Here is a 64817-nt window from a genome sequence, read left to right as displayed (position 1 = left end):
ATGGAATTGCATCTGCAACTCAGTACATGTTCAAATTTTGGTTAGACGTAATGAACTGCTTCCCACATAAGGTCTCAATTTAGCCATATATGTCTTCAATTGACAACTTGGATGGAATTCTCATCTGCAACTCAGTACATGTTCGGGCATTCTCATCTGCAACTCAGTACATGTTCGATGCCTAGATGTAATGAACCACTTCCCACATATAGTCTCAATTTATGGGATACCCTGTCTAAAGCAGCAAAGGAGGAAATTGGGACGGCCCATTGATCCCCAACCCTCACATTACCAGGATAACATCAAGCACCTTGGTCACATTGCAATGGAAATTAAGGACTAAAGGGGCCTGGCAAGCTATAACTCCACTCTTCAAGAGAACTCGCACCCACTGGGAGTTATAATGGGGACAGCAGCTTCCATCATCCAAACAGGGCCATAGCAACCTTTTTAAAACCCTTATGTAAAGTTTACGCTGCAATACCTATAAGTGATGATAATACTAATAATAATAATGAATTATCCATTATAGACACCAGAGTTTGCCCAACATCATATGTATCTTAACGTAATGCATAGTGACTTTCAAGATCTAACTAAGGGTCTGTTTGGATAGCCTGCTGGATCCTTAGGACTGGAAACAAGATCCCTAATATGGATTGAAAAAATATCTCTAATATTACTGAATGTGAGGTCTGGTCTAGCCCATGTAAATCGGACCTCTCCCAGCCCATTCTAGCAAGGGTTAAAAAAGACATGCTGAGGTCTTTTTTTCTCCCTATAGGATTCAAGTTGGCCCACTTCAAAGGTATTCCTGTGAATCCTCTGAATAGAAGCCTGGCCCAGCCTGTCCTTTTTTTCCTCCTTGTGGTCCTGTGAATCCCACTAGATCACACAAAATTATCCAAATAGGCCCTAGAAAGGTTTTCTTTCCACAAGCTTGTCCTAGTACTCTTAGTTACTCAATTTCAAACCCTTCTATTCCCCTCCTATTCATTGATCTGTCTCAGGTTCCTTCGCTGAAAAAAATCTAAGCATTCTTGGTTTTGTAAAGGCTCTTTAACATTTCATTGTTCATACAAATTTCACACTGTTTGTGTTTGTACACCAGTTTCTCTTCATGAATGTTAACATTGACAAAAGTCAAATTTTGTGCAATATAAATTTTGACTTTCTCTCACAATTCACACTTGCTTAAATCAAAAGCCAATCTTTTTTAATATTTTCAAACTTCGGAAGATAGACTCAGAAAGTATGAATCTGCTCCTCCATAACATATGAGGAAGAGAGCCACTCCTTAATTTCCAAACTTTAAAATCAAAAAATTACATCTGATTACTTTTGTCACTTGGAAAACCACCTTGAATTCTTTCTAAGAAGATTTTAGGGGAAAAACAAATATATGAATCAAAAGCAAAAGATCAGTGTGGAGTTCTACCTTAATTAACAAGCCTTCACTGTCTTCGCAAGGTCGAGATCATGGACTAAGCTATGATCCATCAATGGCCTGCTCTCATGCACTGGAAGAAAAATATGCTGCCCTAATTGGAAACTTTATAATCAAACTTTTCCTCCATCAGATTGAAAATCAAAACTTGTTTCTTGTGCAAGTTTGTATTACCCCTCTTTTAATATCAATTACTTGGCTATATTGATAACACTGCCATAGCCAATCCTTAGTCTAGATAAGAAAGGTCAAGGTTGCTGTCAGGTTGAAAGCAGGTCAATGAAAATATATCAGAAACTACAAAATGGATCCCAGTCATGAAAAGAATGTTAGAAACTATGGAATGGATCCAATTCTGATACGAGTGAATATTAGGGCTTCCTTGGAATGACTTCAAAGGCGGCTCTAAATAGGAATACTTGACAAATAAGGATCCTTAAAACTAGCCCCATATATTTTGGGGAATAGGCTGGATGCTTATGGTTATGGTTACTTGGCTATATTGATAAATTGAGATATCTAAGTGCATTAATTACAACAAGGAAATTGATCAAATTTAAGTTAACTTCCATAGTTAGACTCAATGTAAAGTTTTGCTTCACAACATAGAAATCAGAACCATGTGAAACCTATCAGGTCTTACTGTATGTCCCTTGAATCAATAGAAACATCCCCATTACAGTTTTTTTTAAAAAGAAAAAGAAGAGATTCTTCAATATTTTACGTAAAACATATCTTAATATTCACTGCCACTGTACCTTGAACTCACTCAACAACATGTCAAATATAGAAAAAACCTCTCAATCACATTTGCACATAGACTCTGAAACAAACCCCAACTTCTTGCTGAAGATAGCTTTAGCATCAAGTAAGAAAGTAGACACACATGAGTGACATGACTATTAAGAATGCCAGCACTACCACCTGAGTTGTCTGTCTCCATCATCCAGCACACATGGCTTTTATGACACAGTTTGTGTTATGACATAATAATTTTTTGAGGTGGCCTTCTTCATTTACAACTTAGAGAGAGACAGAGAGAAGGGGGCCGGAGAGAGGGAGAGGGGGGGGAGAGTAGCCATCATTTGTGCATACAAAATTCATCTTTTTCCACAAGATTATCAAGATGAACTGTTTTTGTATCATGGGCTTAGTTGTGGAGGAAAAATGAATATCATAATTGGTGCATTAATTGCTTAAGAGGAGGAATAAAAATACATCGGGTTATGCCAATGAAGGCAACAGTCAAAAGGGACTAAGACAGACAAGCCAAGCAAACAACACTAGGTACAATGCAGTTAGGACCATTTTGATCCAAAAGGGATATGAATGGAATTAGAAATATTTATGTGCATGTGCGCATGCATGTCATCTACTATATCATCTATCTGAATACAATGGGACAACATCTACCAAACAAGGAATATAATATTTGCATGCACGCCACATGCGTGCAGTAGCACGCATGCAATGGCTGAAGCAGTGCTGCTACGTAGCATGGAAGCAAGAGAAATGAACCAAAAATGAAAGATTCAATAAAATTAGAATCACATAGCTCAAGTGGGACAAACACTTACCATCACAGTTAGAGCAAACAACTCCGATAATTTATGATTAATTTGTGTGAGAAAAAGCAGCAATTCCTCATAAGCACAACATGCTAGAGACTTGTGACGATTGAAGGAAATCCAGATGCCAAAATAAACTCGAACAAATTGTTTCTGATAAATAGTAAACTAGCATCATAAGGATATGCAGTCCATTCAGCAAGGAAATAGAAAACAAAGGCATCACTGCTAAGTAAATAACCATATGTATGTATGTACACACATACATATACTTTGTAGATCTTGATCTACACATTTAAAACATGGGTAGATTTAAATTCACTAGGTTTTGATCATTAAATCATAGTGAAACATACTATCATGCTATTAACCATCTACTTCTTTGATATTTAAAAACCATCCCTTTAAAAACCTACTTAATGATTAGGTTAGAAACCACCAAACACACGAATTTTGGTTTTTAGGCATTGTTTGTAGTGTAGATCATATTCAATGGTTTGGATCTTAAATTTGGATAGTCTATCATTTCTGGTACGAATTGGATGGCCTGTCTGACTTGAATCATTAACTCCTTTTTTTCAAAGAGTTAACCAAGCATGTGCAGTCCAACTCCCTCCCTCTCTCCCTCTCTCTCTCTCTCTCGCATGCACACACCTGCACTCGCTGTCTCTCTATTATGTATGCATGTACATACAGATTGGTATAAACGAAGATAATTATTTATTTATTTTTATTTGAAGGTAAAGTAGGCTATCTTTTTCAAATTTGGCCCATTTTCTAACTTCAATCACTAATTGAATACCTAAAATTGATCCCCAGCTTCTATAATCTGAACTTGGGAGTTTAGAAAAGGGTATACTAGGAAAAGCTTGGAACTAAACCTGAAAACAAGAAGAGTGGCCTTATTTTACTAATTCAAAGATGCCCATCAGAATCCTACCTTATTGTTGGTTCATATTTGATGCCTAAGCCTCCAAAAAATATAGCACCATGAAAGCACCCATTGGGTGTTTCTCTTGGAGAGAAGTAAGACATCTCTTTAAGAAAATTCTATTAGACTATAGACACCTAGGACAAATAATTTCCGTGTATGTATAGCTATGCAAAAATGACAGATAGATTGTGGATTCAAGTCATCAACAATAATGAAGTCTATAAATCTAATCCAAAAAGTAACAACCATAATTTGGTGGACCCATTAAAACAAATATACAAAATAAATCTAGTTGCAAGAGTTACTTGTTAGCAATAGAATCCGCCACTTTCTTACAGCTGGCATCCCATTCACTTTCACTAAAGAAACCAATGATCGATTGCAAGCATTCATCCAAAATGGGTGACAAGCCCTCAAGCTGACGGTCTAAGAAGAGGTGAATAAGTACAACAAGCAACTCCTCCACTTCAGAAATAGAAAATATAGACCTGAGACTTCTGAAACAGAAACAGAAGAAATATATAAGCATCATAAACTGGGTTATATAATTAACGTCAACAAAATGATGCAGCTTACTAAGTGTACCCATGGAGACCAAATTTAAATATAAAGCTCTTGGAATAACTTTCACATTAAAAATGATATAATTCATATTCAGTAGTTTCTCCAAAAGTTACCTAATTTGACAACAAGCCGACAGAATTTTGATCCATGATATAATGTTTCTGGGTGGCCCTTCACATCCAAAATCTGAAATATGAAAATTTTGAGCTGATTACCAATATCATCAACTGGCAATAACAGACATGTGATTAATTGTATTCCAAAGAAATAAGACATTCTTATCATTAAAGAAAACCATAACTGTAAGGAAAACAATTAGGTTAACCAACAATGTTCACAGTGTCGCCCACAAATTATTTACAAGAGCTATGTTCAAACACATAGAAGTCATGAAACCTGGCAACAATAGCCCTTGTTCCTCTTAAATTTCACAAGGCACATGCCATGGTGCATCTGTATGTTTGAAAACAGAAGGTGAAGAATTTAAACGTACAAAATATGAACAGAAGGGACCTTGCTATCTTAGTTTCATCAACATGTATGTTTGTATTATAAACAAAGCATATATATACAGTGAACACCTAACCTGTTTTAATATCTTGTGAAGGTGATGAATCATACATGTATCCATAGATTTCTAGAGCATCCTTTAGCTTGGAATAGCTAGGAAACCATCCAAGTTTTAATAATGGCTGATCAGCCTGCATAGTTGGTAATATTTAAAACATGTAAAATCAAAGTAAACGTGTAAAATCAAAGTAAACATGATGTAAAAAGCATCAAAAGATTACCTCATTCTTAGACAAGAGAATATTACACCAAAAGTCACATGCAGAAACTTCCAGCTCCTCATTGAGGAATACAGCACTAATGACTCCAAAAGATGAGAATATGATGACAAAATAGCTAACGAATGTATAAGATAATGAAGGTGCAGTACAATGTAAGGAAAACTCACTCTGGTAAAATGTCCAAGATGCTATAGAATCTTCAACAAAACCACAGTTTAAGGCCAATTGTAACAGCCATCCATTAATCAACAAACCCTCCAAAGAGATCTCTGCCACATAGGACGCAAGTAATTGGAGGGGAAAAAAAGGCATAGTCAAATGTAGCTTCTATGAAAATATATAAAGCATAATCAAATGTAACCTCTACTTATAAATTTAAAAAGAAATATGGGATCATTCAAGATGTCATGGAGAAGTCAATTAGCTCATAAATTGCTGTAAGCTATTAGACTATTTAAGTTGGCATATTTTAGCAGGGAAATAAAATCATAAACATAACGATAGGCTGGAAAGTTTTCAAGAGATAACATGACAATGCAGAATGAATTAAACATAAATAGTGAAACCTTTCCCATCGTGCATGTCATAAAAAGAAAAACATATTAAATATTACTTAAAAAACTCAACTGCAACTGTTCTGAAAACTGAGCAAGTTCCTCATCCTTTAACATTGAAAACAAAATGAAATGATTTGTTGTAATTGAGTTTTTGAATAACATAAAAAATGTAAAGTAAAAGAAAAAGGAGATATCTCAACAGTTGTGCAAGGTAGATAGAGAACCATGTAGGAGAAAAAGAAAGTGAAAGAGAAGAAGAATACATAGAAAAGAACTGCAACAAGAAAGGGTTGCTGCCATAGGACAATTGTGTGTGTGGCTGGGCCGCAATTGATCTGAGCACCTCAAACTTGGGTGAAGATAAGCATTGCAGCTCCGTTGGAATGTAACTGAGCCAAGCCTGAATCCGAGTAAAGCAAAGCCTAAAAAGATATGGCTCAATCAAGCTCGGTTAAATATGATGTGGGGTTCGGTTGTGTAGCTAAGGTTCAGATCCACCTCATCCACAAATATTAGAATATGGAGAGCTGGCTGAAAGGGATCCAGAAAGTGTATATACCATTTAACAACCACGGCTTAGTCATATTTTGTATAACTTCTAGTCCTTAATGCAAATTATATAGAAGTTTGTGCACTGTTTTTTATAACATGGAAATTGTACAGGATAGCTACCCTTCCATGCTGTGCAAGTCAGATCAACACAGATAATGTGAGCCACTTAGACAAGTCCATGTATCAGAAGGCCCAGTAAGGCTTGCTGTAGGCATAATATTTATAACGTTGTACGTATGATTGCACATCATTAGTCAGCATACAATCAACAATCGGATCACATCCAAAGCTGATCTTTGGTTTAATTGAGAACTAAAGAAGCTGGAACATTTTAATAGTTCTCTGTTCTCATTCTCTCTTTTCTTTTTCCCCAAACTTGAGCAGAGCTTGGATCAAGCTTGAACCAATACAGAATCAAGCTCGAGCATGATAGATTCCAGTTTGACACAAGCTTGAATTGATTTTTGCTCGATTTAAGGTTATAAAGACGATGACAAAGGCCCATATTCAGCTTGGTTCGAAATTATGCTTGGTTAAGCTTGATCAAATAATAAACAAGCCAAGCTTGATCTTCAACTTCATGCTCAAAAATAATTTTAAGCCAAGCCTGGTTAGACCCTAGCTGATCAAACTCGGCTTGGGTACACCCAATTGTGCAATTTTTAGACATTATTATTAGAGGGCATATTCAGTACCAACAGTTTTTTACCGGGGTAAAATGAAATTAAAAAAAAATCAAAGAAATTACTGACCATCTAGATCAGTCTGGATGGCAATGATTCTTTGCCAAGTTACCAGATAAAACCATAAGTTTGCTTTGGTATAACCGTAATTAAGATGAAATCCATAGCTAAAGAGAGAGAAGCCCATCTCTCACATCCTGTTAGGATTTCCTTCCTCCCTTACCCTCTCACGCCCTCGCTTCACCGGTCCCTCCTTGTAGGGCTTTTCCTCCCCTCTCCCTCCACCACCTTCTACCACGTGAGGCCGGCTTCCTCTGATCCATGCCCGCCCTGAAGAAGCACAAAGCTGAATTGGAGGTGGTTGAGCCCCTTCCACCTCACATGGCTACAAAAAGCTTTAGACTGGATGCAGCCCATTGCTGCAATTGCAATAAGATGATGCTTGTGCCCTCCAGTGCTGAATTCATGGCATCCTCAATGCTTCTGGTCAATGCCCACAACAACAGGATGCGTGCAACATTGGCAAAGGTGAAGCAGATACTTGGGCACTCTTTCCGAGACCTAAGGCTCCTAGAGGAAGTGTTGATCCACCAGTCTTTGCGGGGCACCCATTGTACCAACAGCCCAAGTTCATGGGGGGCACCGCCACTCTTCTTGCTTTCACCAACTATGTACACCTCTCCAACCCCGACATCAATCTTGGCCAACTCTCCACCCTCCACGCCATCAACATCTCTATCAAGAAGCGCATTCGCATCGCCATCCACACCATCTCTACCCTTCATCTGCCACAAACTCACCATCTCTATCTGGCTCGCTTATTGCATCACCATGAGCAGAATCTCTTCTTTAACTATTGATCTCTGGATCAAGTTTCAGAGTTCACAAAGTTGATGATGAGCGAGAGAGGACTTAGAAAGGCGGTCCCATGATGGTAATAGCATGAAAGCATCCAAAGTGATAGCTAACATCATCGAGTCCATCGCTATTGCCATCTACATCAACTGCAATTTCAACCCAAATTGCTTTGGAGGATAAATTTTTGAGTCCGGAATTCTCTTTGCTTTCGCTTCTGGTTTTCTCTTTTTGATTATGGAATGGCTTTAACATGTGATTTGGGAGCAGATTATCAAGACATCATTGGGCCCATAATTACGGCGCACAATTTGAATGAACAATTGGTGACAACACTATGAGCTCTATTAGAAGCAAGGGAAGAGCGTTGACTTCAAGAATTGGAAAAAGAGGCAGATGAATCTTATGAACATATTTGTTGATGGCAAGCTCATTGGAATTGCATCATCGGAGCAGATGATGGCAAAGTTGGGCATTGTGAGAGATACACTAGAGGTGTCTTGCCCCAAGGCGGTGTATATAGATACTAGGCCAAGCTTGCCAAGAGGGGATGGAGCAACAAAAGCCGATAGAGGGATCAAACCAAAAGCTCCACAAACTTAGCTGCAAGAAGTGTTGGCTGAAGCTGACAAGCTTGCCCATCCAAGATCCGTCCATCGGCTCATGGAGCAATGACCCGACGAGTTTGCCCATCCAAGAAGTTATCCTACAGTAAAGCTTATGGAGCTTTTGCTTTGATCCCTCTATCAACGTTGTTGCCCCATTCCCTCTTAGCAAGCACTACTTGGTATCCATAGACACCCTCCAAGCAAGACAGCTTCTCCAGCGCATCCCTCACGGTGTTCAGCTTTGCAATCATCTTATGTTTCAATCATGCAATTCCGACGAGCTTGCCATCGACACACATGTTCATGACATTCATTTACCCCTTCTTTTAGTTCTTGATGTCGACACTCTTTCTTTACTTCTAACAGAACTCGTAGTGTCATCGCTTGCTATTCATCCAAATTGTCAATCATAATTATGGGCTCCAACAATCCCTGATAATCTGCTCCCAAATCATATATTAACGCCATTCCAAGATCAAGAAAAAAATAGAGGCAAAAATAAAGAGAATTCTAGACTCAATAATTTATACTCGAGCAATTCCAGGTTGAAATTATTGTCGATGTGAACATTAGCAGATAAAGGCTCGACAATGTCAGCGAGCACTTTGGAGGCTTTCACGCTATGGCCACTGTAGGGCAAATCTCTGAAATCCTCTCTTTCTCATCACTGACTTTGTGAACTCTGAAACCTAATCAAGAGATCCATACTTAAAAAAGAGATTCCATTTTTGATGATGCAATAAGCGAGATATAGATGGATGGGTGCCATCTAATTGATCTTGCAGGAATTCCAGTGAATGAGGAAAAGGGATGGTGGCAGACAGCGAGACGCACGAGCTTCTCGATAGAGATGTTGGTGGCATGAAAGGCACATAGATGGCCGAGGCTAATGCCAGGGATGGTGACATAGACATAGTTGGTGAAAGTGAAGCAAAGGGCGGCACTCCTCATGATTGGTCAGCTCCTACATGAGCCTTGGGTCTAGACTTGCTTATCGAGCAGGCCAGGTCGGGCTCGGCCCCATATATAACCAAAATTAGCCAGGCCCGAGCTTGGTCAGCTCGGGCTTTAGGCTTACATCCCAAGCTCAAGCCTAGGCCTCAGGCTTAGTTCCTAAGCTCGGGACCGAACCTCGTAGCTTCAAACATTGGTTGGGCCTCGGGCTTTTCGAATCACGACGAAGGGGATGATGATGTGGCAAGGGAATAGAACATCTAGATATCAGAATTGGAAGCGTACAAGGGCATGCGGGATCCATTTTGTACATCTAGGGTTCCTACTGGGCTAGACTAGTCCCTCTCTCTATCGCCCCCAGACACTAAACTCCAGCACTGACCAACAAATGAACAAATGGTTGACCCACCCTGGTCACATTGCACAATCACAAGATTCTTCACAATGCTACTACTCCGATCAGATCCCGCATGCCCTTGTACGCTCCTTGTACTTTCAATGGTAGGATCAGCCTAGCGAGAGGGGGAGTGGACAACGCAGCAAGGAGGCATGATGAGGCAAGGAAGCGATGGGATTAAGGGGATTAGAGATTTAAGGGTTTATAGGTTGGGGTTGTAATTTTGTAAAGCTCTAAGGATATTCAAAGAATATCAAATATATATATTTATTTATTAAAATAACGGGCTTGGGATGGGTCAATGCAAATCGGAGCCCAGTCCATTCAAAAAAGGGTTGAAATTTCTGGCATAGTTCGGCCCCCGGGTCTAAAACTCAAGCCCAAGCCCGTCCACAGTGCACCGAGCTTGGGCGAGCCGCCCAATTTTTGAGCAGGCCTACTCGAATTCGAAAAGAGTGCCCAATATCTAATCCACCTTTGCCACTACCATGTGTATCCTCTCATTGTAGGTATCGACCAAAAGTGGTGAGGATGCCATAAAGTTGGCATTAGAAGCCAAAGGTATCATCTACTTGTGATCGCTATGATGGCAAGCATTTGGCCTGAACCTCTCTGTGGCCATGTGAGTCGGAAGAGGCTCGACCACCCCAAACTTCACTTCACACTTCGTCAAGGGCCGATGAAGCGAGGGTAGTGAGGGGTAAGGGATAAGAAGGAAATCCTAATGGGATGGAACGGATGGGCTCCTCTCTCTTTAGTCTCGGATTTCATCTTAAGTACGGTTATAAGCAAACTTACCATTTTACCTAGTAACCTGAGAAAGAATTATTACAATCCAACCTGATATGCACGATCAATATTTTTTTTGATTTTTTTATTCCATTTTATCTAGATAAAATACTTTTGGTACCGAATAAGCCCTCTTCTTTTAATTTTAAACCATAAGTGGTTCATTTTGCCTTTTCCAATTTTAACCATGTTCGAAATATGCGGACGAGATGAAGAGAGAGAAAGCTGGATAAAATAATTTTGGTACCAAATCAAAATTCTTATTATTATAGGATAGTTAGTTATAGAAGATAGAAAAGCTATCCAGCCTAAATTGATTGATCAACAATAGAAGCACCTAAGTTTAGGCCCCAAAAGAGCATCAAAATTATACCCATTTATACCAACAATAGAAAATACAATAAGTAACCAAAGAACACTCTACAAGAAAGTGCATGAAAGATTATAGGAGTGATTTGATACATATAGAAGGAAAGAGGGGTAAAGCTAGACCGATAATCAAATGGAGAAAAGCAGCAAAAAAGGACTTAATATCTTACCACCTCTCAAAAGGTATGGCCCTAAATTGAGCAACATAGAGGAAAAAGATTTATGTAGCCAACCCTAACAAGTTTGGGGTTAAGGCTTGGTTGAGTTAAGTTGAATTGAGTTGAGACGGCAACAATAGAAAGTACCGAAGGTAACCAAGAAAGTGAACATACTCCTAAAAACAAGTGTACAAAAGGTTATAGAAATGAATGACATGATAAGTATATCTCTTTCCGGTTCTGAACAAATTATGCATTCTTGAAAGCTCATGGGCTTCTTGGCAGCCCTATAAAGCTTATATGTAGATGTCAAAAAAATCTAGCTCAAAAAGAAACTTAGGCAACTACCAATGAAAATGCCTCTATCAAGATATGGGTTAAATCAAACATGTTCTCAATCCAACCATGCCCTTCAGGTACTCCCCTTATAGCTGAGATGTAGATGTCAAAGCAACCTCAGTTGGAAAGGAACCAAGGGTGCGGTGCAAACAAGTCGACCGAGTCGAACAGCTAGAGGCTCAAGCTCAGTTTGAGATCGATCAAGCCCTAATATCCATACTTGAACTCGACTCAATTCAAAAAAAAAAAAAAATACTCGAGATCGACTTGACTTGACTCAAACATCAATTAAGCCAAACTCGAGCTCAAATTCGCACCTTGGTCATAATTAAAAAATATGGTTAAAAGTTAGGACTTAGATTAGATTAAAAAAAATATACATATTATATTTTTAAAATATTAAATTACTAATATATATTGTAAATAAAATATAACATTATTGATATATATATTCTTGACTAGGCTCATGAGCCTTCAGGCCGAGTATTTTGCCACTCAAGTTTGATTTGAAAAAATATTCGAGATACTAGAGCTTGGTAATAGTTAAGTCAAGACGAGCTTGGGCGCAAGTCAAGCTTGAGCAGCTTGTCAGTTAATCAGCTCGTTTGCACCCCTGAAAGGAACACAAACAAGTCACAAGCAACCTCAACTGTCTGAATGCTTTCACAGTTTGTTTCTAAGATCAAATATACAAAGTGCAGATTTTTTCTATCGGCACAACAAGGTTTTGATATAGTTTGATCATCCACTTTAACATGTTTACCCCTCTCATGTAATATTGGATTGCTTGCTATGCACAGACGACTTATTTTGGCAATATGCAACTTCCTAGGCAACTTGACTTAATATTTTTCAAGCAAAGCTAACCCCAAACTATTCTTCCACACTAGATTGTAACCATACCCCACACCATCCCAGATGTCACCAAATAGCCACTGACATGTCCAACTTTATGATCAGAAATTTGCTGTTTGAAGGAAACAACATCCGTGCCTTCTAGAAAATGAATATTCAAGGAGTACTAAAGTTGTCTTTAAAAAGTGGAAAGAAGCTTATGTGATCTTTCCTAGCTCACTAGCACAGATAGATTATATAAAGATAAGTTGGAAAATAGACACCTCAATTTTGCAATGAATGATGTCCATCATGACATTACCGGAAGGAAAATGAAGAAGGGATTATTAGAGAATTTTGGAAATCCAACACATTTAGTCCATGCATTTTAAAATGTTACATGATATATGGATTTAGAAAAAATGAAGGTTGATAAATACTGCTTCATTGAATTTAAATATGGTCAAATAACGATTACAATAAAAGAAGCTTCCTTTAAGAAGAGGTCAAATGTTGGAGTGAAAGTGCAGGCTAGATTCTTCAACAAGCATGGCATCTTAGCTTACAAATTTAACCTACCAAGCACTGGCCACATGATCTGCTTTGCAAAACTTCAGCCTGAATTCCAGATTGCAAACTTCCTTACAATGTCTCATGTTTTTCAGTTCTGCTTCTTCCTAGCACACTAAATGCCTTACCTACCGTGAGTTTGAAAAGGATGTGTGTTTCATGTTGTGCACATAAAGGTATTCACATTGTATTGTTTTCCCTCTTCAGTGCATGATGCTTTCAACATATTTGTGGCAAAGAATGATATAGAAATGTGTACCAAATATCACAATATTGTGACCAAACACAACGTACATATCTGTATCCTTGGGGCTTGCACCCTAATAAAACATGCATTGCATTTCCAGACTTGCTTCTCAAGTTGATCCATAATAAATCTTCTTGCCTCTAAAATGCCAATAAATATGACATGCATACTGACATCTAGTTCCATTTAGAGTTGTAAGGTAAATCCTTATGGTAAAAGAATGTGAAGGTTATTGGCAGGGGTTAGATAGATATGTATCAAACAAAACAACACATGGATATTGCTACTTAAATGTGATAAACAAAAAAGTAGAACTAAAAACCAAAATTGTTGCCCATCAATCCAAAAAAAAAAAAAACACTAACAACTTCCTTGAAACATCCATGGTGTATCACATGATTCTTTACATCAAAAATAACCACTTGCAGAAAAAACATAGGTATTATTGTGCTAACAAAAGCACATCCACTGAAAAAAATATCATATTTACCAACAATATGGCTGCACATACAAATTAAAATATGAGCAGTTAGAATGCTACTCACAAGCTTTGATAAACAAGAGAAGGAATTAAAATAAAGTTGATAAATTAATTGTAAACCTTGTTGGACATTCAGGTCCAAAACTGAATTAAGTTCATTATTTGCAAAAGCTTGCAAAAGTTCACAATTTTCAGGCCCTGTACAACTAATTGGCAATGGATGTTTCTGCAATCCATAACAAAATAGAAGTAATCAATATTGAAAAATATGTTAAATCATGTAGAATCTGTTTAACCTCAAAGACTCAAAAGCATGACATTTAAATGTTTTTAGGAAACCTGACACCCAAAAATCCTCTGACCCCATAAGGGGATTTCATCTTCAGTATTCATCTCATTCACCTATAAACAAAGGCCACATTAGGTGTTGACAACATGATAAAAGTAATTCAATTAACAGATTCAGTCACTCCACTTGCCTCCTTTTGGCATTTTGCAAATAACTTAGAGAATTTTTTCTCATTTTCTTGAGCCTTTTCATCTTCTTCATCTGAATTATTGCCTTTGGACTTCCTTGACCATTTAGACTTACTTTCATGAAGTTTACTTTTCTCCGTATAATAATCAGTAAGAAGATCATCCAAACCTATGACCTTCCTCCTGCAAATAAACATGGTCCACGTCATCTTACATTAGGTTTATATGTCTGACATATATGAACATACAATGTAATGAAAAGTTAAGCATGGAGAAGTTGGTCCATTGTATGAGCAAAGAATCCACTTAGAAATTATTCTCACCAACAGAGGTTCCAGGAAACATTGGTATACGAATACAAAGTTTCAGGTAACAAGCAATACATAAACAACATATGCATAACATAAGCCAAAACAACATTCTTTTGAGTACAAATATGCAGCTGCAACCAATTGAAAGAAGAAATGGCCAAACCTCGCCCACCAGGCACATAATCAAATTTAATTCCAACATAGAATAAGCAACCATGACGATAACAAGATCCCAGCTATCTAGGGTTCACTATAAATATACTATTCTGCCGTCCTATGTTCCATGTCTAATCCCCACCCTCCCCTTTCTCAATCATAGCAACCATCTGCAGGTCCTCCATTATACAAATACTTTTACACTGCTCCAGGGATGAGATCCAGCACATGGTAGGATTCGAGTTTATTTTGGAGAGGGGGATCCAATCCAATTTTGCCCTCAGATATTCACGGAAAAATCTGATTTTTAAACTTATAGGGGATCCGTACCCAATCGAAACATCAACTTACAGAAGCTATAAAACTGACAGCTTTAGCAACAAAAAGAGGCATATCTTCTTCGTCCCATAGTACGATATCTGTTGGGATACCCCGATCGATCCCTCTACGCCGACTCGTCCTCAGACCTGTCCGACCGATGCCCGACTCTACCGATCGGACCGACTGACGACTGCCGACAGTATCCGACCGAAGATGTGTCGGTCGAGCAGACCCACACTGTTTCCGACCGGCCGAGCGGTCGAGCTCAAATCACCGACTCACTGTCGGGGGTGGCAACCGACGTCCGACTTAAGCAAGGCACCAGACCAGCCGACGGTGTCCCCGAATTATCACCCGACGTCCCGACAGCCGAATACCGACGTATGGTCGGCCAACCCTCCCAAATGCCGTACGACCGCTATGGGCTGCTGTCCTTTCAAGGACGTGCTATGCGACCGCCCTGGAGCATTGTCCTACCAAGGACACCGATTGATTCTGACAACCCGCGGCGATTTGACAGCCCCCGATGATTTGACAACTCTCCAGTTGTTCGCACCATTGATGACGGGACCATGCCGCATTCTACTATAAAAGGGGTAAGGCAACAGTCTTGGTAAGCTCCCTGATGCTCCCTCCAGCTCCCAAACTCTCTCTAGCCCTCTCGAGTTGAGCCTCTCATTTTCCACTGTTGCCTAATCTCCTCTCTGACTTGACCGTCGGAGGGTCCCCACCGAAGGCATCTCCGATTGCGGCGATCGGGCGACGGAGGGATTGGCCGCAACAATATATTTTTCTTGTCTTTGGCCTGTCTCTTTCACCAAGGAACCCTGTGACTCACATTTCGCAGCAACTACCGGAATGATCCGTTCCTCATCTTTAACCCGTCTCCCATCTCAAGAGAAAAGATAGCCCTGAAAGATCGATAACGCCTCAAAGGAACGCAAGAAGAGATAGTTGAGACAATACCAACCCAATGGTCCAATTCCAAAAAAACAACTGGCAGCATCAGGCATTCTATTTCAAGAACCCTAATCTAGAGAACAAACGAGAAAACGTCCAGCAACGGGAGAGGGGAAGAGCTAACGAGAGGGCTTAGGGTTTAGGAGGGAGGAGGACCTTTTGGTGGCGGGGTGAGGGATGCTGAGGATCTTATCTTCCATCTCGAAATCCAGAGGGTCGTCGTCCATGGCTGCCTCCGATTCGATTCTTCCTTCCCTTTTCGACGACGACCGCCAGATATTGGAACCGCAAAAGCTCTTGGAAGCGCCAAAATCCTCTCCCAGCGCTGGGACTTGAAAAGAGAGATTACATAAAGGCCGACACGGGGGTTTTGTAGCGTCGCGGACACGCGGATAGCAAAGGCAGATCCGACCCGATTTTGTTTGGTTAGGGTTTGAGTCGGGTCGGACGGGGTTTAGTTAGCGGATTCATCAAGTGTAGCACAAGACAGAGGAGCACAAGAACAGGTCCTTCCTAAACCGGCCCCCAAAAATATCTGCTCGTACTGCAGATCGACGGTGATAATGATATACATCACGATAACATTACAAGATTTAGTCAAACCACTCGTTAGCAGAGAGCAAGAAAAATATCCAATTTTAAATAAATCTAGCTCGAAGCTGGACTAAAAGTGAATATCGTGGAGACCTTAGGCTTGGCCCATGATCAGGTATGCTCGTTTACTAATCATGGAATCCACTGCAAGCTTACAAATAATGGGTAATCTTTCTTCTTCTTCTTTTTTTTTTTTTTTTGATACACAAAGGAGCAAAGCTTCATTAAAAGATAATAAAAGGATAATACAAAGACTTAAATATCCCACATTCCAGTGTTTAACAGAACACCTAGAGCCCAGAACAATGGGTAACATTACAAGATTTAGTCAAACCGCTCGTTAGCAGAGAGCAAGAAAAATATCCAATTTTAAATAAATCTAGCTCGAAGCTGGACTAAAAGTGAATATCGTGGAGACCTTAGGCTTGGCCCATGATCAGGTATGCTCGTTTACTAATCATGGAATCCACTGCAAGCTTACAAATAATGGGTAATCTTTCTTCTTCTTCTTTTTTTTTTTTTTTTGATACACAAAGGAGCAAAGCTTCATTAAAAGATAATAAAAGGATAATACAAAGACTTAAATATCCCACATTCCAGTGTTTAACAGAACACCTAGAGCCCAGAACAATGGGTCTTGGAGATATCTCGGTGTCTAGAAAGACTCTTGGGCCTGCTGATTTTGATTTTCTGTCGGAAAAGTTCACACTAAAATAGCAGAATGGAAATGGAAATTTCTTTCTTTAGCTAGGAGAGTAACTCTGTTCCATTCTGTGCTTTATTCTTTTATTCTCTGTCTTATATTACTGTTCCAATGTCTATACTAGCTAAGCTTGAAAGGAAATTTAAATCTTTCTTTTGGGGGCATTCTAGTGATCAAAAGGAGCTGCATATGATAGCTTGGGGGACTATTTATACTCTTAAGAGTTGATGGGGACTTGGGTTTTCATCTCTTTTTATGCGTCCACAAGCTTGTTTATGTAGTTGGCTGCTCAATTTATCTTACACCCATTACTTTGTGGGCGCAGGTAGTCCGTTCAAAATATCATTTTAATGGATCTTGGGAGAACTATTCTAAACCAAGACAGGCTTCTATCATTTGGAAGAAAATATATTTCTTAGGGCCAACTGTTCAATTTCAGACTCAATGGCTTATTGGTTGTGGTCAAGACATACGTGTTTTATGTGACCAATAGATTTCTAACATACCTCTTAATAGATGGCCAACCTTTGTTAATATAGAAGTTAATGTGGATGAATTGCATGTTTCGGACCTTATTAATCAGTCTAGAAGTTGGGATGTTGTGAAACTTTCCAAGTTTTTGCTGTTGAAGTGATGAATCAGATTGTTTGTATTCCTCCTACACAAGCTCTCTGGTCTGATCAGCTTGTGGGGTCTTCTTCTAGACTACCTTATCTTTCTTTAGCCAATATGTATCCTCTTTTTTTTCATCCACACCAAGCTAATAATATACTCTATTTCTGCCGGATTTGGAAGCTTAAGGTAATCCCTAGAACTAAAGTTTTTTTTATGGCATCTTCAATGGGAAAGATAACCTTGTAAGTATGCATTGGCCTGAAGAGGAATCATCTCAAATGAGGAACAATTTTATGATCTTTGTCATTCAACTGAAAATTATCAGCTTGTTATTGTTTTATGTGACTTTGCAAAGGATTACTGGATGTTACTTAATCATGTTTGCAAGTTGGATTTTATGCCAAATTCTTTACTGATACTTTTTGACTATCCAACTAGCCCCAGGATATATGATGGTAAGAAGTCCATTATTGCGATGATTGCATGGCAATTATGGATTAATCAAAATGATAGAGTTTTTCAACAATTAAATATTTCTCATTTTCACCTGGTCTGAAACACCCTAGGGGTTTTATTTATGTTTGCAATGTTTGTACTCCATTGAGGCACTGGGGCAGTGTATTGCAGCAAAATTATTACACGCTTTCCCCAAATCATGTGAGGTGGCTGCCCCTTCCTATGGAGTTCTAAAAATTAATTTTGATGCTTCTCTGACGAAGGAACAAGCAACTGTCGGTTATGTAATAAGAAAATATTATCACCAGTTGCTTTGTGCCGGGGGGAGAAAACTCTTACCTTCCTCTGTCTCTTACGCTAAACTTACAACTGCTTGGCTCGGAATCCAAACAGCAGCTAAGGAATTTGGGCTGAGGGATATATGGTTGGAGGGCGATTCCTTGACTGTCGTTACAGGGATTTTAAAGTTAAATGTGAATAACTTTCAACATCTTTCTATTATGAAGGATCTGCTATATTGGAAGTCTCATTGTGTTTCTTGCAAGGTTTCTCTTACCTATAGAGAGGCAAACCGAGCAACTAATTATGTGGCTAACAAGTCTTTGTTAAGAGATTTGCAGGTATTCCAGGGGGAGGATCTTGAGCCAGAATTTGTTGAAATAATTTGGTCCGATATGTATTCCATTTCATTTGTTAGACATGCTTAATATGCTATTTCCGTGGGTATGTCTGATTCTGTGGGGTTTTCTATCTCAACTGATCTCCTTTGATTTCATATGCGAAATGTGAGCCTACTTTGCAGGGATAGAATAGAGGCCTTCTATAATTGGCTTGCCAGAATATTTGCTCCTTAATGCCTATAAATTTCTGATTCTATACATCTTGTCTATTATATTATTCTTGTGCCCAGATCAGGCGATAGCTCATAGGTTTGGGGTAGATCTTTCTCATTTTCTTATATTTCGTATTATATTTTTGGGTGTTGGCTCGGCCTATTGTCTCATGGTGGATCTACAGGAAGGATAACTGTCTTCATGCCTCACTGCAAGGTCCTGTTACTACAATCATACTATTCTCTTAAAGCACCATCGGCAATATGATCAGTCTGTTATAAATCTAAATACAAAGAAATCTATCATTTGCAATCTCTACTTTATATATTGTTTTAAGTATTATATCATGATATTAGCCTTTTTTTGATGGTTCTTCTGCTTTACTTATGTGCTAGACTATTCACATATTTCTAGGACTAATTCATATATGGATGGTTCAGATGCCAGAGTTGTCAACCCAACTCTATTAGTTGCTTATTACAATTCATTTTTTCTATTTCTGGTAGCACATTAGGCACCTGGCAGAGTCGATGTTATTGTCAAGTTGGAGTTACATTTCCTTGGACAAGAACTAATGAGATCTTGTTTTTCATCCTTCTTACATACTGTTGTACTTGTTGATGTGGTTGCAGATATTATTTTGGAATGTTTTCTATGGATCTTTGTATCTCATGTTTTGTTTATTATACTTTTTATTGCCTCCTTGGAACAGGGTGATCATAGATTACTCAACAAAAACAGGAATGGGCAGAAGGAGCAAGCTTCCAAAGACCATTGTTATTCCTCTCTGTGTCACTATTTCATAATATTAGCCACATGACAGTATATATTTCTTGGTGACAAAATCATGTCAGCTATGCAACCTATTCATCTCAAGAAACCGATGGCTATTTGCTATCTCATAGCACTTGCTTTTCTCTCTATTCTATTGTAAAAGCTGCTGATTTAATTTTAATTGATTTCTTGGCGCTTAAGAGCCTTACTGCATTGGTATATACTTTACTTCACTGGAATGGTTATTTGTTATGGTTCTTTGGGAAGACATATCTTCAGGACTTGGAAACTACAATGCAGGGAGGTTGGGCTATGTGGGAGGCTGTTACTTATCAAAATCTGTTTTAAGTTATACATACTTAGTGTTCTCTATATTAAACCACTTGTATGGCTGCATAGTTAATGTAATATGGACTTTGAACTGTCTACCTGTGGACTTTGTATTTGGTTTCTTATTTAAATACTAAGCATTGCTTCCTTTCCTACCAAAAAAAAAAAAAAAACAGAATACCTGGAGCACCTACCACAGAGATTACAATAGCAGTATAGAACCCAAAATGATGTTTTTTTAGCACTAAACGAAGATACTTTACTGGTGCTGAGAATCCACCACTTCAAGAAAATCATACTTCCACAACCCATATGCTTGAAACAGGGAAACAAAGGAACCAAAACCGATCTGATCAGGTTCTATGTTTTCCAACCATACAACTAGTTTAGAGAGCCCTGTGACATCATCAGCTTCAGGGCCCCAATAACACAGCCTGTTGATACATAGATGGGAATCACTATCCTGTACAAATGCAGCACATATTCTTCCTGCATCAAACCTCCAGTGTTCAATTTATTCACCAGAATCTTCTATTCAACATAATGATAGGTTGAGAAAGTTGCTGCCATTAAAGAGATATGGAGCACAGAGTTATCTATTGAAACTTTAAGCATCTGGAGTCAACATAAAACATTATGTTGTTAAGGAAAGGCCTCTGTTTCCCAGACTCATACTTGAGCCTAACCAATACTATCCCATGCCAAATATGTTTTAGTTGAGCAGAAATAAGGAAGTCAATAGTAAAAGAACCACGGAAATTAATAGAACTTGTAAAGCTAATGAACTCAACACGGGTACATTCCGAAAAATAATGGCCCAGCTCCAAACATCCTAGCATGTGATGAAGACACAAATACTGATCTAGGAGGATAAACCACAATTGTACCTCAATTAAAGGGAAGAGATAAAAAGTATCCTATATTAGCATCATCCTCATTCAAACATAGTTCCCCTAGAGTCTGCCATTAAAATAACAGTCAACTCGAAATGCATAGGATTGTGTAGTCCTAAGTCAAAGTCCACTTTTGTAGCTTTATTAGCCAGATAATCAGTAGCTACATTACCCTCCCTTAGGCATGAGTCATCCGGATTATTGGAATGATATGCTTCCACAAATGCAGGTCCTATATCAAAGGGTGGAGAGAGTTTGAATGCGCCGAAGATTTTGATAGCCACTAGATGATAGTTTGAGAGTCCCATTCCACCCATAGTTCCAAGACTTGCAACTCACAGACAGCCACCTTGACCCCCATCCATGGTGCCACCATTTCAACAAAAGGGATAGAAGAGGGTAGCAACTTCTTGCCCCCCAACTCCTTATATGTCACTGAAGCATCAAAGTTAAGCTTAAGAACTCCCATAGGAGGGGGAAGCCACCATGCCAACTTAGATTATTTAGGTATCAGTTGGCCTGTCCTCAAAGCTCCCCAGTTCCACAAGCAGTGCTTAACCTGCATATAATTATTAGAGCAAAAAATACTTTGCAGCATATAAATTTCTTCCCTAATGAGCTGGAAGGATAGAGTATATTTATGCTGGAAAAGTCTTTCATTACGAGCCTTCTAAATTGTCCAAGCTATACAAATTCCAAGATATCTCAGATTTTCCTCTACCTGGGACCTGAGAATCCAATTTTCTAGATCCAACAAAGAATTGGTTTGATAAGAGACTCCCGACGTGATGGCAAAGTTCATCCAACAATCTTTTGCAAAAGGGCACCTGATTAAAATATGGTAACAATCCTCCACAGTTGTATCACAAAGATCATAATATTGTTGGTGAATAGATATAATGTTTCTCTGATATAGTACCTTCTTACAGGGGATCCTTCTCCATACAAACCTCCACCAAAAGGTTTTTTCCCTCATTGGCACCTCCAATTTTCAGATATAATTAAACAAAGAGCTACCCACTGATGTCTCAGATTCATGCATCATTAATCGCATGTCCTTTAGCTTCACATTAGTTGCCCAACTCATCCCCCAACAAAGTTGATCATTCCAATTATCCATTGCAAAAGGAATGGCATTTATCAAGTATGTGATATCAGTAGAGAACAGAGAAGCCACCAAATTCCCATTTTATTATCTGTTTGCGCTAATAAGATCCTTGACTTTCAAATGCTGGCAGTCCATGTCTCTATTAACAAAGGTTGGTCTCAAACACAAAGAAATAGAAGTTAACCAAGGGTCTTGTAACACACTAATGTTCTCCCCTGTACCAATAGACCAAGTGATCTTGAATTGAACCTTCAACCCCTGAGCCATTATTTTAGGCCATATAGTTAAACTACGAACAGGTTTTTTATAATTATGCCAAGTTCCCTTGAACCTATATTTAGCAGCCGCTATTAATGCCCGTAAAGATTTTGGCCTCAAGATTAACTGGGCAACAAACTTAGAGAATAATAGATCTTTCTACTGCAGAAGTGAAGTTAACCCCAATCCCCCACTACGTTTGGGAAAGCACACATTTTGCCAAGAGATTAGATGAAATTCTCTCGCTACTACAAAATGGGGCTACGACAGTCGTTCGCAACTACTATCGTAGCCCAAAAAAATGCTGCCATAACCTACGACAGCGGTTAGACAACCGCTGCCACTATGGTCATTGCCGTAAGTCTATGGTAGCGGTTATTGCAATGGTTGGGTCAATCGCTGCCATAGACAAGGTATGACAACGATTCTACAACCGCTGCTATAGAAAAGCTATTGCAGTGATTGTCCAATCGCTGCCATAGCAAAGCTATCACAGCGGTTGTCCAACCGCTGCCGTATTGGCTATAGCAATGGTTGTCCAACCGCGATCATATGGCAAAGACTAGAGAAAAATCGATCGGTGGGCCAGCTGTCGGCAGGAACCGACGGTGGCGACGAAGCTTGCCGGTGCGACCGCGGCGGAGGCAGTGCTGGCGGTTGGCGAGGCGGGGGACGTGGGCGACGAGGCGGGGGCATCGCGGCTGTGGCGGCACCGATGAACAGCGAGGTCGGGGGCGACCGCGGTGCGACCGTAGGGTTTGGGTAGAGAGAGAGATCGTGAAATACTTAAGCCCAAGCTGTTGCTAATTGATTACTTAAATCATTATGTACAGATCATTCATTTCTTCCACAACCGATGTGAAACTATCACAATCAACCATAGGTTGGACCTATCATAGCGATTATAAATAACTGCTGCCATAGATCAATCTATGACAATGGTTATCGGTAACCGCTGTCGTAGGTTATCTATGGCAGTGGTTGGTGATAACCGCCACCATATATAGAGATATGGTAGTGATTATACCTAATCACTGCCATAAGTTCGAGATATGACAATGGTTAGTACATTGCTGTCATAGACTATAGTAGCGGCTATTATGCAACCGCTGCTATAGAGGCAAAATATAATTTTTTTTTATTTTTTTGAATATAATATAATTTTAAAATTTAAAATTCATCTTCACTGTTCATTATCTAAATAATTATCATTAGAGTACCGTCATAAAAGATCGCCTTGATCTGGTAGTCCTAGGTATATCGATCGTTAAAATTTAATTTCGACGGTCACAAACAGCCGTATGATGATCTAATAAATAGAGATCACCGATGGATCCAAAAATTTTCAACGATGATCTCGGTGATAGTTATATTATACTATCAAAATTTTACTTCAATCGGACATCATCATCAAGATCAATTTAGCACAAGATAATTTGGGCTGTTAAACGAAAAATGAGTGATCAAAAAGCCAAACAACATCTGATTATAAGATAATTTTTTACATAAATGATCTTTGCTACTACTTTAATTATTTGACAGTGATGATCGTAATATTCAAACTGTGCGTATATAAACAATCCAAAACTATATGTCTCTTGATTCTCATTCTTAAAGTCTTTGAATAATTATACTTGTGCTTTTGTAAGATCTACTTAACATGGATGGTTCATATACGTATGGTTCAGATTTTATGATCGTTATCAATAAAGATATTACCTTCTTTTATCATCATCATATAAATAATTAAAATAGTAACAAAGATCATTATCTAAAAAATCATCTTAATCGGACGTAATTTGATTTTTTGATCATTCATTTTTTGTTTAACTATCGAAATCATTCCATTCTAAATTGACTATGATAATGATGTCTGATTGAAATAAAATTTTGATAGCATAATACAAATGTCATCGAAATCATCATTGTAAATTTTTGGATCTATTGATGGTCTCTATCTATCAGATCATCACATGATTGTCGAAATTAAATTTTAATGATCAACAAAGCTAGGGCTGTCGGATCGAGACGGTCTTTTGTGACGATACTCTAACGATAATTATTTAGATAATTAATAGTAAAAATAAATTTTAAATTTTAAAATTATATCATATTCAGAGAAAAATAAAAAAATAATTTACATTCTATCTCTATAGCAATGGTTGAAGAATATCTGCAGCTATAGAATCTATAGCAGTGGTTGTGCATAGCCTATGGCAGCGGTTATCTATAACTGCTGCTATAGGTCTAATATATAACAGTGGTTAGTGATAATTACTATTATAGGTACTACAGCAGTGATTTTGAAATCACTACCGTAGCAAGAGCTGCCATTGCTCCTTATTGTAGTAGTGTTCGCTCTGATAAGTGTCCCTACAAAAATATTCTGAATCCTTTTTCCATTCTCTACAATAAAATTCCTGGCACATGTATTGATGATATGCAATAGATTGGCTAGAAGACAAAATTAATTATAGAAGAGTAAATTTGCGAGCAAATGCCAAAGCTCTCCACTTCCAACTATCCATCTTGGAGACAGCAGCTCTAACTAGATAAGTAAAATCTAACACCACCAATAGATCTCCTGATAATGGGACTCTCAAATATTTCCAATTACCTCCCTTTTCAAGTATTTGCAAGGCCATGCAAATACTGCACTTAATTTGGCTTGATGTTGAGGGGCCATGATGTATGATTTGCTCATGTTCGCCGCTTATCCTAACATTGAACAATAGGCATCCAAGAGAGGTTTGATATTCTAACAATAATTATTTAGATAATAAATAGTAAAAATAAATTTTAAAATTATATTATATTCAAAAAAAAATAAAAAAATAATTTATATTCTATCTCTATAACAATGGTTGAAGAAAATCTGTTGCTATAGAATCTATAGCAGTGGTCGTGCATAGCCTATGGCAGCGGTTATCTATAACTGCTACTATAGGTCTAATATATGACAGTGGTTAGTGATAATTGCTATTATAGATACTACAACAGTGATTTTGGAACCACTACCGTAGCAAGAGCTGCCATAGCTCCTGATTGTAGTAGTATTCGCTCTGATAAGTGTCCCTATAAAAATGTTCTGAATCTTTTTTCCATTCTCTACAATAAAATTCATGACATATGTATTGATGATATGCAATAGATTGGCTAGAAGACAAAATCAATTATAGAAGAGTAAATTTGTAAGCAAATGCCAAAGCTCTCCACTTCCAGCTGTCCATCTTGGAGACAGCAGCTCTAACTAGATAAGTAAAATATAACACCACCAATAGATCTCCTGATAAGGGGACTCTCAAATATTTTCAATTACCTCCCTTTTCAGGTATTTGCAAGGCCATGCAAATACTGCGCTTAATTTGGCTTGGTGTTGAGGGGCTAAACATGATGTATGATTTGCTCATGTTTGCCACTTATCCTGACATTGAACAATAGGCATCCAAGAGAGGTTTGATACATATGCCATCCCTGGCAGTTGCCCTAGCTACCAACAACACATCACCGATGTAAAGGATATGTGAAACCTAAGGTCCCCTCTTCCAGGTTTGAAAACCCTTAACAAGTGAAGATTAACTACTTATTAGAACAACTGAGATAAAATTTTAGAGTAGAGACTGTATAAATATGGTGAAATGGGGCACCCATATTGTAAGACTCTGATTGATTGGAACCAATCAATAGGAGCCTTATTAACAAGTATTGCAAATTGAACCTTAGTAATGTAATTATTAATCCATCTAATAAAGGGATTATGAAACCCAAAATACTTGAGCACCTAGAAAAGGAATGGCCAGTGAACTCTATCATATGGTTTCTTCATGTCGATTTTTAGGGCCATGAGACTTTGACCAGCAGGGGCCTTCTTCACAGAGTGCATAATTTTCTACTTAGTAAGAATATTTTCTACAATACTGCGAGCTAGCACAAAAGCACCTTGCTCAACTACAACAAACAAAGGGAGGATAGGTTTCATCCGGTTGACTAATATCTTAGCCACTATTTTCTAGACCATATTACATAGGCTAATTAGCCTATAATCAGTGACATTCTTCGGATTTCTTTTCTTAGGAATCAAGGCTATGAAGGTGCTTTTCCAACACAATGGCATACTGGCAGTGTGAAAAACATGCTTGATCGCATTAATGACATTTTGGCAAATAATGTGCCAAAATTATTGAAAGAAAAAAGCTTAAAATCTATCTAGTCCCGACGCTTTATCAGGAACCATTTTCCTCACCATCTCTTCAATTTTCTCCTCTGTGATAGCTCGAATTAATGCTTTATTTTGCTCCATAGTAAACATATATGCCACAGAAGGTAGCTTCATTTGCTCCACATCATCTTGGGCCTACCACCATTACTGAAAATGATGAAACAAATAGCTCCTTATGCTTTCATCATCCAAAAAAGATGTTTCATTCATGTCCACTATTTATGTGATTCGATTGCACCTTCTTCTCAAGATAGTTGATCTATGAAAGTAATGAGGGTTAGCATCCCCATCCTTGAGCCAAAAGAACCTAGATTTTTGTTTCTAAAAGACTTCTCGTAGCTATAGGTTCTTTTGGTATTGTCACACTAAATCCAACAGATATAGGTGCTCTTGCATTGAAAGGCCCCTAAGAAGTTCTTCCTTCTCTCACAATTTCAAATTCAATTTGTTTAGCTCTTGTCATCTTTTGAAAATGTTCCCAAGAGTTCCCTTCCATCTCCAAATCACCTGCTTGGCTTATTGCAACAATTTACTTAACCTAATACTTGGAGAATAATGCCCTTGACACTTCCAAGCCTGGCGAATCTTCTCTTGGATCCCTTCATAATGAAGACAAATTTTTTCAAACTGGAAAGGTATCTTTCCCCTCTGCTAGGTAGTCGAAATTGTGAGCAATAATAGGCGATGATCCGAGGCAAATATAGTTAAATGTTGGATTTTTGACTTAAAAAATATGTCGATCCTATTATCTGATGCAAAAGCTCGATCTAACCTTTCTCAGACCTGAGCAGCCCCTAGCCAATTATTTGACCAGGTGAATATTGATCCTTGACAACCAAGATCCATCAGCCCCAACTCTTTAAGGAATTTTCAAAATTCTTTAATCTCCCTACCAACATAGCATGATCTGCCTCCTTTTCCATCTTCAGTATTTAAAATGCAATTAAAATCATCTATGATGGCTAGAGGCAACCTCAACATCTAGGCCGATAGAACTTGATTCCATAATTGTCTTCATTCGAACACACAGGCGCTCGCATATAGAACACCTAACATCCATGCAGGTCTTGATTCTAGAGTAATGATACCAAAGACAATTTGTTTGTTAGTATATAGGAAATCTACTTTCCCCAGCCCTAACTTCCAAGAGACAATAATTCAACCAGGCAATCCCCTAGAAGGGATCATGTGAATCACCCATCTAGGGCCCATTACTCCTTGGATTTGGCTGAGAGCTACTTTCGACAGGTGGATCTCTAGAAAATAGCATATATCTGGATTAAACTGTCTCATAATATTCTTGGTATAATTCACAAAGAAGGGCTTGACAACCCTCCTACAATTCCAAGCTAATATCTTCATGAGGAACTGATGGAGTTTGCAACCCGTCCCATGGCATCAAGCATGTTAACAATCATTTGTGTGGATGAAAAGCCATGTATTTGATCCCTCGAGCATAAGCTTCCACGCTCATTATTAAGCTACTTATTATCCATCCTATTTCTATGATACCCTAAAACTAATTTTAATAGAGATATATAAGCATTATGGAACCTGATTTCTCCTGAGATGCAGATTGATCCCTAGATCTGCATTTGCTCCACTTCTTCTCTCCATTTTTTCTGAATTTCTTGTAGTATGCCTACTAAGGTTGCTTGAATAATACAACGCCATTTGCTCAGCTGGTTCATTAGCAGCAACCCCCTCATATCTCACCAGTACATTTGTTTGTGGGGGCGACTCAAAATCTAGTGAGTTTGATTTGGATGCAACCTTCATTAGAGATATTTTCCTCTTCTGTTTCAAAGCCCCGGATGTGGATGATTCCCCTTTTGCTGATAATGAAGAGCTCAGATCCATTGGTTGAACGAATAATTCTTCATCCTCATTTATCAATGGTGCAAAATGAGAGCCCTCTTTCTGACATGTACCTTGCTTTGGGGATTTGGATTTGGTTGGCGATGTTCCTTTGGCTTGCCTCTTTTGATGTAACCAAGATCCAAAAGGCTGCCACATCAGGTTGAGATAGGGTAGGAGATGGGACTCTAGATGCTTTGATTTATGGTCCATACATAAGCTTGCTTTTCTAACTCTCCAGCAAACTTGAACACCCATAGATCTCAACCTCATAAGCAAAATGGCCACTAAAGTAGCATATTTTAGGTAAATCCTTATACATAAACTCTTGCCACATGATTTCATCATTAACCAGCACTTTGGTATCGGGACAGATAGATTGAGACGTATCAACGAGCACACAATCTCTAGCGAAATCCATTCTTGTTGAGGATTCTATCTATTCATCCAAAAACTATGGTTTCCCAGCAGTTGCAACAATTCTCATAATTTTTTCCTTTTTCCAAAGTTCTAAGGGGAGATTAGGAAGTCTGATCCAAACTCTAACTTGGTGGATTCCATCTCTTCCTAGCTTAAAATTTGGCCTCCAACTCTCCAAAACTAAGAGTTGGCCAGCTAAGTATCACAGTTCTTTTTGTAGGATTTTTTCCTTCTCTACCTTTGTGGGCACCCTAAATAGTAGAATACCATTAGACAGAAGGGAGATTTGGAGCTCATCGATCTGATTCCACCCAATTTTAAGCTCCTTTTCGATAAATTCAAAAAAAAAATCCTACTCAAGAACTTACCCAGAAGCGCCATCTTCAATCGAGTACACACAGAGTTGATGTCTTCCTTTGAGAAGGGCAATGATCCGAGTGAACTTTTTCCCCAAGGTTGCAATGTCTTCCATCATTGCCTTTGAAATTTCTCAGTAGAAACAATGGGCCTCTTGCTCCACTTGAGCCTAAGTTCTGCTTGGTTCAGTCGACAAAACTCTTCTAGAAGCCTCACCGATTGAAAAAGATCGATTCTTCCTATCATCCACTATATCTAGGCCAAGGACTCTCTTGATGAAGAACCCCCACAACCCAAATGCTCTCTTTGGACTCCCTAGCCCCATTCCTCCTCCAAAAGAGGATTCAATGGGAACCCTAACCTCATTTTTCTCCTTCTCATTCATCAAACTTTCTCTCTCTAAAAATAGATGTGGCATCCAATAGTGCACATGCATGCGAATGCAAATCACATGGTATCAAAATAAAGAATTCATTGGGGATGAGCTAGTTGAATTTGAACATATTTTGTAGCTCCAACAAACAAACTTGCATAAATTTTTTAAGAGGTTCCCTTTGAAAAGAAATTAAAGCCTGTTTAGCGATTCTTACAAGATTGAATTGAAAATTTGGTAAGATTCATGAATCAAGCCATCCATTTAAACATAACCTAGCATCAAGCAAGCTCCATCCAAGCCAATCCTATGGCAAGAAAAAAGATATATGCAGGGCTTTGTCTTTCCTACAATGCAAATGCTAATATTTGGGCTGAGTTTGGATGTTAGAAAATACAAGCTAGATGGATTAACAGGTCTAATTTCTACAGAATTTTCAGTCCAATTCTATAAGAATATCCAAATAGGTCTCTAAGAGAGAGAAAAATTAGAAAGTTAAGTTACAAGAAATTAGAATAAATGAAATTAAAAGCATCAGCAAATAGAATATGGCGGAGCTCTCTAGGAACAATAGAGTCTAAATCCCAAATTGTAAAACCCAAGTGCATAGCAACAAATATAACACCGCCTTTGTAAACCAATAGGGGTGTGACCCAAACTCAAATTTTTAACAATATTTGCTGCCCAATCTTTCCTTCTATGATCCTTCCTATAGATCATAGCGAAAAAAATAAACTGGTCAAGATATTTTGATACAACATCTATAATCTTCCATCAAATCCTCCGAGCAATCAGAAGAGGTTAAGCCAGTCATTCTAGATGGATACTCTTCAAAGGCCCAAATTCTTTACACTAGATATCGCCTGATAGACCATGAAAATTTCAACTGAAGTCAGGCTAACAGAAAGGAGATAGCCGTAGCTTGCGGCAAAATTGCATTGCCCTCAGTCATCAATAAACCAAACTAGCTTTCATCAAAATTATATTACATAACAAAACTAGCTTCCATCATGATCTTTTGCTTAGAAATCACTATACCATACCAAAATTCAAGAAGGATCACCTAGCTTCCATCATGAGTATTTGCAATGTCAAGGTGTTCCCAGCCTAGTTAAGATGTTGGTCCAACCCAGGTGATTCGTCTTGCATTGAAATGTAAACCTTTCACCAAATGCTCCTCATATTAATTGATAGTGTGCATGGTTCTGGTTAGAGGATATCGATCGTCTAGCCAATCTTCATAATAAGGAAAGCAGACATGATAGTTCCATCAAAAACTCTATATTTAGCACCATCCAATTTAAAAAAAATAGGGATTATTGTAGTATAGAAAGGAGTGTATGAGTCCTATATTGGTTGGGAGTCAAAAGACTTTGGCTTATATAGCAAGCGACCATCCTTTCTACAATCATCTTTTGAAGAATAAAACTGTGAAGTCTATGGGTCAGAGCGGATAATATCTCACGTGTCGAGCTATAAATCCTTGACCATAATAGTGACACGCCCGATAGAGGACGACCTCTGCAATTATGGGACTTCACCCTCTCATATCCTAATCTATGGTAAAAATAAGGAGGAGTGCATTTCCTATCCGTACACAGACTCCTCCTTCATCAGAAGCTGTGGTAAAAATAAGTAGAATGCACCTCCCATTCATACACAGATTTTTTCTTGACTGGGAGGCAATGTTATGGTGTAGAAAAGAGAGCATCATTAATTCCATATTAGTGGTGAGTTAATGAAGACTTTAGCTTATATAAGAAGGGACCATCTTTCCTACGTGAGATAACTTTTGAAGGGCAAAACCATGAGATCGATGGGCTGACAGATATATAATACCTCACATGCCGAGCCATAAGCCCTTTACGCAACAGGAACAATACTGGAATGCCTCAAAGAGGTGCATCTCATTGACTTTAGCACTGCAATACACTATAAATAAATGGAATTGGTCGCAAAAATACTATGGAGCTTCCGTATACATAAATTGCGAAATTAACCACCCTCAATCCAGCGAACCAATTCGCATCGTTAATCCCACGACCGCATAGCAAAGATAAGTTCTCACGTATATGAAAATATGATGGAGGTTAATAGTATTCAAAGTTCGAGATGTTGGTGTGGTATCTGGTACTTTTCTTTTTTCCATTAGCACCACTGGTACTGATGACACATACCAAAATTAAAGATATATAACACCGATGCATTCCCATATCGAATGTATTTTAAGCATCAAGTTCTTGGGCTTGAATGAGCATAACATGTTTAGCCCAAACCTAGATTAGTGAAGTCAAGTGGGCCGGCCACCTGGCCAGTCTTTTGTAATCTAAAACAAAAAAATCTCAAGCATGAAACAAGTATGGGTGTGGTTTGGTGATGTATCTAACCTAGTAATGGCCAAATCGACCTAACACGGCCCATGCCTTTGGTGCTTTAATTTTGAGTTAAATCAATTGATTTAGGTTTTGGCAGTAGGTAAGTCTCTATGTTTTGTTTGCAGGCTTGGCCTCATATTGAGTTAGGCTGATGGGTGCATCTTGCTGGCAAACAGGTGGTGCATAAGATAATTCTCTGTATATTTGTTGTTTTTATACTTTTGTTCTTTCAAATTAGTTAGATACCGTATAAATATTAATATTGAAGATATATAGCATTTGCACAAAACTTTTGCTATTATTTGTATTTTCACTCTTTTTTTAAAAGCTTTAATAAGCTCTAGAGAATTTATAAAGATTTCAAAGGAGAAAAGGAGTTCCATCATCATTGTAGATATCATGACATTACGGATCATCAAAATGGATGCACAAAAAAAAAAAAAAAAATCATGGAAAGGATAAAAGCAGGGGGATCACCATCATCCCATTAGCTTTTAGCTCATGGTTATTGCACCTCCAACAACAGGTTCAGTAGTTAGTACCGTAATAGTATAATCCTCTCATCACAATCATAATGTAGATGTATCTACTTAAGTCTTGAATTCGTATGGTAGTGGAAGCTGAGAACATTTACAACCTCTAACCTAAATATACAACACCCTTGTCTTAAAACAGGTTTGTTTAAATGTTTTAGAAGGCCACAGGGAGTTCAATCCTTATTGCAAACTTAGACGTCACACGCTACTAAGCCATTACTATGTTTGTTTCAAGCTTTTAAAAGATAAGATAGCAAATACATAGTGACAATGTGATTGGTAGTTCGCTGCCGACTCTCTTGACTACTTGGTGTTCCAATAATTTTTGAGGTATTTTTAATGAAGTATGATCTTGAGGCATTATGCACACCAGGGACTCTAATTATCCATAGAAAAGTTCTTTGTATGCATGTATTTCTTAATAATAATTGTTATATTAGAATATTCACAAAGGGGTTACTTGGTCTTTGATTTTGCATCAGTTGTGCTCTTCCTGCAGCGAATCCATGATGAGTGATGACCTAATTGGTATGTTCTTCAATCATTGTCCCAAATAATCTAAATGACACAAAGAGCTTAATTTATCTTGATCTGGCCCATCTGATTAATGCAAAAGACTATTCTTCCCAAGCAATTACATAAAAAGAGACAATTTGGGATGTCCTCATTCTCAAATCTAAAGAGAGAAGAAAAGAATTAAGAGACATGTTTTCATTGTAATAGCCAGTAGGCACCAATGAAATTTCTGTCAAAGGTGGGGCCTGGCATGAAACCTAGGTATACAAGTGATAATTCATACCAGGACAAGAACTTTTGCTTTTATTTGATTGTTGTACCATTATTAAGACTTCAATAATGCTGATATTCCCTCGTATGGGCCCTTTGTGATGCTAATCGATAATATTGTGCTTAGTCCACTCATTAATTGGATTGGCCTAGAATAGCATGGTAATTATCGTTATGATGGCAGCATCAAGCACTAACAAGATGTAACGGACACTACGTCATGTCATTGCTCGTAGAATAAAAGGATATTTTTTGAACCAAATAAATATTATTCTAAATAATGATCATTATTTGAAAATTTCTTTTATATATAACCATTTCTAGAGTAATTTTTAAAATTATTATTATAATGGCCGACATAGTGAGCTTTTTTTTTTCAAAAAAATGATCGCTATATAGGTCACTATAAGGAGCATTAATCCCTAACAAGTTCTCCGTACAATTTTTTTTTTAAGTTTTTATCCTTTTCAATCTATGTTTGAATTGGAGAGGGCCTGTCTACCAATCACAACCATCTGCATATGGCATGATAGCATTGATTAAGTAAGGCCTCCTGTAAAATTTAAAATTCATGTATGTTGTGGACCCCGTTCGATCATGATCGTCGCTAGATACATAAACAGCTATGATAGACAAACTACCCTATTCAGTTCAAACATGGACATTAGATAACCCTAACTCTTCGTTTTTTTTTTTTTTTTTCCTCCCCCTCTTTTTTGTGAAAGTTGAAGATGGGAGCATCATCTTTGAATTACCTGGATCAAGTGAAGATGGGAGTTTCCTTGGTTTTGATCAAGCAAGGATGTTAATCTGCCTAGCATTAACTGTCCCCACAGAGAATTTTTTTTTAAAAAAAAAAAAACAAGTTTTTGTTCCAGGTCTTTGATTAAGGTGGTGATTGCTTGTTTTGGTCCACATTGAATTGTATCAAGATAAGCATGAGAGCAATCGTCCTTATAATCATTGTATCAATCCACACTAGATTGCATGTTGAACATGATCTCAACTGATCACACTCAACTTCTACCAAGCCACTTAATAAATTCTTACTTTCCTTGCCCTAATGAGAGCTCCCAACCTACATGCATAAAATCCTGTAATTACTGTAAAGGTGGCCTTTAAGCATTAACTTATGTTAATAACCAAAATCTTCATAATACTACGTTAATTACTTCATAAAGAAATGCAAAATTAATTAACAACTTGTCATGAAAAAGGGTTATTTAGGATGTGAATGGGAAAATATACGCGTGGTTTGCAAGCCCTCTCTCTCTCTCTAAGCAAAAAGATTTGGAAACTTCCCCCCGATGCTATTCTCTACTACCCTCATGTCGCACTTGACGGTGATAGTATGTTGGCAAAATGTGCAACTGCTTTACCCTGGCCCCGAATCAACTTGCTTTAACCCATGCCCACGTTTTAGTAGACTAGATTGTCTTATATATAATTTGACATTCCAATTTCCTTCCATAAAATAATTACTTAACAACAGACAGTTGTCAGAATATGGTTGCCTTTTTTTTGGCACTCATCTACATGGTGACAAAAGGATGGGTAAAAAAACTCATTCTTCAGAAGATGATACCTAGCTCATTGTCAATATTATCAAGTAATTATTATTTAGAATCGTTCGATCATGTATATATTGTATCATCTAATAAAAAATCATCATATTATTTATTATTGAAAAAAATATACTATTATCTAAACTTCATTGAAAATTTTAAATGAAAAAATTACATTAATTGCTAGCTATATACGATCAATCAACTCATAATTTTAGCTGTTATGAATGAAAAAATTTAATTTTTTAAAATAGCATGATACTTATTTTTTGAATGGTTCAATGCATATGTGATAGAACGGTTTTAGTCAGTAATTTTTCAAGCATACATCTCACAAAAAAACATATTTATCTGGATGGGTGAGATTAAACAACAGCCTTACGTGGTGACAATTCGGACATGCATTTCATGCAACTATTTTGTGTCCCACCAAGTGGATATTAATCCGGTAATGATCATCGACCTTCGGAGAATGCAGCCAAAGCCTATGTAACCTGATCTAAAACGACCATAGCTCAACCCATCCAATCAAGCATCCGTCGGGAGATACGGGCGGTGGCAACCGGCCGTTCCCCAGGGTACGTACAGAGTGCAGCACGTTGCATGTTTCTTGTCTTCTTGTGTCGCCAACTCGAATACTTGGATCCCACTAGCTTTTCTCCTATCGTGACAAAGAAAATGACGAGGACCCTCCATCTCTCTCTCTGGGCTATGCAGTGGGTGCCTTGTGCTAGAAAGAGACACACCATCCGAAACCTCGTGCTTTTGAGACGATACCTAAACACCGGTGCAATTATTTGAGAGAAGATTGCTAAGCCGTTACTTGCAAGTTTGATTTCATAGAGGGTATTGCTTTTTTGTTTAAGCAATCGATTCGTTGCTTAGAAATATCAGACCTCTCGATCCTTGCCGAGCATTGATCTTCTGAATATATATATATAGCCCTCTTGGCGTCTCCTGCAGATCATGAACATGTATAATTGTTGGGGGGGCAAAAATTAATAAGGATATATTATTGTATAAATTGCATGTGGAATGAAACAAATAAAAAGACCAAAAGTTTAGATAGTTCTCTCAACTACATTTTTTTTTTTTTTTTTTTGCTAGGCTAGCTAGTTATTTTTAGAGTGCCATGCAAGGGAGTTTGGGAGTTTGTCTTTTACCAAAGAACTGAGCATGCGCTATGCCTGTTGAGAAAGGTACATGGAGATGCAAGTCAAGTTTTGGGGCACAAATATAAACATAGAACTAATGGCAAAATGTAAATTATATGCAGAAAACTCTCGGTTATGGATTTTCAGATATCAAAATTGAAGAGTTCATGTAGAAATTATGTATTAGATGCTTCGATATGCAAACATTCCTAAGATTGTTGAAATTGAATGTTAAATCATAAGAAGTCATCCTTGAAAAGAAAATGGCTTATATATGATCAATGTTCCACCAAACGCTTGCATGGTATAATCCCTTGTCACTTGGACAATGAGGTGGGATCTGATTCCCATTGGCATCAGCTCTATAGAGATAAGGTGGTTACAAGGTAGATGGCAGGGATTAGCCTTTCGTCTCAGACAAAAAAACAAAAGGGAAAGGAATGTAGTGGGGGGGGTGGGGGTGTTGGCGGGGTAAGTTTATTTGAATATGAAATAAAACTAATTTAACGGATTTTGTTTGATTTGAATATTATGATGTTTTATGGGCATATCCTCTTAATTTCAAAAATAAAAAATAAAAAGGCAACATATGCTCTAAACTCCATTATAGGAATATAGAAAGGGCAAAAAGCCAATAAAGATTAAAGAAAATTACATTGATTTCTTTTGAGGTTAGGGGTAATTACAGATTCCCACTCAGAAATACGTTCATTATTTAACTTTTGCTATATGTAAAATATGTAATCTCTTATTATTATCTTTATATTAAATAAATTAACGGGCCTTATTGACATCACCACCGTCTAACCTGTTGATGTCTTAAAATATCTTATATTCCTTCATTTTATTATTTTCTTTTTATTCCTTTTGTTGTTTGATTTTTTTTCCTAAACTTCAATTTTTTTAATGTTTGACCAAATTATTTGCAAATATCAAACTTGTGATGATGATTAGAACTTAACTAAAAGACTATGCTTATTAAAAACTAAGATATTTGTATAATCTACCAAGTTTGGGTTTTAAAAGCCCAACCGTGTTATGTAGCTATTCATATCTATTGGAATCTATAGCTGGAAGTAGGGATGGTCCATTGCAAATCCCAAATCTGGCAAATTATAAACAAATATCTTGGGTTTTAATAAGCGTACTCCTTTAGCTAAGTTCTAATAATCATCCCAAGTTTGATATTTAAAAATAATTGGGCCAAACAAAAAAAATTAAATATTTGAAAAACTTCAAATAATAAAATAAAAAAATAAAAATATATGATATTGTGTAACTTAAATAGGTTAGAGAGTGATAATATTAGTCAGATTTGTCAACTTATTTAACAAAAAAAATGGTAGGGATTTATATGGATATTTCTAAAATGTTGGGCAGAATATGTAATTACCCAAACCTCGATGGAGCTGGTGAAATTTACTCTGAAGATCATATGGTTGAGCTGTCGCGGTAAGTAGAGTGAGATCAAGTCAATTTGGTCTTCCATCTAGCGTTAGGTATCTTTACTCTTAGCTTGAATAGAAGGCCTAGTATTATTTATCACCTTCTTGCCGCTTTTTGAAAGCAAACTCCACTTGGTCAAAAAGTCAAGATGATGCGGATTTTCTAGGATTCTATTGGTCACTTAATTAGGCCCCTCACTTACAGTGAATAAAGATTAGATTTTGTTAATTGTGTATGGAGAAATTCTAGTTTAACCATCCCCAGTCTAATTTAGCTCACCTCCTTCCACTGTAAAGGATACATCTAAGTGTACGCAAAGCTCCCACAACATTTTTACATGGATTGCCACCCTTGAGAGCCAGTTGCCTGGCGTGGTCTCCTCAAAAAAAAAAAGACGAGTGACAAACACGTCCTTATACTGACAAATAATTCTAATGGGACGTGTTGCGGTCAATTTCCTCACCGTCTGGTCATCGAAAATGAGCACCTGCAAGAAAAATTCATACTAATCGGAGATATCTCCGATGAAGACCCTCCGACGATCAAGTCAGAGAGGAGACTAGGCAACAGTAGAAAAGAATCAGGAGAACTCAGCGAGAGAGAGGGTGAGAACTAGAGAGAGTGAGTCCAGGAACTTCGAAAGAACCTCCCTGCAGCACCGTTGCCTTCCCTATTTTATAGTAGAGCGCGGCGTGGTGCCGTCATTAATGACGCAGACAACTGGGAGAGTTGTCAAATCGTCAGAGGCTGTCATAGTCGTCGCGGACTGTCAAGTCGCCGTGGGTTATCAAATCGTTGAGATTAATCTATGTCCTTAGCAGAACAATGTCCCAGGGCGGCTATGCCGCATGCCTTTGTCAGGACGGCGGCCCTCAGCAGTCGTACGGCGTTTGGAGGAGCCGACCGGTCATACGTCGGCATTTGGTTGTGGGATGTCGGGTGAAGACCCAGGGACCCTCCGACGGTCAGTCTGGCGCGTTGCAGGAGTCGGAGATCGGGCTCTGTCGTTCGGCCAGTCGGGAACGAAAAGGGTCTGTCCGACTGACATACCTTCGGTCGGACGGTGTCGGCAGTCGTCGGTCGGTGCGGTCGGTAGAGTCGGGCGTCGGTCAGACGGGTCCGATGGTGAGTCGGCATGAGAAGGACTGGTCGGTATATCCCAACAGTTGCCCCCCCACTCCTGAGTCGGATGTTGTGCTGGCCAGCATCCTCGCGTGGGCGGCGGCTTCGGGCGAAAGGAGTGGATATCCATCGCATCATGCTCCGACTCTGACGACCGTACCAATGATCGGTCCGGCGCCAGACGTCTTATGGGTGTCAGGCGTCCCATCGGTGTCAGACGTCCTATCAGGAATAGAAACCATCGTTTCCGCTGTCTCTTCGGGAACGCAAACCGCGATGATTTTCCGCCACGTGGCAGGGGGCCATTAGGCCGAATCCGTTCAGACGGATGGAGGCGATGTGGCCTGATCTAGGGTAGGTGCATCGAATCGTCAGACCGAGGGAAGGCCCAAATGCTGCCACGTGTCACGATCTGGGAGATCCTCGTTGGGTGTGCTCTCATCCCGACCGTCGAGGGGCACTATATATATAGGGTCACCTGCATCCAAAACTCTACTTTTCAAACCTGTTGCCGAGACTCTGGCCGAGCGATCCCTTGTCTCAGGTAGTTGTCCCCGCCTCCTTCCTTAGAGAGTTTTCCAGGAGCCTTTGTCGTTGTCTTTCATTTTCTCCTTGCTTCCTTGAAATTTTCTTCCTTCTTCTTCTCATTCTTTGACTTCGGTTCTAGCGTCATGGCCAGAACCTCCCCACGAAGAAGTAGGTCGGGGAATCCGACCGACGATTCTCGATCAACCTCGGAGGTGGAGGTTTCTTCACTTTCGGGGTCGAACGTCGATCGGCTCCGGAAGCAGTACTGCATCCCAGAGCAGTTTTGGCTGTTCGCCCCTGGAGCCGATGGTCGGGTTAACAATCCGCCCCGCGGGCCTGGTGGCTTTCTACGTCGAGGATCTCCGGACCAGTCTTCGCTTTCCGGTTCTGGAGTTCGTCCGGAACATAGTGGACTATTACGGACTTTGTCCGGCGCAACTGGCACCGAACTCAGTCCGATTGATAGTCAGCTTTGTTCTGTTGTGTCGGCTTTTGTCGATCAATCCTCATATTTTCCTCTTTCGAGCCTTCTTCGTTCTCCGACCCCACCCTAAAGCCCGAGGGTGGTGGTTTTTCAACCCTCGAAAGGATCTTTCCTTCATCACTGGTCTTCCGTCATCAATCCATGGATGGAAAAACCAGTTCTTCTTTGTCTCTTCTCCAGTTCCTTGGGGGTTCCCTTCCCGCTGGGGGGACACCCGAACTCAACCAAATGAGAACAGTCGGGTGGAGGAAGGGACCGAGAGGACTTCCACCATTTGAAGGACATCTCGATGCCGAAGCAGAGGGAGCTCATCACCGAGCAAGCCCTGTATGACGTCGGTCTGAGCTCGGTTCCTCGTCTAGGTCTGTTTTTCTTCTCTTTTCTTTTTTTTTTTTGATGCTGATCCTCTGTTGAAATTGCAGACATGCCACCGAGGGTGAGGTTGATGGAAGTCGATGTTCGGCAACACGCGGCACGGAAGAGGCCGGCGCATGGAGCCGAACCATCACGGCCTCCCAAGAGGCCTCAAGTAGCACCGTCGAGCGAGCCGGCGGCGACGGGAGCGCAGCACGGCTCCGAACGAGCGTCGGATCGTGAGTCGATAATCGCGCTGTTGGTGCCTACGGCGCCCTTCAAAGCCCCATCCGAGGAACGATCGATCGAGAGAGCAGCCTCATCCGAGGGATGGGCGGGCGAGGAAACGGTCGAGGATATGCCAGCTGCACAGCCAGTGGAAGAGGTTCGGACAGAGACACGCGAGCCCGATCAACCTGCGTCGGCGGTCGCTGCGCCCTCGAGAGGGACCCAGTCGGGCTCGAGCCTGCCTTCTCTTTCTGATGTCAGGGCCTGGGTGTCTAAACGAGGGAAGGCCCCGATGGCGCCAGGCGACGACAGGAGGTCGGCCGGCAGCGGAGCGTCGTCCGATGCCCCACTTCCCGAAGGAGCGTCGGCCCTGGCCAACCATGACTTGGCCAGGAGGTTGTGCCAGGCGATTATCCTTCCGACCGATCATGAGGTCATGAAGAATCAGCGGGTGTCCGATATGCTTTCTTCCTTCTATCTGACCATGATCCGGATAAGTCTCTCCCCTTCACCTGTCATTCATCGTCGCTTTCTATCAGTTCAGTTTTCTGACGGTCAGTCTGTTGTTTGCAGCTGATTTACAACATATCCGAGCTGGAGGCCGGATATCGGAGGTTCGGTGATCTTCAAGCGGCCTGGAAAGATAAGGCCATGGCCGCCGAGGCCGATAAGGCGGTAATGGTCGACCAGCTGAAGCAGTCGATCGACCGTGAGGTCCGGCTTGAAGAGGAGATCTCCCATCTTATCGAGGAGGTCTCCTGCCTTACCGGTGCCCTGACCGCCTCGGGGACCGAGCTGCAGTCAGCTCGCGAGGAAGCCAAGCGGAAGTCCCGCACTGTTCGCCGGCTGCATCGCGAGCGGGATGACTCCGTCGGGGAACTCAAAGCTGAACGCGAGCAGCTCCGGATAAGTTTGGGGAATCTCGCCAAGGCCGAAGAAAATTTATCCTCCGCTCAAGCCGACGCAGACATAGCAAGGGCGGAGGCAGAGTCGGCGAAAGAGGCCATAGGTCGGGCCGTGGAGGACTTCCACGGATCCGACGAATACCGGAAGGAACTCTTGGAGAGCGATTTCCTCTCGTACCGAGTGGGGTACGAGGACGCTCGGGAAGCGGCCCAGAGCCTGTATCCGGAGCTCGATCTCAGCAGCATCATCCCCCCAGAGTCGGAGGGTCAAGCCGTGGGAGAGGTGGCCGACCCGTCGTCGGGAGATCGCATTGCCGTGGAGGAGGCCGATGCAGACCAGGCTGCCGAAGGCGAGGCGGCTCCGACCCCCGATTCTACCTCGGCCCGAGCGGATATGCCGGCCGCCCCCGGACTTCTCCCGATAGAGGAAGCCGACTCCGACGAGTAGTCAGAGCATGTTTCGTTTTTGCTTTTGTTTAGTGTACTTGTAATCGGATTTCGGCCCAATTTTGTAAACTCAGTTCAAGTTTGAATGAAATTGAAAATTTTTTAACTCTTCTTTCTTTTTATGTATCTGAAATGTATCTTGGAATGCATGTTTCGCCAAAACGCCCTCGGGCGTATAAGTCGTAGGCCCGACGTACCTAGCTAGGAGTTCGATAGGATCCCAGGTAACGATCCGGAATAGTCGGTAGCGCGCGCCATGGTAAAGGTAGAGCGAGCTTCAATTTTAGATCGGCCTCCCGACTGTCATATGACCTGACAGTCGAGAGCTTAAGTCGAACACCCGTTGCCCAGACCTAAGTCGGGCATGTTCGTCGAGTCGGGCGTCGTCCGTCCTTCGGGCGTAGCTCTTTGACCAGATCATCTTGTAGAGTCCGATAGTTGAATAGTATCTGACGCATTTAGTTGATGACAGGTCGGTCATCCATTGCCCGATACTTTATCGGGCGTATGCATCGTGACGTGTGATAAACGATGGTAAGCCGAATACCCTTCGACCGGTCGTGACCTGGTCGGTATGTCGCAAACGCGATGTTGGTCGTGTTGGCATTTTGCCTTTTTTGGCCGGAGCCAAGTCGGCAAGTTAGCCAGTCGCCTTGCTCAGGAGCTGGCTGCGGAAGGGGCGTGGCTTCAACTTAGGGTTTTTTTTTTCATCGCCATCGCCGGCCTTCCGCCGACGTAGATATGTCGGTCGGCGTAAGAGTCCGACACGCCGTCGGTGATCGAGCTGCAGATTCCCAATGAAATGTTGGGCCCAAATCGTGGCATCGGGGCTCGTACTACTAGCGAGCGCCGACACACAGTTGGAGGGCCGAGATTCTAGACTCCGAAGTTCTGAAGCTGAGTTTGTATTCCGAACAAGGACGCACAGAGTTTACTGCTAGTACAACCTTAGATTGTCGGCATTCTAAGTCTGGAGAATGGCGCTTCATTGTAGAGTCTCCAGTCGGTAAGCTCCCGGCCTGTAGGTGTCCGCTATCTTGTAGGGTCCTTCCCAGTTCGGAGCCAACTTTTCTTGGTCTAGAGGCTTTGAAACTTCTGCCTTTCTTAAGACCAAGTCCCCAGGCCTGAAAAGCTTCGGCTTAACTTTAGCGTTATAGTATCGGGCCACTCTCTGTCGGTAGGAAGCCTTATGGAGTTGAGCCTCGCACCGGAGTTCGAGTAGGAGGTCCAGGTCGGCTCTCCGACACTCGGAGTTGCCCGGCTCTTGGTACTGCTCGACTCTAGTCGATGGTAGTTCGATCTCGAGCAGGATCATCGCCTCCGTCCCATAGGCCAAGCTGAAAGAAGATTTTTCGATCGGGACACAGGGTGTCGTTCGGTACGTCCATAGGATGAAATTCAATTTTTCGACCCAGAGGCCTTTGGCTTCATTCAGTCGGGTCTTGAGTCCATGCAGAATAGTCCGGTTGGTTACCTCGACCTCGTCGTTGGACTGTAGGTGCCCGACCGAGGCCAGCCTGTGCGTGATATGAAATATCGTACAGAACTCCCGGAAGTCTCGATTGTCGAATTATCGTCCATTGTCAGTAATAATAGTGTGCGGTAGCCCGAACTTGAAGATAATGGACTTCTGGATGAAGTCTTCTATCTTTCGCTCGGTAATTTGTGCTAGAGGTTTGGCTTCTATCCACTTAGTGAAGTAGTCGATTGCGACGACTATGAACTTTCTTTGGCCGGACACCGGAGGAAAAGGACCGAGTATGTCGATTCCCCACTGGGCGAAGGGCCACGAGGCAACAATAGGAGTGATTTGGCTGGCTGATCGGTGTTGTATGTTGGCGTACCTCTGGCATGGCTCACACCTCCGAACCAACTCAGCCACGTCCTTTCTCATGGTGGGCCAGTAGTAACCCTGCCGTAGGACTTTGTAGGCCAAGGATTTAACCCCCAAGTGATTTTCGCAGATTCCTTCATGTACTTCTCTGAGCGCGTAGTCCACGTCAGTCGGTCCCAAGCACCTGAGCAAGGAAAGGAAGAACAACCTTTTGTAGAGTCGACCATCCATTATCACGTATTGGGAGGCCACCCATCGGAGTCGTTTGGCTTCCGCGGGATCTTCAGGGCTGGTTTCGTCGGTCAGATACCGTACGATCGGATCCATCCAGCTTGGTTCGATCATCAGTTGCAGCACCTCCTCGACCCTGTCAATGCTCGGCTGCTCGAGACTCTCCATAAACGTCTGACCCAAGGCATCGTAGGCTGATGTCGCAAGCCTGGAGAGCGCATCGGCCCGAGTGTTCTCTGACCTGAGAATGTGGGAGATCTCGAAATACTTGAGGTGTGCCACGAGATCTCTCACCTTCTGAAGATATTTTGCCATGGTCGGGTCTCGCGTCCCAAATTTGCCTTTAACTTGCCCTACGATCAGCTGGAAGTCGGAGAAGACTCTGAGGCTGTCGATCCCGAGCTCCTTCACTACTCTCAAGCCAGCGAGGAGCGCTTCATACTCAGCTTGATTATTGGAGGCTTTGAAGTCGAATCGGAGGGCGTACTCGGTAACCACTCCCTCTGAGTTGGTGAACAGAAACCCGGCCTCGCTCCCTCGAGCGTTGGAAGCTCCGTCGATGTGCAACACCCAGGTAGACCCGGGGTCAGGTTCGGAGATTACAACTTCTTCGGGGCTCCCGCCTTCCGATCCTTGGTCGGTTGTCGGGCACTCCGCAATAAAGTCGGCCAAGACCTGGGCTTTCAAGGCTGGTCGTGGTCAGTACTGAATGTCGAACTCACTCAGCTTCATTGCCCATTTCACCAGTCATCCTGATGTGTCGAGGCGGTGCAAGATCGCCCTCAGGGGCTGGTCGGTGAGGACCACGATAGCGTGTGCTTGGAAATACAGACAGAGTCGTTGTGCAGATACGATCAAGACGGATATCATTTTCTCCATCTTTGAGTACCGAGCTTCAGCTTCGTGGAGCACTTTGCTGGTGTAGTATATGGGTTGGTGAATTCGGCTCTGGTTCTCCCGGACGAGCACCGAGCTAACCGCCTCTGGGGAGGTTGCCAAATAGAGGTACAATATTTCTCCGACTTCTGACTTTACAAGCAGTGGCGGGGAGGCCAGGTACCTTTTCAGGTCCTCGAAGGCCTGCCAACACTCGTCCGACCAAGAGAAGTCCTTCACCTGTCTCAGGGTCTTGAAGAATGGGAGGCATCTCTCTGCCGACCGAGAGATGAATCGGCTGAGTGTGGTGATCCTGTCGTTAAGCTGCTGTACCTCTTTTTTGGTGTCCGGATGCCGTATGTCGATGATTGCCTTTATCTTCTCAGGGTTAGCCTCAATTCCTCGCTGAGAAATGAGGAACCCGAGGAACTTCCCCGAGGTCACCCCGAAGGTGCATTTAGTCGGATTTAACCTCATCCGATGTCGTCGAAGAGTGCGAAAAATTTCTTTGAGGTCTTGGACATGATCTGAGGCCTGCGCACTCTTCACCAGCATGTCGTCCACGTACACCTCCATGTTGCACTCGATTTGATCTTTGAAGATCTTATTGATGAGTCGCTGGTAGGTGGCCCCGACATTTTTCAGTCCGAAGGGCATTACCCTGTAGCAGTAAAGGCCCTTAGCGGTCACAAAGGCTGTGTGCTCCTCATCTTCGGGTGCCATTCAGATCTGATTATATCCGGCAAAGGCATCCATGAAGCTGAGTAGTCGATGGCCGGACATCGCATCTACCAGCTGATCGATTTTTGGAAGTGGGAAGCTGTCTTCAGGCAGGCACGATTCAGGTCGGTATAGTCAATGCAGATCCTCCACTTTCCGTTGGCTTTTTTCACCATGACAACATTGGCGAGCCAATCGGGGTATGTGGTTTCTCTGATGAAGCCGCCTCGAGTAGCTTGTCTACTTCCTCGTCGATGGCCTTCTGTCTTTCAGGAGCGAAAAACCGCTTCTTCTGCCTCACCGACCTCATTCCAGGGTCAATATTGAGTCGGTGAGTCATCGTCTCTGGGGGGATGCCAGACATATCCGCTGTCGACCAAGCGAATACGTTGGTATTAGCCTTCAGCAGTTCTACTAGCTGCCGTTGATCAGGGTCGGACAATTGGGATCTGACCCAGACCACTCATTCGGGATTCTCCGCTATCGGGATGGAAACCAGCTGTTCGGTCGGTTCACCCCGTTCTTTCTCTCCCCGCTGGTCCAGCTTGTCGACCGTCAGGGAGTCCTTCGCTTCGTTACTTCGAGCAGAGATTTGGAAGCATCGCCGAGCGAGCTGTTGATCCCCGCGTATCTCTCCGACTCCATTTTTGGTCAGGAACCGAACCAGCAGGTGGTAGATCGAGACTATAGCTTTGGGGACATTTAGTCCAGGTCTTCCAAGTATTGCAGTGTAGGTCGAAGGTACTTGGATGACTGTAAAGGTTAGGTGGATGGTGCTTTATCGTGGTTCGGTTCCAGCTGTCACGGGAAGAGTAACTTCTCCTTCCACCATGACGGCTTCCCCAACGAAACCCACCAGGGGCATGGAGACTTTTTCGAGCCGATCAGCCGACAGTCGCATTCGGAAGAAGGTCGAGTAAAACAAAATATTAGTCAAACTTTCATTATCAACAAAGATCCTTCTTACATCATAATTTGCTATTGTTGCTAAGACAACAACAGCATCGTCATGGTGAGTTTGGATTCCCCGAGCATCCTTGTCTGTAAAAGTAATTACATCGTCTTGGTGTAGCTTCTTCATCGACTCCCCTCCAGCAGTCGTCTCCGGATCCAGTCATTTGGAGATCATGTTGATGACCCCGACTATGGGCTGATTGTTCGCCGCCTCCTCAGTCGGTTGGGGTAGTCAGTCGGGGATGGATCGAGTCGGCAGTTTCCTTCAAAATTTCTCGAGATACCCTCGGCGTATGAGGGCCTCAATTACATTCTTAAGTTGGATACACTGCTCGGTGTTGTGGCCGTGGCCTCGATGAAATCGACAGTACTTTCATCGATCGAGGCCCTTTGCCTTCAAAGGCGGAGGCCGTCGTAGATATTCTTTCCCTTCGATCTCCATTAAAATCTGCGCACGAGGAGCAGAGAGGGGAGTATAGGAGTCATACCTGGGATGCGTCGGCTTCGGACTCTACCGTCGAGGCGATCTCAGGCTCTGTCGCTGGGATGAGACCTGTTTGTCGGTCGGGGGCCTGCTGGGCTCGGCAGGGACCCGACCTTTCCTTCGCTTCTCCTTTGGGCCCTTGACCTCAGTCAGGCGACGGTCGGAAGCTCCTTCATCTGCGCGCATGTATTTGTACGCGCGCTCCAGCAGTTCGGCATATGTCCGGGGGAGGGTCTTGTCCAAGGAGTATGTAAATCGGGACCCCCTTAGCCCCCTCTTCATGGCTGAGATAGCCATGTCTTCGTTGAGGTCCCGAACCTCGAGCGTGGCCACGTTGAATCGCATCACGAAGTATCGGAGCATCTCGTTTTCTCCCTGCTTGAGGGAAAAAAGGCCGTCCGAGGTTCATGGGGGCTTCCGGCTGGTGCTGAAATGGGTCACGAAAGCATGTTCGAGCTGTCCGAAGGAGTGGATGCTTCCTGAGTGGAGGCCGGATTACCAGGCCCTAACGATCTTGCGAAGTGTGGCGGGGAAGCCGATGCAGAGAACGGTATCGATTGCCCCTTGGATCGTCATGAGAGCCTTGTAGCTCTCCAGATGGTCAACTAGGTCGGTGGAGCCGTCATAGGGCTCCACATGAGGCATCTTGAACCGACTAGGGATCGACTCGTCGAGGATGAGTCGGGAGAGAGGTTGGACGGTCTGGAAGTCGACGTCGTTCGAAGACTTCTGCCCGTCCACCTGAAGCTGGGCGAGCCGACGGTCGATTTCTTCGAACCTGCATTCGTAGTCGTCGGCCCGTCGGTGTTGGGAGACCCCGGGGGTCGAGTCTCCCGATGAATCTGAGAGGGAGGCGGACGGTGTTCGCGGCCGCTTCTCCTTCCTCGCTCGTTCCAGCTGGGAAGGAGACGGTCGTCGGGATCGGTGGGTATCATGCCGTGGCCGCCTCTCCTCCCATCGGTGGGAGTGCTGTGATAGCTGCTCCTGAGGAGGAGATGGAGACCGACGCGGGTGTCGGTGGCTGCTCTTGGAGGGCATCGGGTGTACCGTCGGTCGCCCCGCCGGTGATTACGGTAACCGGATTGGTTGTTGTTGGAGGCTCTTGACTGCATTTGTCAGCACAGTCATCTGCCGCACAATCGCCGCAATTTGTGCCTCCATGGTCACCACAGGATGCGGAGAGCTGGACTCCGCCATGAAGGGTGGAGGAGAGGTCTCTTCCTGACGGGAAGAGTGCCTCGCCGATCCAGTGGCCCTCGATCGCTGAGCCCGGGTTCTTGTCATTTTGAAAGAATTTTTCCAAGCTCTGTGGAGGTCGGACCAGTACGAGCCCCCTTCCTGGCGCACCAAACCTGTTGCGGCCAATCCCCTCGTCACCTGGTCGCCGGGAACGAGCACCTGCAAGAGAAGTCCACACTAACTGAAGATGCCTCCGGCGGGGACCCTCCGACGGTCAAGTCAGAGAGGAGACTAGGCAATAGTAGAAAAGAATCAGGAGAACTCAGCGAGAGAGAGGGTGGGAACTAGAGAGAGTGAGTCCAGGGACTTCGAAAGAACCTCCCCGCAGCACTGTTGCCTTCTCCGTTTTATAGTAGAGCGCGGCGTGGTGCCGTCATTAATGGCGCAGACAACTGGGGGAGTTGTCAAATCGTCGGAGGCTGTCAGAGTCGTCGCGGACTGTCAAGTCACCCTGGGTTATCAAATCGCTGGGATTAATCTATGTCCTTGGCAGGACAATGTCCCAGGATGGCTATGCCGCATGTCTTTGTCAGGAAGGCGACCCTCAGCAATCGTACGGCGTTTGGGAGAGCCGACCGGCCATACGTCGGTATTTGGTTGTGGGATGTCGGGTGAAGACCCAGGGACCCTCCGACGATCAGTCTGGCGCGTTGCGGGAGTCGGAGATCGGACTCCGTCGTTCGGCCAGTCGGGAACGGAAAGGATCTGCCCGACCGACATACCTTCGATCGGATGATGTCGGCAGTCATCGATCGGTGCGATCGGTAGAGTCGGGCGCCAGTCAGGCGGGCCCGATGGTGAGTCGGCGTGAGAGAGACCGATCGGTATATCCCAACAGGACGTAAGCAAAGAAACACTACATAATTTAGATCCTAGGAGAGCTCTTTGCTACGCGCAATATTTTTTACATTATAAAACTTGGTTTCCATAGTTATTGGCATGTACAATTTAAGCCTTTTTGGTTACCCATAATTGTCATCCAAACTAAGTTCGGCTCGGTGGGAACCTACTTCCACCAATTAGTTGGCCTAAATTACAGTCAAAGCGACTTCCCGTATGGCTCTCGTTCGACCCATTTACACCAATCTAAGCGGATTTGGAAGGGAATGAATGTCACTTCAATTTCTAATATTCTAAAATGGAAGTGTCTTGTTTTTATGCAAGTAGCATCACATGATGCACCTGAATGAAAAATAATACAAACTTAGGACAACTAAGATGGTACAAATTTCTGTATACCATTCCATATATGGTGCTTGGGTCCAATTATGCGAGTTCCAAGGTAACAATGGAGAAGGGGGCAGTAAGCCATGTTATAAGCATCAGTGTTTGAATATTAATCAGACCTAAGCGTTAAATAAGATGGATCAGACTAATCCTAAGTACACGTCCTTACAGTAATATCCGGGAATTTGGTTTAACTCGATTTAGCTCCGTGAGCCTCAAGTTGATGTTCTCTGGCATAATCATGCAAGTGCTTGGCATATTATGCCCATGCTCCAAGAGGTGGACTCCAGCAAGAAGTGGAGTAAAACTTGCGGACATGGACACAGTCCTAGAGACTTATAACATTGTAATGATTAAATTTTAATGTCATAAACTCCACAACTACAAAATGACTTATATTCGTCACTGAAATTTCATTCATAAAGAATTTTTCTTTCAGGTCTACAACTACAAAGGATGCAAGCTCAGTAGAGATAGGAGAGCAATAATTAAAAAGGAAGACAAAAATAAAAAGCAGCGGCAGTGCGAAGGAGGCGATGGTGCACCGCTCGCAAACACCATCCCGAGCGATCCATATCCTCCTCCGCTGTATGCTGTCGAGCCGGTCCCTCCAACGTTGACTCCAGCATAGCCGGTCCCCACATCGTTATCCCTGTCAATATCACAAACGCCAGCATCAGCACCTGGGAACCTCTACCGCGTACCAGTCCTCGTGCATTTATTCCACGTAGAATAATTTTCACATCTATATATTCGTGGATGGAGGCCATGGGATATCCCAAAGGGGCGATACAGCATACAAACCCCCAAAAATGGGACTGAGACCACTTGGACACCGCCTCCAATATCTAAGACTTAAGCGTGATCTCATAAAAGAGATTGTGGGAGCCACGTTTTTGGTAATACATCCGGGTCCATCTTGTGTGCGTTCCAGTCTTACAGTTTTTGCCTTGTAGAATTACTATATCAATCACGGGATAATTTAGCCTCTATGAATGTGTGTGTGTGTGAATGATGCAAGAAAATGCACGGCAGCATCACGTGAAAAGAATCTAATTCTTATAACTTTAACCGGATTAACATTTGAGTAATGTTAAACTCAGAACTTTTAGGCACTTTTCGCATCACCGGTGTGGCAGCACATGAGCGAAAACTGTTCTCAAGATTCAAAACTACTTCCAATCACATGATGATGCGGCGAAAGGATACAAGTACATATAAAAACCGTGCATGAAGTGGAAATATATTTTCCTCATTTAATCTTTGCGATGGATCTTCTACCATCCAGGTTGTAGTAATTCGAGCAACATGCTATATGACAAATTTTGGTAGATCTGAGAAAATTTAGTCAGATTCCCACGGACTCTACAGCCCAAGTTATAGCAAATATCTATATGCATCATTGTCAACGAAAGCGGCACGATCCATTAGTAACTTCAAGGATTATACTTTATCCCCCCCCCAAAAAAAAAATCAAGAATTACCCTTAGCTTATGATGTCATCCAGGCTTTTTAGTGCTCCATTATATGAATCTCTGCCATTATAGAGCCCTCGATTAACGGCTCAACAACATATATACTTTGATTCTACAAATAACATATCCTAAATAGTTTTGTTCATAGTCAATAAAGTCTACCGGCTATCTACCAGCTAGAATAGACAGTATATTCCACTATCACAACCTCCATGCTTTTCTTGAAGTTTTCTACAGGGCGTTCGATTCTTAAACTAGCTGAGATCCAGTTTTGGGGGCATTCCATCGAAAGGCATTAACATTGCCAGAGCTAGTTTTGTTTTTTTTTTTTAGATATTATATATACCCTTTGGAGCATACTGAGTCCATTAAAAGTACAATGGAGGGCATCATTTTATAATTTATCGCACTACTGATAACTAAATCAGCACTGAGGATGTTGTTGCCAACTGGCAATTCATAATTCTTGTACATTAGTGATGCTACAATCATTCCATGATATAATAAATGTGCTTTGGACCGAGCTCATCGGGTCATAAGCATTTATAATGGTAGCTGTGATCCATTTCCGGGCCCTCCCTCTGGATCCCACAGGCCGTAGGAAGCAGAGGCCGAAACCGGAGAAACGGAATTCTCCGTTACCTTTGTGAGGTCCGCTTATCCTGTTTCTCCTTTGCAAAGGAGTATATTGTTCGGCAAGAGGGTGGGTTTATCTCCCAGAGTACAGACAGGTTACTGTATATGCGGGGCCCACAGGCTGTAAATGGTGGGACCCTCAAGATTCTCTCTCAAAGGAACCCTCCTCGCTCGCACTAGTGAATTGTGGACTTTGGCACCGTCATTTCAGAATTGAGAGATGAAAGGAAAAGCTTACGCAACGCGGCACAGCCCTCGGTGCACGCTGCCTCCAGAGTTCAGATGGCCACGCCCACTTACAGTCAGCGCATTTTTTGTGGTGTGGGTTCCATAATGGGTGCACTAGTTAGTGGAAGCAGAAACTGGCTCGATACCCGAACCAAAAGACCGTTGCCCGTTCCCACTGACACCGTGGCCAAAGTTCGATTTTTCTGATCCAACGGTCATTTTTTTTCCTGAGACAACGGTCGTCTTATTTTTGTCTCAGACGGCAGTCGCGTTCCTTTTGGACCTTTCCTGAACCGGGTACTCCAAGCGGCGAGGCAAGTAACGGAAAAGAAGCGTTTCTTAAGGGGAAAAAGAAGCATTTGCATGTGCCTCAAAGATTGCAAGATCTGATTTTACACTTATTCTCACGTTTGCGTTTTTTGTTACTGCATCTAGCACGTAGAAACCACCAATTACAGATTTTAAATTAGGACGGCAGTAGAACCCAGTACATCTTGAGATAGGAGAATGACTTCGGAGTTCGGATAGAGTGAAGATGGAGCTTATACAAAGATTATAGGGTACCTAGGTGACGAGTAGGTAGTCTGAAATAGGTGGTGTTATCTAACAAATCACGAGCGGGAACGGAGAAAGGACCGATGAAATGCAACTAAAGTGGGAGTGAATCTAACAAAAAGCGACCAAGAATAATTTTACGGGACAAAAGTCCAAGAAAGGCTGCAAAAGGATGACATTGGGAATGCACGGGACGAGGTCCACCGGCAGGTTCGCGAAATTATTGTCGGACTAGGTCCACCAGCCCAGCAGTAGATAGCAGTGGACCAGCCTAACTACAAACCAAAACATGTAATAGAAGAAATAGGGAAACTCACCACCGTCCAGCTCCATATGCAGTGACGTTCTTCATGATCTTTGTACACCACCGTCCTCCGTAGCTCCATTTCGCGGCCCTTCTTCCGTCAGGAATACCGTATTTGATTGCAATGGCAGTTTCCCCATCCAAAAGCACGGTTCCCTTTGGAGCGAACGGTTTTCTTGGCCTACCCTCTCACTGGGGTTTTGTCCCCATCGCTGTCTTCAAAATTTATTTCTTGCACCAAAATGCCCTCCATATACTCTTGAATTCCCAACTCCAGACTATCACAAAAACAGCAGACAGCCTTCTCCACGACACAATAGCCACGGCTTCAAGTACGTATCTGCTATTGACCCTGAGGAGGAGTTTGTGGCAACAGCTGATCCTGGATACCCTACCCCTGTAACCCGGAGTCGCGCCTTTTTGTACTCCAGCTGGCAAAAAGTATTAAAAGACCTACCACGAACACCCGAAACGCGACCCAAACTAAGCTGCCGTAACTTCTCTCTCATCACGCACTCCGCGCTGTATCCCTCACTAACGGACCTCCTACAACGCTATTATAATAAGAAACGGTTCCTAACGATTGTTAGATGGGGTTCGGGTTGTATCTTTTGCTCCAATGAAGGATCGGTCTTTTTTCACAGAACCAACCATCGATCATGTCACGCACAGCTCTCAAAGCACTCCGAACCCTAGTAGATGTGAAGAAGGACAATTTAGTCTACAACAAATACTGTAGACTAAACTAACAAAGACCCGCAATAAATGGTAAGAGAAACGGAGATCTGAATGAATACCTGGGCCCACCGAGGACGCCGGCGTTCATGGTTAGCTGATCGATGAGCGCGGCCGGCTTTGGATTAACACTCTCCGCCTTGGCGTAGGTGGCCTCCAACCCCGCCCCCGACGGCACAAAGAAGGCCCCGTTCACCATGATGTCGCCCTCCGTCCTCCAGTTCCATCCCGCCCAATCCCCCTCGTCCGTGTCCACCCTCTTCGTCACCTACAAATATTCCACTAGATTAGTCCTCCGCAGGCACATCTTATCTTGCTCCCGAAAGACCAAAGCAAGAGTAAAGTCACCACCTCCTTGGCGTTGGGGTTGGAGGGGGCGGTGTAGCGATTGCCCTGGCTGTTGATGGTGGGGTTGGCGCTGCCCCCGATGGCGTACATCTCCCACTGGGTGAAGTCGTTGTTGACGACGTGGATGTACCCGCGGCGGCAGCGCGGCATCCGCTGCACCAGCTCCTCCCCGAAGTGGTTGAAGGCGATGGTCACCTGCATCCCGAGGTCCAGCGGGTAATTGTCGTTGTGCCCCAGGAGCATCACCTCGTTGTGGTGGGAGAAGTAATTGTTGGAGATGGTGATGGCGGTGGAGCCCATGATGGCGTCGATCAGGCCGTCGGTGCAGTAGGACAGGGAGCAGTGGTCCACCCAGATGTTCCGGCCGCCGTAGATGGAGACGCCGTCGCCGTCCGAGCGGGTGCGCCAGCCGTAGTGGGTCGGGGAGGAGCGGACGTTGGCCTCGCCGGCGGGGACGCAGTGGTGGATGTGGAGGTTGTGGAGGATGACGTGGGAGACGTACTGGAGGGTGATGCAGGCGCCGCCGGCGATGTGGACGTTGGCGCCGCGGCCGTCGATGGTCTTGAAGCTGTTCACGATGAGCTCCTCGTTGAGGCGGATGGTCATGTCGCCGGCGAAGACGATCCAGAGTGGGCCCTCCTGGATGGCGCCGTAGCGGAGGGTGCCGGGGGCGGGGTTCACCGGGTCGCGGTCGGCGGAGTCGGTCACCACGTAGATCGGGCCCCCCTTGCCTCCCAGGGCGTCACGGCCGAACCCCAAGCCGCAGTCGGCAAGCCGCTGCCGGTTGGAATGCCAGTCGCCGGAACAACGCCAGCAGTCGTCGATCGGGTTTCCGGTGAGGCACGACGACTGGTCTTTCTCCTTGGCCTGGAGCAGGGCTCGCCGCCGGGAGGACTCCACTTGCCTGAGGTGAGCGGCATTGTTAGGAGAATGAGAGATTAAAGCTGGGTTTGAGAGGGGGATTACCTTTGGACTTCGCGGACGACGGATTCGGGGTCTGGGTGGGCGTAGGGGTGGTGGGTGGAGTTGGAGTAGAGTGGGACGGCGGCGTCCGCGGGGAGGGGAAATGGGAGGGAGAGGAGGAGAATGTAGGTGGGGAGGAGAAGGCGGTGGAGCATTTTGGTGGCGATGGAGGAGATGGAGGCAGAGGTGGGGACGGTGGTGGGATATGGGTGGCAGGGGGAAGGAGGGAAGATGTGGATTTGGGGGGAAATGGGGGTGGGGTTATTTATAATAATTAGGAAGAATGAGATGTTAAATTAATGGGATAATGGTGATTACAAGGGGTTCATTTCTAATTTTTAAATTTCAGATGGGGTTGGGGGGGATCGAAGAGGCTGGGACCGGGGCAGGCAAGATGGGGCGCTCGCCTCGTTGTTCACCCCCTCTTGAGTTCGGGTTGTATCTTTCGCGCGAAAGAATGATGGGTCTTTTCTTCGCTAGATCCACCGTTGGAATGTTCCCTCTGCAATCTCAAAGCACGCCAAACCCTCTCGTTCATTGATGGGTCTTCTTTCGCTAGATCCACCGTTGGATTGTTCCCTGTGCAATCTCAAAGCACGCCGAACCCTCTCGTTCATCTATCCGCACAGCTTTCGAAACGATCATTACGCGGTCCAACGGTGGATTCGCGCGAAGGAAAGTGAATCCCTTTTTCAAGTGAAAGATACAACCCCCGTCCCTCCTCACATTCCTTGCTTGCTAAATGAACCAATCAAAGGGTTGAGCTATTTAGAGTATGGGGGAAACATGCAGTTGAAAAGGGCAAGATATATAAAGAGAGAGGAGATCAGGAGAAGAGAAAAAGGAAGAAAAAAAAGGGAAGGTGAGCAAGTTGCCGGAAGGCTTGGCATTTTGTTCTTCCCCATTCTCCCCTTCTTTCATAGCTTTTCTCTCCTCTTTTTGATAAAAAAATCAAGATAAATGTCATTACCTATAAATAACTATTCTTTTTCTTCTTTTGGAATAGATGTTGCAGTATAAGTGCAAAATAATATTACAGTATATAGAGCTTCGAACATGCCCTGTCAAAAAATGTTTTCCTTGTTAACAAGCTCGTGTACGATTGGGTGATGAAGTGTGAGTTGAAGTTTTATTATTATTATTATTATTATTACAAAAAAAGGAACTGGCAGAGTCCTTGTTCTGATAGTGTCCTTGCTTGTTTTGCACATCCATCTGGCCATACACCTTGGAACTTATCTTGCTTATAATTTGCATTATGTGTTCAAGATCATCTTCATTGTTCACTGATAAATTTGAAGAACAATGACTCTTATGCAACTGCTAGAGAACAAGTATCAGACACGAGGGACAGTCTTGCAATATGGAACATCTTCAAAACCGGATTGTATGAGGCATCAAGATGCATTCTAGTTTGAACTCAATAATGGTTCTGTCCTTATGTGCTAGCAAATATTCTTGCCATTTGGAAATTTGGTATGACTGGTAGATTGCAACCATATATCTACATGCCTGCCTTTCATCATGAGTATTGTCTCATTTGTCATGAAATCGGATGACTTGGGCTTGTATTGTTTGGGATTGCAAAATTACTATCATTCGACTTCCAAATTCTCTCCTGCTGTTTTACTATAAAGACTTCATCGTACTGCAGTGTTGACAACTCTGTGTACTTGGACGCTGAGTTTTCTTTGTTTCATAAAGATCTCGCACCCTCTGCTCCTCGTAAAGGCCTCAATAGTGGAAGAATCCCATTCTGGGTACCTGGAACCCTGTCACACCAAGTCAGCAAAGTGGGCGCAATGAGTATGTGCAAGGACAATGCGAGGGACTACGAGATTGCAGGGTTGTGCCGTAGGCTTGGGCCAAGTCCCTGGATAGCCTACAACCATCGATACACAGAGGTGAAAGTCTTGGTAAAAGCAAATTATCCTAGCTGCAGGAGAGCTGCAAATTAGTTTGGTAACTTCTTTGCATGAGATTTTTATATGACGGTAACATTTCTCCTGTGAAAATTACTATAGTAAGCTTCGCTCGGTGATCAAATTAAACATAGAGGAAACACCATGAATAACCCTTGGAACAGGCCTTCCTATCTTCTTAGGAGGTAAGAGGTTCAAACCCTATCAAGGTGATCTGGTAATTTTGGTTCATTGTTAGTCTATGGTACTGACAGAGGTTTTTGTGATGTAACCTTTGCCAAAGGGATAGGTGAGCTAGTTTGACTAGGTTTTGGGGTGAAGACCCTGTGCCTAGAATCGCTTGGAGGATCGATAAATATCCAACCTTTGAAACAATACGCAGAACAACGTTATATGATGATTTTTGGGGTATTCCATAAACTGAAAGCTATATGTACGTTTTTGAATTAAGTTTGTTGTGGTGTATGTGCAGCTCTAATTACCCTCAAATCTGGATAACATACTACTGAAGGGATCCCTGTGCGATAGAAAGGGAAGTATGGAGTTCATGTCGGAGAGCATTTAAATAAAGGAACATCCAATTCTCCTCCTTTTCCCCTCTTTTTCTTAGCTTTTTCTTTTCTAAAGGTAGCTCATCTCTACCTCCTTTTTCACCTGGTTGTGCATAGCCTAAATCTTTTTCTTTTTGGTTCACAGATTCATGCAACTACGAAAACAAACAAAATTTCCCATGCTTTGGTGTGCTTTGCTTGAATCCTAGAAATGCTACGCCATACTCCCATTTCCACATATTGTTTTAGTCAATCAAGTACTTGGTGTTGGGATCATAAACTTTTTCCATGCAAGTTGTTCGTGAGGATGATTCTGTGATGATGACTTGGAATGGTGGCCATGTCATCTTTGGATCGTAAAGGTGAAGGACTGATTCGGCCCTTGTCGCTTGTCATGGTCATGGTGGACATGGATTTGATCAAATGGCTCAAATTGGAAAGCAATTGGGGACTATGGAGTAAGAGAAGATCACAGTGGAAGCTCACGCAAAATGTACTTTCTTGTATGAGTCCTTTTCCCACATGTTATCTTATCCTAGCTTATCTCCTAGTCAGGTGAGATGAGGTGGCACAAGTTAGGGATCATACTCTATGCAACATAGCTGTTTGTTCTTCTTGGAATTGATGTATTAATAGGCCAAAGGACTGAGAAGCTTTGGCCTTAGGCTCCGGGCCGTGTAAATATTGTTCAAACTGCCAGAAAAATTTATTTGCTCTTTGTTTGGGTGGAATGAAGCTTTGGAGATGGAAATAGTATTTTTGGGGAACAAACCCTTCTAAAATATGGAGATGATCGGCACGCTTGTTTGATGTGAATCTTTGGAAGATAGTTTACGTAGACCTTATGGTACCGACCATTTGAAAAGAAAATAGAGCTGCTAGACTTAGAATTGAAGCCCTTTCGAGCATTAATTCAAATGTAAACATGTAGGTATGGCATGAGCAACGAAGTCAGTGAAGTGAACATCATCTATATTAGATGGGAAACTTCTGCTTCCTTTAATTGATGGTAATGGATGACACAATAACTCATGTGATGATTCACTAAGAAGTCATTCTCTGTCTTCGTTTGGTAGAATGGTTATTTTCTGTCTTCAATTGTATGTAAACGCAAGTGTGAATTCTCAACTTCTTCTACTGGTATGCAGCCACTAAGAACCTGCATACTAGAGGTGATAGTGTAAAATGTTAAATGAATGATCGGTCAAGAAGAATTATGATTTAGTAACACTAGAACTATGTAACCATTTTAGTAACGAGGGGAAGATCACTGGAGAACGGTTGTGGTAGTAGATTGTTGAGATCCAAGTCTAGAGAGAGGGCAAGGCACGGTGCTATCAGTCTAAAGAATATGACCACATGCCTAGATGTAGAAGAATGGTGGTGATTCTGTAGATACGATGATGGCGTCTGTGCCTGCTAACGACATTGATGCTGGAAAAATTCTTAAAGCCTCCAAAAGTATGAGCATGTATAATGATGTATGGATTTTTGGATGCTAGAAGTTCTTACCATGTTTGCTGTAGGAGTGATTGGTTCAATTCCTTTGAGGTTAGGGAAGTCTACTACGATTCAGTTAATGCATGGTTTAGTTTGTGAGATAGGTAGTGTAGAGAAAATGAATTTCCAAATGTTTCATGGCAGTGCGTATACTGAGTAGGGGCATGGTATGTCCCAGAGATATGTGGGATTCTAATTTCACTTGTGCATTAGGCTCTGGTGGCTATGAATATTTAGTGTGAGGTAGAGTTCTAAAGATAACATATGGCATCATGGTACTAATGATCAGAAATATGGTTGTAGGTGGAGTTCTGATGATGTGTGCAGTGAGTTGGAGATGTGATGCTCGAGATGGTGCAGTTTTGAATAAATGATCTTTGAGGGTTCCCCCGGTACAGGCCTACCGCACTTCGCACCTGCGGTTGTAGAATCTCTCTTTCCTTTGTGACTCTTAGATCAAAGCGAGTCAATACCATCAGGTCACAAGAAAGAATTTCTCATTTGAAGCCACAGTCAGCACGAGATTCCCTAAAAGATTTCTGAAAAAGAGCTTAGATAGCAGAATAAATAGATTTTAATTGGTACTAGGGTTTGTTGCAAGCTAGGAGTTGAGCTAGCTATTACCTCTAGGGGAGGGAATGTTCTTTGATAGGTAATAGATTCTAGGCATCACTAGATCTTTTGGTTAGCTTGGCAATGGAAACCAAGATGAAGGATATTGTGATAGCTGATTTTATGACATGCAATTAAAAAAAGAGTCAAATTAGGACTTCTATATAAATTCTGTAAATATGAGAACCTCGAATCACACTTCATTTCCAACTTCGGCCCCACCTTAATTAGGGAGAGATTGTGAGATTTTGCTAGAAAGGAAAAAATTGAGAGGGTGGGGTGTTGCTGTGGTGGTTTCTTATGGTATATGAAAGAGTTATATGGCTTAAAGGGTATAAAATAATGGGTTCCATGATGCTTTTGAGCGAGTGAGAGAAGAAGAGAGAAGAGAGAAGAAGAAAATAAGAAAAGAAGAAAAAAAAGGGAGGGAGAGAGAGAGAGAGAGTTAGGAGGAGAGATAGAGATGAAGATTTTTTTTTTTTTTTTTTTTAGCTCTTCTCAATATCACCTTTACAAGAGAAAAATGTCACCAATGGAGATCAAAATAGAAAGGATAATCGGGGTCTATATTGTATTTCTAGATTAAGAATTGCCGATTCTTGATGCTAAAAGAAAACAAACAAAAGTTGACACCAACCATTTTAGCCACTTCAATTAGTACAAGAGGCTCAAGGGTGAAGATGTGGTCTCTTAGGCTATCTATTCTAAGCGAAAAATCCTAACCCCAGCCTCCTCATATCTTCACTTCCAATTCTCTTCAAAAACAAATTTCATCCTCTTGTATAGGTATTTAACAAGATCATCCTCAAAGTACTACAAACCAAGGTTACTCCAAAACCTCCCATCACAAGCATAATTGCATGAAAATTCAATCCAAAAGAATCTTTCAATTGTGAGAAAATAAGAGAAGTTAATAGAAGAAAATTGAGAAAGGAAGAGATGCTCTCAAAATATAGTAAAATAATAGAAGGACTTGAAATAGTAAATAATTCGTACAAGATTTTGATTCTGTCTTGTATTCAGGACCTTGGATCTGGAGCTTTTATATACGTTTTGTCTAACCAATTCTGAAAAGACCCATAATGCCCTCAATGACCATCTCAATAAAGATCTTATAGTATGCCTGAAATGGCATATTACAAAGGCCAATAATATGTACATAGGATCCTATAATGCATATGCTATGATGTACAAGTCAGCCTAAATTTAAATTCAAACATCAATTTTAAGTGTTTAAAATCTTTTAAAATTTGTAACACTTACATTAGGGAAATAAATTTAAACTTTAAGCATAGAAATCTTTTGAAATATGTGAAATAAGTGTCATGGATATGAAAATAAATTTAAAATTAAGTATTTAAATTTTTCTAATATATGCAACACTTCTATTATATATATGAAAATCAAATAATATTAAGATTCATGGCCAAAATTATTAACAACATGCATTCATGTTGTGCACACTATGTCATACATACCGCACGGTCAACCAAGCTAAATGAGCAAAAGTATGCATGGTCATCGACCGAAGACTCAATAAGATCATAACTACTAGAATAAATGCTAGTATGTCTGCATTTAAACATCCAAAGTAGGATTATTAAATATGGAGTTTAAAAATTTAAATTTTTCGGACTTAAAAGTAATAAAAATTTCTAGCAGCTCGTTTTTTTCTCTTACCAGGGTCCGGGAGGGTTGGAATCTTAGCGAATGAGCGAGCCCCAAAAAGGCCCCCGAGTGCCGAAATATGGTAGCTTTGGATTCTGGTTTGAAATCTAGACCCGGACTACCCAGCTTCGGATAGTCGTTGCCTATCCGAACCTGTTTTTCCAACCCGTTGTCTTTCCCCCTCCTCTTTCTTTCCCTTCATTTACCTCTATATCGGCAACTGTGACAAGAGAGAGAGAATTCTAGGGAGCTCACTTCTTGGTCGTCCATGGAGGGAGTTGGCCTTCTTCACTCAGAAACCGACGCCATTGGAGGCCTTGGAGGTAGTTCCATTCCCTCTTCTTTCAGATTTCCCCTCAAAAAACCCTCCTTTACTCTTCTTCTGGGTCTTGTATGTTAATTATAGGGTTAGGGTTTGGGTATTCTTGTTCTGCTTGAGTTGGGATGTAATGAAACTCTTGATCGGATGGCAGCGGGAATTCCCAAAGTGGAGAGCAATCAGAAGATCATGACGCCATTGATGAGGAGGAAGAGGCTCTCGGACATCACCAATTTGACGAGTATTGGAAGGTCGCCAAGATCCAAGGCGGCGGACCAAGAAATGGCGAAGGTCGTCCCCGCTGTGAGTGCTAAGGATTACATTTCCCAGCTCCTCACGGTAAACCCCATTCTTGATTTCATCTCTCGTTATCCTCTCTTCTTGAGAGTTAAAAGAGGGATCTTTTGTGACCTATTGGTGGATTTGGACCCAATTCCAGGAAAATTCTGCTCTTTTGACGATAATAGAGGAGAAAAAGTATGTTCTTCCCTTGAAAGATTGATGTTCGTTGTATTTTCACCCCTTCTCTTTAGTTTTATTCAGGTGGAATTCTTTTGATTCTTGTGTCTTTGATTTTGGTTATCAAACAGTAAAATCATAGAGATGAATGACATCGAGTTGCAGAAGGTCCGATTCATGTTGCAGAAAGCCCATCAGCAGAATGCACAGTTTGCACAAGCTAACTCCCAGATGCTGGCGGTTAGTCCCTCTTCTTATCCTCCCCTTTCCTTATCCTTCATCGATCATAGAGTCATATTTTGTTTCTTTTGGTCTTTTTTCCCCCAAAATTCCATTTACCATGTTTATTTTTGAAATGCAGGAGTTCAATCTGGGTAAAGACAGAGTAAGTTGCCTTCTCTTACTTTGCTTTAGGTGCTTCTGGATGGTTAACCAGGAAGGAAACTTATGTCATGGTTTTGAAGGAAGCTAGAAAGTTTCTTCATCCTGTTCTTCATGAATTTACAGTTGAACAAATAGAACTTCTTCTGGTGTTAGTCAAATTTTCTGATCTTGTATTTATCCAAATGAAGCTAAAAGCAATGCACCACGAGCTTGGATGCATGACAGCAAATCTCAAAGCAAAGACCTTAGAACTGGAGGTCTGGCGACTGTTAACCTTACCTTATCTTCCATTTTTTTGCTAATCTTTCATGTGAATTCTGAATCAGTAAAGACATTTTTTCCTCGCAGGATGTGAAGAAACTTTATAAACAACAGAAACAACTAGACAAAAAGATAGGGATTGAGGTATTTAGCAAGTTGATCTATCTTAACATTTGAAAATTATTTCCAAGCACTTTGATGCTGATAATGTTACAAAAAACTGACAGTTTAAGGAGAATAAGGACATGCTGGCTGAGTTTGTGCCAGATGCATTTCATCCAGCCGGTTGCCAGAAGACTAGCAGTGCCAATCGGAAGCGTACACTGAGAAGTCGATGTAAATTGGACTATTTCTTGATATCTGACATCTATCTCGGACATTTTCACACTGTTCTAGTTCTCATTATTTATTCTTGCAGCTTTGGGAACTACTACAGTGATTCATCAAGTTCCAGCAAAGGAGAAGAGTGAAAACAGAAGGTAATGCATGCTTTACTTCGAGTTAGTGATGATACATTTTCATGTTTTTCATCATTGAATCCAGTATTAAATGCTGTTCACGGGCCTTCCATATTAGCAGAAGGTCTTTGAGAAGGAGATCCAGTAATCTGAAAGCTGAACTTTGGGAACCTACTGAGGAATTGTTTGAGATAGAAGATATAAAATTTCCAATCCGATCGCTGACCAGTGATCACATGAATGAAGAAATTTTTGTTAAGCTAGACTCTTCTTCAGCTAAACCCACTTCAGTTGCCATCCCGAACCCCGTAAAGGTTGAAGTACAGGAAGAGGAGAGCTCACCAAGATATCAGAATCAAGGGTCAAGGAGATCATCTCTTGGCAGGCCTATGAGGAGGGCAGTTGAGAAGGTCAGTTCTTACAGGGAAGTGCCTCTCAATGTCAAAATGAGAAGAGACGACTAGATGGTTATAGCCAACCTGATTGCCACCAAGAGATGGCCAATTTTTAGGCACTGACAGCTACACAATCTTCATGATCAGGAATGTTGTGTGGTGTACGCAATGTGTTCTTTTATGATCTTACATTCTGTTCCCTTCCCCAATGAATTATCTCAGTGAAACTTAATTGATAGAGGTTTGGTATTTTGGTCATTTGTGAATGATCACAATACTACCGGACTGATTTGAACAGTATTCTTATTCTGGATGCTTGGGAAAATTGATGCTTTATTCAGACTATACCAAAACAATTATATGACATCCTTCTCAAATGAAGTCAAGTTTTTGACTGCTGCCTTGATGAACGAAAGATTTTGCATCTGTCTTGTGTAAGCTTTGAGACATTCATTAGTGTTTTCACCAGGAATGATTCCAAATGTTTGATTTCCTGGTTAATCTAAAATTTAGTAGAGCTTAGAGGAAGTGGTTGTCTGTTATCATTCTGAAAATATCTCGGTCTTCCAATTTTCTATTGAGCGTATGAGATGGCTGAGTTACTTGACTTGAGAAATAAACTAGTATATAACTCCCATTAATGCGGTTTGGTATAAAACTTCTGCATCCCTAATATGAACCACAAATATTATCTGTGTCAGAGGATCCTTGCATCTACTAGTTGCATATTCAGCAAGTTTTTTGTCTTCTAAAATCAGTATGTAGCAGATTGTAATGCATGTGGAATACTGTATACTGTATGTTATTTATCCAGCTCTATCGAGCAACACAACTTAGTTGAAGTATGCTTTCATGAGGAAGGTTGCGTGCTTTATGCTACTCATCATATTAGGCAGATGATGATCCTTTTGTAAACGAGGGATGTTCCGGGCATCAACTCCTTGAAGCAGGTGGATCTTTCTTCTTGCTTATGTACATGTGGATAGCTACGGAGTCAGCCACCAATACGGTCTACCTCTTGGAGAAATGCACAAAGTGGTCCTTGCAGATCAGTGTTCTTGTAATAGAAGTTGCAAGACCAAAATACACTCTCCCAGTGACATACTTAAGCTCGTTAAACTGCAATACCGTATGCCAAGTAATCTCTAGATATGACATCACTCTCCCTTGATGACAGATACCGCATTGCATTTTCCTGTTCAGATTTGCACAACTGTTATCATAGAATCGTAGCCACATAAACATTGGAAGTTGTACAATTTTTTTGCCATACATTAGACCAGATGCCCGCAAGTGCATGCTATTCATTGCATTTATTTTCTGGTTGTAATCCTGCCTGAACCGACTTGCCTAAGATTAAGGAAAGAAGTTATTCCTGAACAAACAGTAGAAAATTTATCATTCACACGAACAGTTATAATTAGTTGGTTGAATCGGATGGACAATGTGATCTCGTAAATTGTTTCAGATGCCTTGCAGTAAAGAAGCATGATCAAAAGATGAGTGTAGCACAGACCAACTTACATTGAGTAGAATAAACACATGACGCGAACTAAGTATGATGGACCGTGACACTGAAATGTGGCAGCCAAAGCGCTTATAGATGAACTTTATTCACCCACCAAAAGAAGGGACACTTGTACGAGAGCTAGGAGGGAAAAGAAACTGCGCAGATAGGCAAAAGAGTTTAGCGAAGCTTGCCATGATGAAAATACATCCCCAGTGGACAAGGACTGGTAGACATAATACAATCTTGCTGGTCCTGTTGTGGTTGGTTGGAAAAAACAAATAAACATAGGAAGGCCCCTCAAAAATATGTAGTAAAACAAGTGAAACT

At 41.8% G+C, this 64817-nt stretch overlaps 2 protein-coding genes, 2 long non-coding RNA genes and 1 pseudogene across 5 annotated transcripts; 2 read left to right on the top strand and 3 right to left on the bottom strand.

The window, feature by feature from the left end:
• Positions 1-4071: 4071 nt before the first annotated feature.
• LOC140857286 (uncharacterized) lies at positions 4072-16263 on the bottom strand (annotated as a pseudogene).
• A 539-nt stretch (positions 16264-16802) lies between these two features.
• On the top strand, positions 16803-20097 carry LOC140857285 (uncharacterized). Its single transcript, XR_012140841.1, has 2 exons — positions 16803-18957; positions 19836-20097. It is a non-coding gene; the product is annotated as an uncharacterized lncRNA (long non-coding RNA).
• A 465-nt stretch (positions 20098-20562) lies between these two features.
• On the bottom strand, positions 20563-29689 carry LOC140857284 (uncharacterized). Its single transcript, XR_012140840.1, has 2 exons — positions 29351-29689; positions 20563-20790 (listed from the first exon to the last, which is right to left on the bottom strand). It is a non-coding gene; the product is annotated as an uncharacterized lncRNA (long non-coding RNA).
• A 19900-nt stretch (positions 29690-49589) lies between these two features.
• On the bottom strand, positions 49590-54676 carry LOC105043162 (probable pectate lyase 5). Of its 2 annotated transcripts, XR_002164451.2 has the most exons (5): positions 54455-54676; positions 53492-54392; positions 53203-53408; positions 52419-53097; positions 49730-49859 (listed from the first exon to the last, which is right to left on the bottom strand). XR_002164451.2 is itself a non-coding variant. In XM_010920601.3 (4 exons), the coding sequence occupies exons 1-4, from the start codon at positions 54604-54606 to the stop codon at positions 49655-49657; spliced, it is 1464 nt and encodes a 487-aa protein (XP_010918903.2). In that variant the 5' UTR covers positions 54607-54676; the 3' UTR covers positions 49590-49654. The 2 variants fall into 2 exon arrangements, 1 of the variants encoding a protein (XP_010918903.2); XM_010920601.3 differs by lacking the exon at positions 52419-53097 and having other exon boundaries at positions 49590-49859.
• Positions 54677-60836: 6160 nt separating this feature from the next.
• On the top strand, positions 60837-63402 carry LOC105043161 (SHUGOSHIN 2). The gene is made up of 10 exons (XM_010920600.4): positions 60837-61027; positions 61178-61362; positions 61463-61500; positions 61614-61722; positions 61844-61867; positions 62055-62123; positions 62215-62271; positions 62355-62463; positions 62546-62606; positions 62707-63402. Exons 1-10 carry the CDS (start codon positions 60973-60975, stop codon positions 63047-63049), a joined length of 1050 nt encoding a protein of 349 aa, XP_010918902.1. The 5' UTR covers positions 60837-60972; the 3' UTR covers positions 63050-63402.
• The last annotated feature ends 1415 nt before the right edge of the window (positions 63403-64817 follow it).

The sequence above is a fragment of the Elaeis guineensis genome, chromosome 4 (assembly GCF_000442705.2).
Source record: "Elaeis guineensis isolate ETL-2024a chromosome 4, EG11, whole genome shotgun sequence".
NCBI lineage: Eukaryota > Viridiplantae > Streptophyta > Magnoliopsida > Arecales > Arecaceae > Elaeis > Elaeis guineensis.
The sequence above is the reverse complement of the archived record's forward strand: the minus strand, read 5'-3'. Positions and strand labels throughout refer to the sequence as shown.

Excerpts from the sequence above, each read along its gene's own strand:
- LOC105043162 (XM_010920601.3), bottom strand. The coding sequence starts at position 54,606 with ATGCTCCACCGCCTTCTCCTCCCCACCTACATTCTCCTCCTCTCCCTC. Across the intron at positions 54,393-54,454 it reads GTCGTCCGCGAAGTCCAAAG|GCAAGTGGAGTCCTCCCGGC; the intron begins GTAATCCCCCTC and ends CGCTCACCTCAG. Across the intron at positions 49,860-53,202 it reads GGCGTCCTCGGTGGGCCCAG|GGATAACGATGTGGGGACCG; the intron begins GTATTCATTCAG and ends TGATATTGACAG.
- LOC105043161 (XM_010920600.4), top strand. The coding sequence starts at position 60,973 with ATGGAGGGAGTTGGCCTTCTTCACTCAGAAACCGACGCCATTGGAGGC. Across the intron at positions 61,028-61,177 it reads CGCCATTGGAGGCCTTGGAG|CGGGAATTCCCAAAGTGGAG; the intron begins GTAGTTCCATTC and ends ATCGGATGGCAG. Across the intron at positions 61,363-61,462 it reads ACATTTCCCAGCTCCTCACG|GAAAATTCTGCTCTTTTGAC; the intron begins GTAAACCCCATT and ends ACCCAATTCCAG.